General features: G+C 38.9%; 1 protein-coding gene and 1 long non-coding RNA gene across 16 annotated transcripts in view; both read left to right on the plus strand.

Annotated features, from left to right (window-relative positions):
* Positions 1 to 22152: 22152 nt before the first annotated feature.
* On the plus strand, positions 22153 to 26318 carry LOC137806850 (uncharacterized). Of its 4 annotated transcripts, XR_011080435.2 has the most exons (7): positions 22156 to 22493; positions 22610 to 22667; positions 24036 to 24182; positions 24632 to 24698; positions 24813 to 25101; positions 25950 to 26020; positions 26108 to 26318. It is a non-coding gene; the product is annotated as an uncharacterized LOC137806850 (long non-coding RNA). The 4 variants fall into 4 exon arrangements; XR_011080434.2 differs by lacking the exons at positions 25950 to 26020; positions 26108 to 26318 and having other exon boundaries at positions 22153 to 22493; positions 24813 to 25274; XR_016519267.1 differs by lacking the exons at positions 25950 to 26020; positions 26108 to 26318 and having other exon boundaries at positions 22155 to 22493; positions 24564 to 24698; positions 24813 to 25274.
* A 44138-nt stretch (positions 26319 to 70456) lies between these two features.
* The window catches only part of DSPTP1 (dual specificity protein phosphatase 1), a 2603-nt gene continuing 970 nt past the window's right edge, over positions 70457 to 72089 (plus strand). For 3 of the 12 annotated variants that reach the window (XR_011080431.2, XR_011080429.2, XR_011080432.2), the window contains exons 1-4: positions 70458 to 70585; positions 70770 to 70906; positions 70992 to 71127; positions 71473 to 71897. Coding sequence is in view for 4 of the 12 variants with exons in the window: in XM_068607184.1 (XP_068463285.1) it covers positions 70781 to 70906; positions 70992 to 71127; positions 71473 to 71593 (383 nt within the window). In the remaining 8 variants the exon portion in view is untranslated. Of the gene's footprint in view, positions 70650 to 70769; positions 70907 to 70991; positions 71128 to 71472 lie in introns of all 12 variants that reach the window. The other 9 variants (XR_016519545.1, XR_016519546.1, XR_011080430.2 and 6 more) reach the window with 7 other exon arrangements.

The following is a 72089-nucleotide window of genomic DNA, read 5'->3' on the forward strand; positions in this document are numbered from 1 at the left end:
CCATGGTACTGCCTTATATCAAACAGATCATAAGACACCCGGGCGGTGCCTTATTCACAATGTACTGCTCGACAAAGATTTTCGAGAACTGTTGAAAATTGGTTATGTGGCCGTTAGGCAGGCTCACGAACCATTCCATTGCCGTTCCCTGGAGCGTACTCACGAACATCTTGTAGTAGACGGCGTCTGACCCTCCTGACAGCATCATCTGCGTGTGGAACGTGGTCAGATGAGCTTCTGGATCCTCCACGCCGGTAAAGATAGCCTTAACCGGAACCACGCTCGTGGGAATAGGCGTGTCGGTAATCGCCTGAACAAAAGGCATTGGGAAAACACGAGGTGGCGTCGACGGCGCCACCTCTTCAGCAGAAGAACGTCCTTGCTGCTCCTGAAGAGCTCGACGCAGCTCCTCAGTCACCTTGCTGAGCTCCTCGTTCCTGGCGCGAGAGGCGACCAGGTCCTCATGTATCCTCGCCTGCTCTACGCGCGAGGCTTCCACAGTTGCCTGCAACGAGCGCATCATCTCTGCCATCTGCGCCATGGTCATGGCGGCGTCGCCTTCAGCAGCGACAGGCGCCACGGGACTGGAACGATTGCTTATCATTTTTCTCATTGACTTCAGCGAATCACAGGAATGCAGCGAACAACACTTCAGCCTCGATCGAATCAGCGATCAACCGGAGAAAACAGTGCGAAACTGTGCAAGAAAACTCAAGAACACCATAAGCCTTCAAAGAAAACCACAACTTCGCCAGAAACCACCGCTTCCCCGCGAACAACCAAACAAGCGAAAGAACTCGAACTTCCACCAAACAGATTACGCGTAAGCAGCAGAAAACCTTACTCCACCGATCGAAAAGCCAAACGAACGGTTCAAAACGCAAATTCACCGAACGAAACTCAAAGAGACCGCGAACGACGGTTGCACCAGCACACAACCACGCAGAAAACCTCGAAAACTTCCAAGAACTCACGCTGTGGATGGGAGCAAGTTTTACACGGCCCCACGGTGGGCGCCTGATGATCCTGCCTGTTGACCGGAACGCTGGAAACTGCCTCGTCAAAGGATCGACGTGCGCACCGCTTCTCACCTCCGTTCCTCTTCGGGATCTACCTCAAGAACCTGTAAAGAAACAGCACGGCGCCGCTGCGGCCGATCGCACTCCAACGCTCAAGTCAGTGACGGTATCACCAAAAACTAAGAGAACTAGAACCGTGCAAATCCTCTCTCACAGTCAGCTCTAACTCGCAAGCGTAAAGTGTATGAACTGAACGTGCGTACCTCAGAAAGTTTGTTAAGAACTCTTATATACCTGGTGGCTTTCTCTCTCCTGGCAGTTACAGACTCGGACACGTGGCTCGCATCCAACTGTACACGTGCCATCATCTGGAGGCTCCCTGACTTGGCGCTGCTTCTACTCTCATTTTGGCTAAGTTACTTATGCATGGTACTGCCCAGTGCATAGCTAACTTAAGAGTGCGATCTCTACTGGAACTGGCGAGTTAGGGGCCTTCATACACCTTCCCTGTGGTCTCGCCGGCCGCCTTCATAATCTGCTTCTCCTTCATCTTCGGCGATGTGCATGCTCTGGCGATCTCCAATGACTAGGTCGCCTGAATCTACATCTGGCGACTTCATCTTTAACCTGGCGATCGCCTATTCTGGTAAACTGGAAATCGGAACACGCCAACTTAACAACTGGCGACTACACGTGCCCCCCGACTTCCTTCCCTTATGCCAACCTGGCGCCTTGTCAACACGCCTACACTGTAGCAGGATGCCACGTCATCACACCCGAACACCAGGGCGGTACAGAAGCCACTCATGTTCTTTTGGGAAGGCCTTGGCAATTTGATAGAAAAGTTTTACATGATGGCTTTACCAACAAACTATCTTTTGAATTCCATGGTCACAAGGTTACTTTAAAATCTCTCTCTCCAAGAGAAGTCCATGAGGACCAAGTTATCATGAAGAAAAAGAGGGAGAGTGAAAAAGATAAAAAAGATAAGAGTTCTAAGCCTACACTCCTTGTGTCTAGGCGTGACATTGAAAGGGAAATAGTGGCTCATCATCCTCTTTTCTTAGCCATCCCTAGAACTCTTAGAGTAGAATCACTTGTTGATAGTCCTCATTGCTTGGAAAATTTGGTAGAAGAGTTCCAAGATGTGTTTCAAGATCCTCCAAATGGACTTCCACCTTTGAGAGGGATTGAACACCAAATTGATTTGATACCGGGTTCTTCTTTACCAAATCGTCCAGCATATAGGACCAATCCAAGTGAAACCAAGGAAATTCGCCAACAAGTTGAGGCTTTGATTGAGAAAGGGTGGGTACAAGATAGCATGAGTCCTTGTGGTATGCCTATCATCTTAGTGCCAAAAAAGGATGGCACATGGCGAATGTGTTCGGATTGTAGGGCCATCAATAACATAACAATTAAGTATAGGCATCCCATACCTAGACTAGATGATTTGTTGGATGAATTACATGGTTCCAAAATCTTTTCAAAGATTGATCTTAAAAGCGGCCACAATCAAATCCGTATCAAACCGGGTGATGAATGGAAGACGGCTTTTAAGACCAACTTTGGTTTATATGAGTGGTTAGTCATGCCTTTTGGCCTAACTAATGCACCAAGTACTTTCATGCGCCTCATGCATCATGTTCTTAGACCTTTCATTGGTAAGTTTGTTGTTGTTTACTTTGATGACATTCTCATTTATAGCTTATCTTTGAATGACCATAGGTTGCATGTTAGGCAAGTTTTAGAAACCCTTAGGAAGGAACATTTGTATGCTAACCTTGCTAAATGTATGTTTGCTCTTGATCATACAGAATTCCTAGGGTTTGTTGTGAGTTGTAAAGGGGTCCATGTGGACAAAACAAAGGTGGTGGCCATTCAAAATTGGCCTACACCGAAATCTTTAAATGAGGTCCGAAGTTTTCATGGACTTGCTTCTTTCTATAGAAGATTTGTCCCAAACTTTGGTACCATTGCCGCACCACTCAATGACATAGTGAAAAAGGATGTAGTCTTTCATTAGGGAGAAGCACAACAAAATGCTTTTGACACTTTGAAAGAAAAATTGACTAATGCTCCCATCTTGGCCCTTCCTAATTTCACTAAGACATTTGAGATTGAGTGTGATGCTTCAAGCATAGGTATTGGGGCTGTTCTCTTTCAAGAGGGCCACCCCATAGCCTATTTTAGTGAGAAATTGAAGGGTAGTCATCTCAATTATTCCACCTATGATAAGGAATTATATGCACTTGTTAAGGCTTTGTTTACTTGGCAACACTATCTTTTTCCCAAAGAGTTTGTGATACATAGTGATCATGAATCTCTTAAATATTTGAAAAGCCAAAACAAACTTAACAAGAGGCATGCTAAGTGGGTGGAATTCATTGAGCAATTTCCTTATGTGATCAAATACAAGCAAGGCAAAGTAAATATTGTGGCGGATGCTCTTTCTAGAAGATACACTTTGCTAAATCTTTTAACCTCTCAATATCTTGGTTTTGATCACATTAAGGAACTTTATCATGATGACCTTGATTTTTCTCTCATCTATCAAGAGTGTCTTAAGGGAGGACACAAAGACTTTTTTATTCAAGATGGCTTTCTTTTTAAAGGAAAACGTCTTTGTGTTCCTCAAAGCTCTATTAGATTATCTCTTGTTAGAGAAGCTCATGAGGGGGGTTTAATGGGACATTTTGGGGTTGCTAAAACTTTGGATGTGTTGCATGAACATTTCTTTTGGCCTCATATGCATAAACATGTTCATAGTTTGTGTGATAAATGCATAGCTTGCCACAAAGCTAAATCTAAAATGCATCCCCATGGTCTATATACTCCTCTTCCTATCCATTCAATGCCTTGGGTAGATATATCTATGGATTTCATCTTAGGCTTACCCAAGACATCAAAGGGAAAGGACTCCATTTTTGTGGTAGTGGATCATTTTTCAAAGATGGCTCACTTTATTCCTTGCCACAAAGTGGATGATGCATGCCACATTGCAAACCTCTTCTTTCAAGAAGTGGTTCGCCTACATGGGATTCCTAGGTCTATAGTGTCCGATAGAGATCCTAAGTTCTTGAGTCACTTTTGGAAGACCTTGTGGGGCAAGCTTGGAACTAAGCTTTTATTTTCTACCACTTGCCACCCACAAACTGATGGTCAAACTGAGGTGGTGAATAGAACTTTGGGACAACTATTGAGATGTTTTATTTCAGGGAATCCTAGAGTGTGGGAGAATTTACTACCCCATGTTGAGTTTGCATATAATCGAGTAGTAAATTCTACCACCTCACATTCTCCTTTTGAGGTGGTCTATGGGTTTAATCCCCTAACACCTCTTGATCTTCTTCCTATTCCCCTTCTTGGAGATGTCTTGTGCAAAGATGGTGATGAAAAGGCTTCTTTTGTGAAAACTTTGCATAAAGACATCAAGAAGATAATTGAGAAGAAGGTTGGCAAGTATGCTGAACTTGCCAATAAAAGGAGAAAAGCATTGTTGTTTGATGAGGGCGATTGGGTTTGGCTTCACTTTAGGAAGGATCGCTTTCCTACTCAAAGAAAGTCCAAACTAATGCCTCGAGGGGATGGACCTTTCTAAATCCTCAAGAGGATTAATGACAATGCTTATGAGTTAGATATGCCTGATACATTCTTAGGTAGTCATACTTTTAATGTTAGCGATCTAACTCCTTTTTCTGTAGCTTCAACGGAGAGGCGGGGAGAGTTCTTCTAACTCTCTTCCAACAGTCCTACAAAGGCTTTAGGAAGAAGTTCTTTAAGGTATGATGTAGCGTGCACGACCCTACCCTGCTGAATGGGTTCCCCCTCTACTGGGTGGAGAAACCTGGGCTCAAGAAGCCAAGGAGTCTTGAGGACTTGAGCCCGCCCGATCACGAGGTGTGTGGCTTCCTCTCCAGCCTGGGGGCGGTGTTCAACACTGTTGAACTTATCAAGTTCGAGTACTACCTCGGGTCCCTTAAGAAACGCATTGGTACCCCCCCTCCCTTTCCTTTACTTTCGCTTATCCTATGTGTACTTATCTTTGCTTGGGTGCTTGCTGATTCAAACTCTTACGTATTGTGTTTCTTGTGCATATATGGTGCTTAATGAAGAGAAAAGGAGAAAACTAGCCGAGTTGACCTCCAAACGCAAGGCTGCTCTTGCAAAGGTTGGTACCTCAACTCCTGCGGGCACCCCTCCAGTTGCTACTGCTGCTCCGATCTCTCCTGAACCGGCCCCCATCGATCAGAGGCAAAAAGGTGTGGTGGAAGCTATTGCCTCCGAAGACAAGGATACCTGCACAAGCTTCGTCTTCAAGAGGAAAAGAGCGGCTAATGTCGTGGCTCCATCTCACTCAGCTTCAGATGGCCACGCTCCCTCCTTCAAGGAAAACCCCCCCAGTGCCTCCTCCCCTCGTGACCTCATAGTGCTCGAAGGCGGGGGGAGAACGCTCCTGGAGGTGATTCTGGAGTGCCTTCCGCTGCTGAGCTGCCCTCCTTCCTTCAGGAGGTTCTCCAAACCTTCCAAGGCGGGGAAGTGGATGGTCGGGGCGAATATCCCCTTAGAGGGGGTCCGGCCAGAGGTCTTGGGGCCTTCCTTATCGCATCCAGTCGCGCCTCAACTCAAGCACAAGAACTTATAGCTGAGGTGTTGAAGTTGAGGGAGGAAGCAACCCTTCAGGCCAAGAAGTTTGCACAGCGTGAAACTGCCTTGCATCAAGAGTTGGCGGATCTTCGCCAATCCAAGAAGGAGACCAAAAGGCTTTTATTCGAGAAGTCTCAGGAGGCCCTGAGCGCTCACTCGAAGATTCTGCCCCTTTGGAACGAGGTCATCGAGCTAAAGGATAAGGTTGAGGAGGTGCAGGCTAAGATGGCCAAGCTGGAGGAAAGGGTCACTCAACAGGAGGTACGACTTAGCCAACTGGAAGGAGAGTTAGCCCATAAGGTCGAACTCTTCAACCAGACTGAGGAAGAGCTCACCAACGATGTCGCTGACGCTTATGGTGTTGGGTTTGAAGATTCCCTAGCCCAGGTTGCCTGCGTGCATCCTAGGATGGATCTCTCCCAATTTGAGGTGACAAAGAGGGTCGTTGATGGGCAACTAAGGGCCAAGGAGTAGCCTCTTTTTTGTTGTAATTTAATGGCTTGATGAACACTTATGTATATATTTATCTATGAAAATCTGTTTTTCTCTAGTATGCTTTTCTCTAGTCTGCTTTTCTTGTCTTCGTTGTTATCTTCCATGTCTTGTACTAACTTTGCTAACAACGCCTTTGACGCATATTTACACCCTAAGTAGCACGCTTCCTCCCACCTGCTTTACCTTCTTGCGACCTTCATTGTCTTCAAGTATCGGTGATGTGCGTACAAACTCTTAGCTGGCCTTATCTTTGTCGTACAAAGATAAGGAAAACCCTCAGTTGCTGTTTTTGACATTTGTCTTACAAGATAACGGAAAGGTCTTCCTGCCGATCTCATCCTTGCCCCTAAGGACAAGGGAGATGTCTTTCTGGTGATACTAGTGAACCATGTTGTTCTCGACCTTGACATTCAAACAAGGGAGAGGTTCGCTTTCTGACCTCAACCTTGCTCCATGAGGACAAGAGAGGCTTTAACTTTTGAACCATGTTGTTCGACCTTGGCGTTATTACTCAAGAGGGAGGCATTATCTGCGAACCATCCTATCCCAATCTTGAGATTTCTAACCCAAGTGAAAGGTGTTGAACCAAGTGGTGTTCAAGCTTTGAAGAATCCAAACCCTTTCAAGAATGTTGAAGCCTTAGTTGTGCTTGTTGTTGCTGTGCTGTTTTAGTTAGGATATGGGGTAGATTGTGTATGTAATCCACCTTTTGATTGAATCCAAAGCATAGGCATTCTCAATCTTTTTGAAAGAAAAATGTTTTTCAAACTAAGTTAAAAACAACCGATTGTTTTGTCGAAACAACCGATTGTTTATACTTAGACGTTTTTAGAAAAGATTGAAAACTGTTTTTCAAATGGTTGAGCTGTTAAAACCAAAACAACCGATTGATTCGAGGAAACAACTGATTGTTTGTTTTGGGACCATAACAGAAAAACTGTTTTATCATTGACTGAGCTTTAAATGATTTAACTGCTTACGCTCAATTCATTAAATGCTTTGACCAATCTTTTAATGCAATTTAAGAGTTTGTTAAGATTTGAGAACAAATAACATCTTTGAATAAATTCAGAAAAAGACATTTATAAAACAAGATTTTGAATAGAGTTTTTGAGTTTTTCAAAGAGCTGAGATTGCTTAGAGTTTGTGATTGATCAAAGTGTGTGGAATAGGATTCTGCTTGTATTGATTTCAGATTATCTTTTGTAACAAGTGTAATCCTTGTACTCTGTTGAACAAGTTTCGTTTCTGTGTTTGCTGAGATTGGTTGTGTGTTCTTGAGGCAGCAATCTTAGTGTTGGTGTGTTGGCCAAGAAGAGTGTGTCTTGAGGTGATCAAGATCACTTTCTTGGTTGTGGTGTAAGTGATCAAGGTGTGGTTGCTTAGTGGATTTCCTCAGGGTTTCTGAGATGACTGGATGTAGCTCTGGGTTTAGAGTGAACCAGTATAAAAAGTTATTCAAGTTGATCCTAAAACTGTTTTTAAAAAGGCTGATAGACTACCTTTTGGGGAAGGTGCTTCAATTAACAGACCACCTCTATTTTGTGGTTTGAACTACCAATTTTGGAAAGTAAGAATGAAAATCTTTATGAAATCACTTGACAAAGGAATTTGGGATGCAATTGAAAATGGTCCTTTTGTCCCAAAGTTTGAAAAAGATGGATTTGTCATTGAAAAACCATGGTCTCAATGGACTGATTCAAAAAGCAAAAAGGCCAAATTCGATTGCATTGCCAAAAATATAATAACCTCTGCTTTAAATTCTGATGAGTTTTTCAGGGTCTCTCAATGCAAATCATCAAAAGAAATGTAGGACACCTTGGAAGTCACTCATGAAGGGACAAATGAGGTGAAGAGAGCTAGGAAGCATACTCTAATCCAAGAGTATGAGATGTTCAGAATGCTTAAAGGTGAAACAATAGCTGAGGTGCAAAAAAGATTCACTCACATCATAAATCATCTCATGAGCCTTGACAAAACCTTTGAAAAGGAAGAGCTGAACATAAAGATCTTGAAATGTCTTGATAGAGCATGGCAACCAAAGGTAACTGCTATTTCCGAATCTAAAGATCTAACATCATTAAGTAAGGCTTCTTTGTTTGGAAAGCTTAGGGAACATGAGTTAGAGATGAATAACTCAATGTTCAAGAAAGCGAAGATAAGCACACAAGGAGCATAGCCTTAAAAGCTTCCAAGCACAAAGGAAAACAAGAATCCAGTGATGATAGTGATGAGGAAAACCTTAGCTTGCTGTCAAGAAAGTTCAGCAAATTCTTGAAGAGAAACCGCAACAAGGACAACAACAAAAATAGGTATGGAAACAAGAAATCCAATGATTTTAATTCCAATAACTATACTTGTTTTGGTTGTGGTGAGCAAGGTCATATAAAGGCAGATTGTCCAAACAAGAGCAAGGAGAAAAAGCCTAGCTACAAAGAAAAGAAAGGCAAGACAAAGAGAGCCTACAAAGCTTGGGATGAAAATAAGGTATCATCATCAAGCTCTTCATCAAGTGAATATGAGAAAGCAAACATCTGCTTGATTGCTGAAGATGATGATGAATCTTGCAGGTCAAGTGAGGTTAGTTCATGTGCTTCTTTAAATGAACAAAATTACAGTGAGTTGCTTGAAGCTTTTCAAGAAACTCATGATGAAGCTAATCGATTGGTTCTTTCAAACAACCGATTGAAAGAACTTAACAACTGGCTAGAAAAGAGAGTGAAATCACTTGAAGATGAGATTGAAAAATCTAAAAATGATTTCAAAAATATGGAAAATTATTTCAAAAATTCTTCTTGCAAGTGTGACACTCTCATTTGCGAAAATTGTGAAAAACTTGAGAAAAAGGTTCATTATCTTGTTGAAACTGTGGACAAGCTTTCAAAGGAGAAATCTAACTTTGAGAATGTCTTGGCATCTCAAAGTTATGTTTTTGGAAAGGCTGGTTTAGGTTTCAAACCACAGAATCAACAAGATAAGTTTTCAAAAAAAATTTTCAAGAAAGCCAGTAAAACAACCGATTGTTCAATCGAAACAACCGGTTGTTACATGCTTTTATTGCATGAAAAAGGGCCATTCGGTTAGATTCTGCAAAATAAGAAAATTCTCTGTTCCTAGAGGCTACATGAAATGGATTCCGAAAGGATGTGAGGTGCCAAATGAGAAAAATAAATCTATTGGACCCACATTTGTGAAGGGACAATATCTTGTTGCTTGAACTCATGGTTGTGCAGGAATTCTAAAGAAATGTGAAGGACTAAGTCATGTGATCAAGTTCTTGGAAGAAAAAGACCATCATTGAAGCTGAATCAATGTTCTTCATCTGTCCAAAGGTCCTCAACAGTGAAAAGAGGCTTCTTGATCATAAAGCACATGGCTCATTGAAGAAATAACATAAGGATAAGACTTTCCTTTATATGTTCTTAATTTCTGTGTTAAAGTTCTTTATCATGGTTAAAAATCTTCTTTAAAATGCTTAATGTCTTTTGCTTTGAACTCTTTCTGCTCATGGTTAAAATTCAAAGTCAATTTTAACTGCTGTAGAAAAACAACCGATTGTTTCTTCGAAACAACCGATTGTTTTAAGTCTGACAACACTGTGAAGAAATCAATTTAATTGCTATTTTGAATTTCTATTCGTTGCAGATCAATTCAAAGAGGGAATCTTGGTCAGAGAACCTGTGATTGAAAGTTGATCACGTTCAGAGAGTAGTTACAACAGTCATAAAGGAATATATTCCAAAATCTTGGAAATTCAATAGCCTTAATGACTAGTCAAAGATCACATGTGAAGACCATGTGATTTTCAGCTATTTCTGACGTTTTCTGTGCAGGGCAGGGTCAAGTCCTCTCTCTCTGAAAATCTGGTACCCACTCATATCATTGAATGCTATTTGATTCTTTTACTACTATAAAATCTGTTGCAGCTGATCTCTTCCTCAAGAACAACCAATTGCAACATCTCTTGCAACATCTCTTGCAAAATCTGTGAAGTGAGCTTTTCTCTGTTTTCTTCTCTGCCATCATGGAATCAACTCCTCCCACCTCAAAGAGAGTCAAAACCAGAGGTGTAAGGTCTGGAGGAAGGCTAGAAGGCTGGTTTTCTGGAGACAATGATCTTATTGAGAGGTATAGGTATGAAACAAGTATCAAAAAAATAAATAACCCCAAGGTTGTGTGCTTTGATTGGCTGAAAAGTCAAAAGCTTGATAATGTAAGGAGGCTGCTCAAAGATCAATCTCTCAGAAAGTTCCTGGAGATGAAGGGAAACATTTACCCAGATTTGGTAAGGGTGTTCTACACAAATCTCAAGTTTGAGGGAAACAATCTAGTTTCTCATGTGAAAGGTGTAGAAATGGAGATAACTCATGAGGTATGGGCTGCTGTTGCTGGAATCAAGTTCTCTGGTCTTAGAATCAACAAGGGAAACCTTGGAGTAGTGGAGGATTTCAACAAAATCCAATACTACAAGAGTTGCTTGAAGAACCAACATGCTCAAGTTAGAACATGCTCGGTTGGAGGTCTAAAGCTTAATGAAAGGTTGCTAGCCCTCATTGTAACTTGGATTCTAACTCCAAGGGGGAGCAATCATTCAGTGCTTACTGAGGAAGATCTGGTGTATATCTTCTGCATCATGAAAAAGATCCAAATCAATTGGATCCGTATCATCAAAGAGCACATGCAAAAGGCTATGAGGTTAAGTGACTATCACTATCCATATGCTGTTTTGGTATCTAAATTTCTACTCTATTTTGAAGTGAACCTTGAAGATGAAACATCTGAGTTGGTCAAGTCAACTCAAGAGTTGAACAATGGATCACTCAGCAAAATGGGTTTTAGCAAAGTAGGTGGCAAGTGGATTAGCAAAGATGGTGATCTTGGTGCCTCATCTAGTGCTGCTGCTGATCTTGAACAAGATGAACCTGCTGATATGGATGTTCAACATGAAGATCCACCTGAAGATTATCAAGATGCTGGACCTAGTGCTGATGCTGGAAATCAAGAAGAAAGGATGCAAACCATGTCTCCTTTTGAGAGACTCATGGTGAATAGGCTTGATAGCTTTGCGGAGAATCAAAGAAACCTTCATGATCTCTGTGTTAGTAATTTCCAGAGGATTGACAACAGGTTTGACAGCATGGATGCACGCTTCATGACTCTAGATGAACAAATCGAAGCTGTCCAGAATCAAATCTTTGATCTTCAGTTTGCTTATGATGATGAATGAGGAAAAACAACCGGTTGATGTATCGAAACAACCGATTGTTTTTGGTAGTTATATCTGGTTTTTAAATTTTTCTTTCTTTCTGCTGTTACTGCTTTAATTCTGATGTAATCAAAACAATTATCTTGTTTTATCTCTTCTTTTTGTCTATTTGTGAAGACAAATAGGGGGAGATTTATGCTGTTTGTGTTTGATTTCAGTTTTATGTTTTCTGCATAAACAGTTTGCTATTTTTTTTTTAATGTTGTTTACTCTTATTTTATGCTCTGGATTTCTGTATTTGTTTATGTACTAACCAAATATCATAAGTTCTTTGCTTTGCTTAAAACTGTATCTTGCAGGAACTGCTTCATATTCAATCAGGTACAACACAAGCATCAGGGATTTGTCTTCAACAAATAGAGGGAGATTGTTGAACCAAGTGGTGTTCAAGCTTTGAAGAATCCAAACCCTTTGAAGGATGTTGAAGTCTTAGCTGTGCTTGTTGTTGTTGTGCTGTTTTAGTTAGGATCTGGGGTAGATTGTGTATGTAATCCACCTTTTGATTGAATCCAAAGCATAGGCATTCTCAATCTTTTTTAAAGAAAAATGTTTTTCAAACTAAGTTAAAAACAACCGATTGTTTTGTCGAAACAAACAATTGTTTATACTTAGACGTTTTTAGAAAAGATTGAAAACTGTTTTTCAAATGGTTGAGCTGTTAAAACCAAAACAACCGATTGATTCGAGGAAACAACTGATTGTTTGTTTTGGGACCATAACAGAAAAACTGTTTTATCATTGACTGAGCTTTAAATGATTTAACTGCTTACGCTCTAGTCATTAAATGCTTTGACCAATCTTTTAATGCAATTTAAGAGTTTGTTAAGATTTGATAACAAATAACATATTTGAATAAATTCAGAAAAACATATTTATAAAACAAGATTTTGAATAGAGTTTTTGAGTTTTTCAAAGCGCTGAGATTGCTTAGAGTTTGTGATTGATCAAAGTGTGTGGAATAGGATTCTGCTTGTATTGATTTCAGATTATCTTCTGTAACAAGTGCAATCCTTGTACTCTGTTGAACAAGTTTCGTTTCTGTGTTTGCTGAGATTGGTTGTGTGTTCTTGAGGGGATCAAGATCAGCAATCTTAGTGTTGGTGTGTTCGCCAAGAAGAGTGTGTGTCTTGGGGTGATCAAGATCACTTTCTTGGTTGTGGTGTAAGTGATCAAGGTGTGGTTGCTTAGTGGATTTTCTAAGGGTTTCTGAGAAGACTGGATGTAGCTCTGGGTTTAAAGTGAACCTGTATAAACATCTGTGTGCAATCTCTCTATCCTTAATCAATTTAAATTCAGTTTTGTTTGTTGTTTGTTGGTATAAACAACTGATTGTTTCTGTGAAACAACCGATTGTTTTTCTGGTACTGCAGTTTTTGCTTGCTGTTTTGGTAAACTGAATTCTTTATCAATTGTTTCTTGAGAGAATTTCATTCTTGACTTCAAATTTTGCGAAAACCCTCTTTAAACAATTCACCCCCCCCCTCTAGTTTAAAGCCATCCATTCTAACAAACACTAGTGCAGAAATGTAAAATAAATGCGGCTATTTTACATTTACAAATGCGGTCATAGAACCGCATTTGATCAGCATGCATTCGTAAATCGGACATATACAAATGCGGTCAAAGAACCGCATTTATAAATTAGATTTACAAATGCGGTTATTTAAAATAACCGCATTTGTATATTATTCTGAATGAGGGATGAGGGTTAGGGGTTTAGGATTTACGAATGCGGTCTTGGTAAAAACCACATTCATAAATCACATTTACAAATGCGGTTTTGGTAAATGACCGCATTTGTAAATAGTGTTTTTTTTAAAGTGCAATTTGTATTGTGCATAAACCATATAAATTAACAACCTGCATAATGATCAAACCTAGCCAGACAAATACAGAAATATAGTAATCAATTGAGATCATCAAAATGTACATTTACAAGTAATCAAATTACATATAATAAAACCACTATTGTTTACCTATGCTAGACTTATAAAAATTTATGAAATATGTGGACCAAGAATCTCTAACATATGAAATGCCTTCCTCATTTATTGGTGTTTCTTCTGTGAATAACTGCATTGCAAAGTTGACATAAATTAGTTTTCAGATATATATATGTTCAAGAATTATAAAAATGATTTAACATATATAGTACCTCTTTCCAACCAGTTTTAACACCTAGTCTTATAATGGTAATCATCCATTGCATAATGTAATAGCCACACTCATAGCTTCCTGGTTGTTTATTACACTATAATTCAATAAAAAGTAATATGTTAGTATATTGATAAACAATGATAATAGAGAAAGAAAACAATTACAAACCTTTATTCTTATCCAGTTCAAATTATTAGAAATTCATCGACCTTTTAGGATGTTATATCCATGCCATGAACTGGTTAATACAAAAAACCTCGTAAGTAGATGGTTAATTAGTAACATATACAAAGTTCAGTTTATAATGTACTTACATATCAATGATATCCTTAAAGTTTGTGGGAATCTTCTTGTGTAGGGAACAGAACCACACAGCAGTCTTATCAACCATTGATAAGACAAGTAACTGCCAATGATGCCTATATCATCAATGAAAAGAGTTAGTAAATATTTAAAACATGAAATAATAATAATTGATGACATATAATTAAACTTACTCATTAATATAAGGGCATAAATAAATTTGTTTTCGCTCTTTTTCCAGGGTGTTAGTGATGTATGCTTGATTCTCAGATGAGTTTGGTCCAACGGGATTAGTATATGCAGGATCTAAGAATCCATAAATATTTTCCTTCCCCTCAGTGATACAGACTCTATGCAAAAACCTACAAGTTTTTAGTTAAAGCATAATCAATAATAATTTAACATAAAGTAAATTGAATAATAGGTAAAGATACTTACATCATAAAAAATTGAATTATACTTATATTGAGCTCCTGTTTCCCAGATATAAATTCTGATAAATTTGTGTTGTAAATCATCAGTGGCAGTTCAGTGTTTATTTGAAAAAATGTATCATCCCACGGAACTGGAAAAGGTTCATTGCCAATCTGACTAGCAATGAGACATAAAGAAGCTAGAGGATCGTCAACTGGAACCTCACGCTTTTTTTCCGGACTTGGTGGCCGATAAGGTTTCTACAAGATAAACAACATTTGTATTAAATTATATGTAATATATAAATATAAATAAAAAATAATATAATGAAATGAAATTATTACATGAGGTTTGGGCATAGATCGAATGAGCTCTCTGGGCCAGGCAACGAATGTCTGAAATGCATCGGCCACAGTGGTTACCTCATCTGAAGGTAGTGGAACACGAGCATCAAGAAATCATACTTTTTCAACTGTTACCTTCGCCACATCAGGGGAGAGAGGAACGTTATGTAAGGTGGTGGCGTTTTGATAGACTTTTCCAAGGGCCACCACCCGAGGAAGTTTGCCGCCCACTACCAGTAGCTCACAGTCCTCCGTCTGCCCATTGATATCATCCCCTGATGTTGGAGGAGCCGCACAACTCCCCTTTGTGCTCTTGGGAGTGGGACTAACAAGGGGTTCAATCGGCTCAGCACTAACTTGTTGCGATAGAAACTCTTGTCGCATTCGATCATTATCCTTTTTCATCTGTAGCCACATCAAATCAGTCTCCTTTCTCATCTCCTCCATTAATTCTTCACGTATCTTAGTCTTCATTTGAGTTTCGTTCTATTTGGAGGAGGAGGATGACTGTCGTTTTGAAACTCCAAAATATAGTTTAATTCCGACCCCTTGTCCAGCTGCACGAACACGACCAGAGTGCTCAGGTCGTCCAATTGCTTCAACCAGGATATCGTGACGACCTTCAGCAACAAATTTACCGTCAGATTCCAAGGAATCCTGCAAGAGTACACAAAAATCATATTTTCAAGCATTAATATAATTAATGCTTTAAAATAAATGAAAATAACAAAAATAACTTACAATTTTTTCGATGATAACCCCGGATTGCTCAGAACTTGGTGCACCCGACTTTTTAATTCGGGCCCTATTCCATTTTACATGGCGAAAAGGTGGTGATGGAGGAGAAGTGACCCCTGTTTCCACATTCTCAGACAACGTCCCCTGTTTAGATTTCTCCTTTTCCACCATCAGTGTTTGCTCAAGTTTTCGATACCCCCGAACGAGACATAACGTGCGGGGTAAGATTCTTCGAAGCTATGTCTTGAGCTTTCTTCCGACGATCCTGTCATAATTGAAATAAATAAACTGAAGTAAATAAGATAAACTTATTAATGTTACATAAACAAAAAAGTTACTTCATTTACCATCCAAGCCTCATTTTCACGGCTTTCTCTAAAAAGACTTCATGTCTCTTCATCAATATGTTTGTACTTTAAACATGGATTTTCGTCTTTAAGGTCGCCAAAAATGTATCTCGAAGTCAGTCTTGACTTAAAGGTACGAAATTTGAGTCTGATATTGGATATAATCTTTGATCGAAGCGGTTCCACATCAGGAATTTCAAAGTTTGCCTGCAAAATAACATCAGCAAATTAAAATTAATCAATGAATATTAAAAAGCATTATATCAAAATGTAAAGCTTACCAGAACATCCTCCCAGATCATGTTACGGTCGACCTCTGACACCTCATCCCATGAATTAATCAGAATGGAGAGCCTCTCACGAGAAACAACTCCAAGATAGCTCATAAACTCATCTGCCTTAGGACCCAAAGCCATTCCAGTGTTGACGTCAATGTCAACACGTGTCTTCTCACCAGCAGCACGTCTCAATGCAAGACGCTTCAATCTAGTAGGTCCTCTGCTGCCTCGTCCGGATCGAGGTTTTTGTGGGGTCTGATCGTCATCCATGTCTCTGTTAAAAAAATTAGGTAACAAACATTAGTTAATCTGCATCGAATTAAAATCTTATAAAAATAATACATAAAAATATAAATCTAAAATGCTTATTTACAGGTTGCATGGGGGTTGAAAGTTCATATGTAAATTCCTTCACTGTGGTCTTTACTGGTTGCATGTACATCATCAACTACATCGTCATCTTTATTAATTATCTTTGGTGTGAATGAACAGGGGTCACCATTTTCAATATCATCTATGGTCTCCCCTTGTTTTTTGTCGGGTAAAACGACATACCAATGTTCTGACGTAGGATCTTTCACATAGAAAACTTGAGATGCTTGTTGAACCATTATAAATGGCTCATCTCGATACCCTATCTTTCGAAAGTCCACTAGTGTGAATCCTGAATCATCAATTTTAACCCCACTTTTATTGTCAACCCATTTACACTTGAAAACTGGAACGGAAAACTTAGTGTAGTCAATCTCCCATATCTCTTCTATAAACCCATAGTATGCCATTGATCCAAGTACTGGATTTGTATCTTTCGAAGTCGAAAACTGCATTGACTCGGCTTCAAGAGTAACACCAGAATTTTGAACTGTACTCTTTTCATCCATGGACTTCGTGTAAAATATACAATTATTCACTTCGTACGCTGTACATGAGATGACATCAAACTTCAATCCAGCAGCCAACCAGGTCAAGGTCTCTGATGCCGTTGAATCCTTGAACACCTCGTCTTTAAACCAAGGCATGAAAGTTCTATTATGTTCCATCAAGACCTATTTCTCTGCTTGTCTTGGGTTATTTGCCTTCACAATGGCTTTATGAGCTTCTATGTAAGGTACAACTTCATCTGTGTTATTCAATATGTACACATGTGCTTGCAAGACTTCTGATCGAGATTTGCTTACAATATTCACACCACGTAAACATTTACTTGTAGAACGCCTGTGGTGCCATGAATTAGCTGGAACACCTATTGGATTTGCTTTTGTCATGTACTCTGAACAAAATTCAATACTTTCTTCAGCTATGTACCTTTCAATCATTGAAGCCTCTGGACGATAATGATTTTTCACATAACCTTTCAAAATTTTCATATACCGCTCAACAGGATACATCCATCTTAAGTACACTGGTCCACACAATCTAACCTCTCTTACCAGATGCACAACTAGATGAACCATGATGTCAAAAAAAGACGGAGGAAAAAACATCTCCAATTCACACAAGATAACAACAATTTCATTTTGAAGTTCATCTAGTTTTGAGGGATCAATGACTTTACAACAGATGGAAGAGAAGAATGAGCACAAACAGGTTATGGTATGTCTAACATTTTTTGGTAAGATCCCACGGATAGCTACCGGCAACAACTGTTGCATCAAGATGTGACAATCATGAGACTTCAACCCAATTAACTTCAAATCTTGCATTGACACTAGGCTCTTCACATTTGAGGAATGTCCTTGTGGCACTTTCACACCTTTTAGACATTGACAAAAACTATTTTTTTCATCTTTTGACATTGTGTAACAGGCTGGGGGCAAATATGTACGCTTACCCATTTCTATGGGTGCCTACTCGTCGCGTATGTTCATCTCAATCAAATCTAAACGAGCATTTAGACCATCCTTCGTCTTCCCGTTAATGTTAAGAAGTGTACCAATTAAGCTATCACACACATTCTTCTCAACATGCATTACATCTATACAATGTCTGACTTCTAACCTCGACCAGTACAGAAGATCAAAGAAGATTGATTTCTTCTTCCAAATATTTGTCACATATGACTTTTTTTTTTACTTACCGAAGGTGTGGTCTATGTTATTTACCTTTTCCTAAACCTCAACACCGGTTAATGGAGTTGGTGGACCACTACCCTCTTGGTGTCCATTAAAGGCTTTTTTCAACCTCCGGTAAGGATGATAACTTCTAAGAAACCTCCGATGCCGAAGATATATTGTTTTCCTTCCATGTTTCAATTGTTGAGAAGCAGTGTCTTCTTCGCATATTGGACACGCTTTGTGACCCTTAACACTATAACCTGATAAGTTACCATATGCCGGAAAGTCATTGATGGTGCAAAATAACATGGCATGAAGCTTGAAAGTTTCATTAGCAAATCCGTCAAATACTTCAACACCCTGGTCCCACATTAACTTCAAATCTTCAATTAGGGGACTTAGATAAACATCAATATCATTCCCTGGCTGTTTCGGACCGGATATCATCGTAGACAACATCATGTATTTTCGCTTCATGCACAAACCAGGAGGTAAGTTGTAAATAACTAGTAATACAGGCCATGAACTGTGATTTGTACTCATATTACCAAACGGATTCATTCCGTCTGTAGCTAAACCAAGTCGGATATTTCTTGATTCTTTACCAAACTCTGGAAAGTCATCATTAAATTTCTTCCATTGAATAGAATCAGCTGGATGTCGGTACATGCCATCGCATTTCCTCTCATCTGCATGCCATCTAAGATTCTTAGCATCGTCTGGGTTTGCAAACAAACGCTTCATCCTTGGAATGATGGGAAGATACCACATAACCTTCATTGGGGGTCCATGCTTTTCCATTTCATCAATAGAATCATCATCTTTTTGTTTCAACTTATAACGTGATAACCCACACCTCGGACAACTTTTCAACAATTCAAAATCTTTCTGGTATAATATACAATCATTAGGACATGCATGTATCTTTTTGTACTCCATACCCATTGGACAAAGAATCTTTTTGGCCTCGTAATTACGATTAGGTAGACTATTTCCCTCTGGAAGCATATCCTTCAACAGGTGGAGCAATTCCGTGAAGCTTTTATCAGTCCATCCGTTTATTGCCTTCAAATTCATCAATCTTAACACCGCCGACAACCGTGTGAAGTTAGTTGATCCAGGATACAAAGGAGTCTCTGCAGCTTTTGCAAAACACTCAGCTCCCACATCACGAATCATGTCCTCCAATCGATCATCATCTCCATCATCGTGTACTGCTTCATCCATGGTAGAACCCACATATTCTTCAGTTACGGAAACACGTGGTAAATTTAATAATTCACCATGCCATGTCCAAGTTGTATAAGATCGAAGAAACCCATCACATAGCAAGTGTTCCCTCATGATATTCACATCCAGTATCCTTCCATTCAAACAGTTAACGCACGGACACCTGATCTTTGCTCCATCATGACCACTAATAATCGCGTTACGCTGCGCAAATTGTATAAATTCCTCTACTCCCCTTTCGTACTCATCACTTATACGAATAGCATTAATCCAACCTTGATCCATTATATATTCTAGAATAGTTAGGATTTTCTAATAATTAGTATTCTATCTCACACATTTGCCGAGGGTCGAACACCCCCAGACTCAATCCAAACACGATAATTCTATTCTAAAAGTAACAATAACTAACATAACATAAAACTTTTATTAAAATGTAATTAACAACTAACTAAATATATAATATAAATTTAAGAAAATACAAATTATATAATATAAATTTATATATAATAATATATAAATTAGTTGTTTCCGTAACTAATTTATTAAATTATATATAAATTATAATAAACAAAAATTCAAAATACACACAAATATATAAATTATAATACAGAAAAATATAAATTCAAAATATTAAATAAAAATTCAAAAAAAATTAAATACAACACCAACCTTTCCGTGAACAAGCTTGCTGGTGATCGGAGTGGCAGAGACACAAGACAAAGGTGAAGGCGGTGGCGGAAGCAGTGGCGGTGGCGGAGCAGGAGAACACCAGCGAAGACCAATGGAACAGTAACCTAAATGCAAATGCACAAACGAAGTTAGGAAACGAAAATGCCAAAGCCAACGAAGTCAGGAACGAAAACGAATGAATGAATAATGAACGAACGAAACTTACAAAATGCAGAGAGGAGAAGAAACTGAAACTGAGCGCAAGAACATGGAAACGGAGAGCGGAGAAGAAAGTGAAAGTCTGAAACTAGTGGCGCGCTTCAAATATTTAGGGTAAAATTGATTTACAAATGCGGTTCTAGAGTAAAACCGCATTTGTAAATCAATGCCAATGATTTACAAATGCGGTCATATTAAACACCGCATTTGTAAATCAGTGCACATTGATTTACAAATGCGATCTTTAATATGACCGCATTTGTAAATCATTGCACATTGATTTACAAATGTGTTTTTTCATATGACCGCATTTGTAAATCATTTGCATTGATTTACAAATGCGGTTTCACTCTAGAACCGCATTTGTAAATCAATTTAATTTCAAAAATGCCACCGCGTTTTTTACAAATGTGTTTAATCGCAAACCCGCACTTAATAAGGAGTAATCTTTTAATCTTTTTGCACTAGTGAAAAGGTTCGTAACAGACCTCATCCTCGCCTCTTAGGGCAAGGGAGGATTTAACTGGCGAATCATACTGTTCAACCTTGGCATACTCACTCAAAGGGGGAGGTGTTCTCTACGAACCATCCTGTCCCATTCTTGAGACTTCTAACCCAAGTAAAAGGTTCGTAACTGACCTCATCCTCTCCTCTTAGGGCAAGGTAGGATTTAACTGGCGAACCATACTGTTCAACCTTGGCGCTTTCACTCAAGGGGGAGGTGTTCTCTACGAACCATCCTATCCCATTCTTGAGAATTCTAACCCAAGTAAAAGGTTCGTAACTGGACTGTACAAAATGCTTGAAGATATATTCTTTTAACTGAATAACTAGAATTTTATTGGGTGACCTCGTTAAGAAACCCTTATAAGAGAAAAAGAGTGTCCCCTAAAACTGTGTACAATGCAATTGTTTAACTAAAATAAAATTTAAGGTTAGCCACTTTCCATGTAAGAGGGATCGCTCCACCTTCTAATGTCTCGAGCCTGTATGCTCCATTCCCAAGGGCCTCTGTCACTCTGAAGGGACCAGTCCACTTGGGAGAGAACTTGTTCTCTAACTGGTATGGGTGGGCCTTCCGCATCACCAGGTCGGCGACCTAGAACTGCCAAGGTCTCAACTTGGAGTTGTACTTGTACTCCACCCTTCTCTTCAAAGCTTCAGCCTTGATTCTTGCTTCCTCCCTTACTTCATCCAGTAGGTCCAAGTTCACCTTTCTTTCTTCATTGGACTCTTCAGCCATGAAGTTCTGAAAACGTGGTGAGTTCTCTTGGATCTGTACAGGAATCATTGCGTCTGAACCATACACCAAGCTAAAGGGTGTTTCTTTGGTGGTGGATTGGGGAATAGTGTGGTAAGCCCACACAATTCTAGGAACTTCCTCTGCACAGGTCCCTTTGGCCCTTTCCAGCCTTCTCTTCAGACCTCTGAGCAGAACTCGGTTGGCAGACTTGACTTGCCCGTTTGTATGGAGGTGTTCGACTGATGCGAACACCTGCTTTATTCTCAGCTTCATACATAGCTTGCCCAACTGTTGGCTTGCAAACTGGGTGTCATTGTCAGACACCAACCGTTTTGGGACTCCAAAGCTAATGGCATTTCATGAAGTTCTTCTTGAATCAATGTAGAGTAATGGGGCGGAAGCAATGAAAGAGAGTGAGCAAGATCCTCCCACTACAAAAAAAAGTGTAAAAAGTGGCGATTTTAATATGGCGGTTATTAATAATCGCCATAAACTTCAGTATAATACGTCATTTCATTAACCGTCATAATTATATTTCAAATTATGTCATTTTTAACTGTCATAATTTTCTTTCAGAATTGAAAACTTGCTTTATTCCTTTATTTTTATATTCACAATAAAAATCCTTCAGTTTTTCACTTGAAAAATGATTTTTTTTTAAAACTTAAGAAAATAAATTTTTTTGAATTTTATTTTGAAAACCAGATTGAACCCTAACTCTAACGCTTTCACTCTCGTCCTTCTCTCTGCCTCACACTCACACTCACACTCAGTCTAACTCTAACGCTTTCGCTCTCTGCCTCACACAAACCCTAGCAATGTCTGCCTCACACAAACCCTAGCAATGTCTTCCTCACACGAACCCTAGTGCTCGCTGCTTCCACACGAACCTAGCGCTCTCTGCCTCACACGAACCCTAGCGTTTGCTGCTTCCACACGAACCCTAGCGATGTCTGCCTCACACGAACCCTAGCACTCTCTGCCTCCATACGAACCCTAACGCTCTCTGCCTCACAAAACCCTACTCTCTCTGCCTCTCTCTGCCTCTACACGGAACCGATTTGAAGGTAATTAAATGCTCGCACGTTCTCTTATCAATGCCGACCATCGGTTTGTTTGATGTTTAGGATTTGTCATGTGATTCTATTTGTTTATTTCATTATGTGTTTCATCTTTTTACTAGGTAGCTAAAGAGCAATTGAAGCAAGTTATCACAGAGGCGGCAGGGGAGAAATAGCAAGGTATAATTTCTCAAAATGACTAATTATGATAATGATATGCCTTGTTCTGTTCTGAGTCATGATTTGGCATCTAAGCATCTTCGGAAACATACCTAGACAATGTGGATTTTAAAATTTGAAAGTTACTTTAACCCTAGAGCTTTGTTTACCTCACAAGACGTTGAATTTAAAATTTGAAAGTTCCTCACAAGGCAGGGCTGTAATGATGTGCTTTCAAATGAGTTGTACTGCATGAAATATTGCAAGGCCAAAGGGGTAAAAGCAACATGTGACTGGGTTTTTTTTTTATGCTTTGTCACTGTATTCATAAGCAGACACTATTGTTGACTGGAAGGTTGGATAGAAGAAAAAACTAAGTCTCAAATTGCAGGAGTTAGTGTTCAATTAGCGGCAAAATAGAGAATAATGGGAAAAGGCAGGAAGAGAAAGAAAAATTATTTTTTGGGTTTCAACTATAGGATGGTGACAGCTAAGTGACTAACAATGGTCTTTCTTTGGTAACATGCTACAAGTTGTAAATTGATGGAAAATAAGAAGAACAGAAATAATACATACAGATAATACTTTCATATACAAAGAAAGTATTTGTTATAATAGTATAATAAAAAAATAGGATACACTAGGTTTGTGGTGGTGAATAAAGCTTAATTGACTCTCGGGATTTGGCTTGTGTTCATTGTTGTTAAAGCATGAATTGTGTCTTGTACGGATATAGATATAGCTAATGCCATTCACATACTAAAAAATTAGTAAGTAACTAGTACTAGCAAAATCTAATAACATTACTAAAAGACTCATAAAACTGTAAGAATAATAATTATATTTTAAAATGAAGTTATTTTTTAATTTTGTTGGGGTTTCTTTTTTCATTACTTTTTGTCTTCACTTGGGAATAAAGTGACTGGGGTGCTTATTGCACCTGGATAGGGCACTTGGAAGTAGTAAGTGCCTACCTATTTGGAAGTAGTAAGTGCCTTCAAACCCCTCACCTATTTGTTGCACTGATCACCATTTTGATTAATGATTGCCTTGATTTGAATTGATCTGCTAGTACATGCTTGCAGCAATTGATTATTAAAACACTGTCTAAATATTTTAGAGACTAGTTTGCTAGTGATATCTTTTTAAGTTCAGCATCTTTTCCCTCTACAGGTTTTCTTTCATTGGCTAGAATTTTTTTTCTGTTGGTTTTGTTTTTGGTTTTTTAGTTTCAATCCCTTGGATTATAAATTATTGATGTCTGTATAGCTAGGTAAAGCATGAAATAAACAACCCTTCAACTCTCATAATTGCTTAGCTGCTCCTTTTCTCTTTACTTTATTGATCATATTATCTGTTCCATCCCCTGTGCACTGGTTCCTTTTGCAGATAACTGGTGAAACAGTGGGAGAAGTAAAGGCTATAGCTAATATTAAGTTGGTTGCTGAGATTTGGAGCCATGATTTTGGGAGAATACAATGCATCAAAGGAAGGCAGAGATGGCCAAGCATTCAGATGCCTTTATCGCCTTACCAGGTTAGCATGAACTAATATTGTAAGTTTTTTTAAGGCAAAGATATTTTAAATTCCTTTTTTAGATAAAAACATGACCAATTGTTCAACCTCTACAAGTGCTTCTGAATCACTATCCATTCTCCTCTATTACTGTCGTTTCTTTTATTCTTGTTATTATGTTAATAACTTAGTATAAACATACCTTAATTTCTTTGAAAGATGGATTTATTAAGAGAAAATGTATTGCTAAGTTTTATGAATTGGGATGGTCCTTTATTGAATTTTAAAATAGAAGTTGCTTGATTTACCTGCTCATAATTGAGCTGGTTATTGTAATAACAACAATGGACTTGAGTTGGTAATTTTATCATATATTATATGAGTTACTTCATTATAAAATAGGTGTTATTGGGTATCTCTCTTGCGTGAAGAGTAATTGACAATTTAAGTTTCTGACAAGTTATTGCCAGCTGGTGACCAGAAGATGCTCATAGGCCAAATATTGAGGATGCTCCTGATTTCTACCCTACTAAAGAGGTCTTGTGCAGTTCCTATGGCACATTTGAATTCACTTCTGTCCATACCACTGTTCTGCTTAGTTCAGTTGCCTTTATCAGAAAATCACACCTCTAACTTCTCATTTTTATCCAGGAGTTTCAAGATACTTTGAAATATATATCAAGAATTCGGTCCAGGGCTGAGCCATATGGAATTTTCCGCATCATTCCACCATCTTCTTGGAATTTGCTTTATGGAGCTGATCTGGAAACTGGAAGCATATTGCTATAGAGTTGTACCAAGACTTCTATATCACATGATAATTTGTTGTTTGGGGCTGCAAGAGAAGAAGTACGAGCTCAATGGGAGCTTAATTTGCTGAAAAAGAATACTTTGGATAATTTGCTCAATAACCTTGGTGCAAACTCCTAGCTTGAGAAGTGTAAGTTTGCAACATATCATTAGTTGTATCCCATTCTTCCTCCGCCAGTACCCTCATCTAATCACATGCTCTTCTCTTTCTTATTTCAGTATTTCCCACCTCTATAATGTAAACTAAGTTTATCATTTATCTTCATGCCCTCATTTTATGGTGTTTATCCATTCTATTTTTCATACATGTATGTATCTATGTACTTGTTAGATTTAGTTTATCAGTGAACTCGTAAACTAATCGTTATAGAGTTGTTTAAGTATGATTATAGAATTATTGAATCGGAGTTGTAAGTATATATATGTCACTGTATTAAATATTTAAAAAGAGAATTTCATAGGATTAAGACTGATAATAGAACAACAATATATAAATATCCTAATAATGTAAATAACAGAGCAGCAATTTTATAGATGATTAATGACGTGCTGGAATGTTAAGATTGGGTATTACTGAAGAAGATCTTTTAGTTGTTCTATAAGCATTGCGACATCCCTAGTCCCTTTTAATTCATTTTATTTATTGCTAAAATAAAAGAGCAGCATATATCAGTTAAGTTTATATCATAATCAATTGAGTATAAGTAGGTTTAGAGTGAAAAACAATGAAACTCTTTTGTACTGTTAATTTGATCGGAGAAGAGCAAAAGTTGAAATCAGAGAAATGAATGAGTTTGAGATGGTTTTCATTTTGTAATTCTCATCTGCACATGGACATTTTTCATAGAATTGGACTATTTGACGCAGGATTTTGTATACTTCGATTAGATCCTTACAATATTTAACAGGATCTGAATTTCTCAACGTATTTATGCTATAAGTTAATGGGAATCATCAGATAAATGGTCAATGTTTCAGACTCAGGAGGCATCAAATGGATTTTTCTCATAACAATGACAGCAAATTTGGTTTATGCATCCACCAATGAGGTATTAATATATTTAAATATTTATTGATGTTTTTTATTTTATAATTGTAAACATACAAATTCATTAACTTAAACTTATTTATTTCAGACATCACATTATGGAAGTGGTGCTCCATCACCTAATCAAGTAATGGGATCAAGTGTTGGAAGCAAAATTGATTAGGGATGTGTGTTTTAATTTTAAACTTGATTAGGGATGTATGAACTTTTGAACAATTATGTGTTGTAACTTTAAATTTGATTACGAATGTATGAACTTTTTATGCGTTTTAATTTTCAATTACATATAAACTTTTGAACATTATTATGTGTCCTTTAATTTTCATGGATGATTATAACTTTATACATTATTTTATTTTATTATGAAAAAGTGGTAGTTAAATTTTATAATTGTATAAAACAAATCATAAAAAACTGCTGGTTAAATTTTATTTATTCATAATTAAAATTACGTCAGTTAAAAACGCCATTACTTACATATAATATGGCGCCAGAATCTTCTTTAATGAATGTAAATTGCGACGGTTATAACTGACACTACTTACATTTAAAAACCGCCACTATTTACACTATGTTTAAAGTGACGGGTGTTGCGGCGGGTAGTGTAAAACCGCCACATTAAACTTTGTGGTGGCCAGTTCTATGGCGGTTTGGGAAACCGCCACAAGTGTATATTGTGGCGGTTATAAATGCCAGTTTATACGAAAATAACCGCCACAATATACATTTTATTTTGTAGTGTCCTAAGAGTGGTGTTGATCTTGTAGGTGCATGATAAGTGTGGGTATTGGGTGGTTCGGCCAGCCCAAGGGAAAAGATGAAGGAATTGAAGTTTAGAGCCTAGGATTCTAGGGAGAAGCAAAGTTGAGCACAAATGGGCAGCATAACTTTACTCACAATAAACTTGCCAATACAAAGAGATGGCCACCCTATTTATAAGCTAGATGGCCGTGATTCTTAAGCTAATACATAATGAAATGTAATCCAAATGAAATGCAAAGCTTAGGCCATGTGCTATGACCGGTCACACCTAGCAAGGTTCTAGAATGTTTCCTTCAAATGTGCTTTCTACACTACCCTATCTACTAAGTACCCCTATTGGGCCTTAATGCAACATATACAAGGCTTTCTCTCTTCCATCCGTGGCTTCATCCACTTGTTCTTGTACATGCTTAGCCATTGACCTTGTGAGAGGACCTAGACGGTCCATGGGTGGCCTCCCTTCTTCACGTCCTAGACGCTCATTCCTTGGAGATAGACGCTCTCCTTGGTCTAGACGCTCTTCATGGTTTGGGCTTTGGCTTCCATGGCTAGATGTGCTTGGCCCTCCTCCATCATCCCCTCCCCCTTGGAAAGGATTTGTCCTCAAATCCAGCTCGTCATCGTCATTGGTACCTACAAATGGAGAAAGATCAATTACATTAAAAGTGTCATGTACTCCATATTCAAGAGGTAGGTCCAATTTATATGCATTGTTGTTGACTCGCTTGAGAACTTGGAAAGGTCCATCTCCTCGGGGACTTAGTTTGGACTTCCTTTGAGTTGGAAATCTATCTTTGCGAAGGTGAAGCCAAACTAAGTCTCCTTCCTCAAAAATTATTTCTCTCTTCCCTTTATTGTTGTATTTTGTGTACTTCTCATTTTGTTGTTGTATTTGGAGTTTAATCTTCTCATGCATTTTCTTTACAAAATCAGCTTTGATTACGCCTTCCTTATGCACAAAATCTTATGGATTAGGAAGGGGTATCAAATCCATGGGTGTGAGAGGATTAAAGCCATATACTACTTCAAAAGGAGAAGCATTAGTAAGTCTTGTGAACTACTCTATTGTAAGCAAATTCAATATGGGGAAGGTACTCATCCCAAGATTTGTGGCTGCCCTTCATGATAGCCCTAAGCATAGTTCCAAGAGATCTATTGACTACTTCGGTTTGTCCATCCGTTTGAGGATGACAAGAAGTTGAAAATTGTAGTCTTGTTCCAAGTTTACCCCAAAGAGTTTTCCAAAAGTGGCTGATAAACTTGGGATCTCTATCGGACACTATACTTCTAGGGAGACCATGGAGTCTCACCACTTCTCTAAAGAAGAGTTTAGAAATATTTTGAGCATCATCTACTTTGTGGCATGGAATAAAATGGGAGATTTTGCTAAAACGGTCCACCACCACAAAGATAGAGTCATGGCCTCTTGCAGTCCTAGGAAGTCCTAAAATGAAATCCATGCTAATGTCTTCCCAAGGAGCATTTGCAATCGGCAAAGGGGTGTAGAGTCCATGCGGCATTGTTCTAGACTTTGCTTTTAAACATGAGATGCATCCAGAACAATGTCGTTGGACATCTTTCCTCATGTGTGGCCAACAAAATTTTGCTTTTAAAAGATCTAGAGTTTTATCAACTCCAAAGTGGCCCATGAGTCCCCCCTCATGTGACTCTTTGACAAGGAGTTTCCTATGTGTTCCTTGGGGAATGCAAAGTTTTCCCTCTTTAAAAAGATATCCCTCGGACACATAGTAACCTCCTTGCGCTCTATGTAGACATTGGGCATAGATGGATGAGAGTTCTTGATCGTCTTGGTAAAGCTCTCTTATGTGGTCAAATCCAAGAATTTCGGCACCCAATTTTGAAAGGAGTGTATGCCGTCTTGAAAGAGCATCGGCCACTATATTGGTGCTTCCTTTCTTGTATTTGATTACATAAGGAAATTGTTCAAGAAATTCCATCCATTTAGCATGTCTCTTGTTGAGCTTGTGTTGGCCCTTTAAATATTTTAAAGACTCGTGATCACTATGGATGACAAATTCTTTGGACACAAGGTAGTGTTCCCAAGTCTTTAGGGCTCGCACAAGAGCATAGAGCTCTTTGTCATAGGTGGGGTAGTTGAGGGTGGCACCATGGAGTTTTTCACTAAAATAAGCAATGGGGTGTCCACCTTGCAACAAAACCGCACCTATGCCTACCCCCGATGCATCACACTCTATCTCAAAAGTTTTGGAAAAATTTGGAAGAGATAGGATGGGTGCATTGGTGAGTTGAGCTTTTAGCCTTTGAAAGGCTTGCTCATGCTTTTCATTCCAACAAAAAGCAACTTCTTTTTTAACAAGTTCATTCAAAGGAGATGCTAGGCTAGAAAAATTAGGCACAAACCTTCTATAGAAGCTAGCTAACCCATGAAAACTTCTTACATCACTTACATTTTGTGGAATTGGCCACTCTCGGATGGCTTTGATTTTCTCGGGATCTACATGCACCCCCTTATTGTTTACTATGAAGCCTAAGAAGACTACACTATCTACACAAAAGGTACACTTATCCCTATTTGCAAAAAGACTATTTTTTCTAAGAACTAGAAGAACTTCCCTAAGGTGACTTAGATGGTCTTCTAGGGTTTTACTATATACTAAAATATCATCAAAGTAAACTACTACATATTTACCTATACAATCCCTCAAGGTGTGATTCATAAGCCTCATGAATGTACTTGGGGCATTAGTAAGCCCAAAGGGCATCACCAACCACTCGTATAATCCAAATTTGGTCTTAAAAGCGGTTTTCCACTCATCACCCTCCTTGATTCGAATTTGGTGATATCCACTTTTAAGGTCAATTTAGGAGAATAGAGTTGACCCATGCAATTCATCAAGCATATCATCAAGCCTTGGAATTGGATGCCTATACTTGATGGTGATGTTGTTGATTGCTCGACAATCACAACACATGCGCCATTTTCCATCTTTTTTTGGCACCAACAAGACAGGTACAGCACAAGGGCTTAGGCTCTTTTGAACCCAACCCTTCTCCAACAAGTCTTGAACTTGTGATTCTATCTCCTTGGTTTCCTCGGGGTTGGTTCTATAAGCAGGCCTATTTGGTAGGCTTGCCCCCGGGATAAAGTCAATTTGATGTTCTATTCCCCTTAGAGGAGGAAGCCCAATGGGTCCTTCATGTGAGAATAGATCTTCAAATTCACTCAAAAGATTTTCGATTTGAGGAGGTAAATTCATAAGTTCACTACTTGTGGCAGTGCATGTAAGTGCTCCTTTACAAAAGATAAGGCTTGGTTGTTCAACAAGAAGCAAATTTTCAAAAACGTTTTCAAGAGGTTTTTCTTGTTGACCAACCTTGTAGGAAGGAACACTCTTCTCCCACGCCTTCCTATCCCTAAGGATTTTCTCTTTTTCTAGCGCTCTTTTTTTTTTGTTTTCCTCATCCCTCTTTTGCTTCATTTGTATTCGGTCTTTTACCACTTGAGAATGTGGTAAAGGACTAAGTACAAACTTTTTATACTTGTGGGTGAAGGAAATTTCGTTAGTGAGACCATCATGCAAGGTTTTCTTATCAAATTGCCATGGTCTCCCTAATAAAATATGACAAGCTTCCATAGGCACTACATCACATAAAACTTTGTCCTTGTAGTTCCCTATGGAAAACTTGATTTCCACTTGCTTGTCTACATGTAGTTCCCCATTTTCATTAAGCCATTGAAGTTTGTAAGGTTTTGGGTGAGGAACCACTTGTAGCTTAAGCTTTTCAACCATCCTAGCACTACAACAATTACAACTAGATCCACTATCCACAATGAGAGAGCATATGTTTTCTAAAACATTGCATCTTGTATGAAATATGTTCTCTCTTTGTGTTTCAATGGATGTGCTAGGGTGATTGTTGAGGGTTCTCCTAATCATAAGCAATTCTCCCTCTAGTGGAGCTACCCTCTCATCCTCTCCCCCTTCCTCTCTCTCACTAGGCTCATCCTTGCCACTAGTGTACTCATCTACACCTTTAAGAAACAAAGTCCTTTGGTTTGGACATTGTGCTTGCACATGCCCCCTACCATAGCACTTGAAACACTTAACATCTCTAGCTCGGATGGGTGGGGTTGAGGTTTCTTTGGTGAAGGGCTTGGTAGGCTCTTTTGGTTTTTCCTTGGATGTACTACCCTCCCTTCTAAACTCTTTCTTGGGATAAAAGCTAGAATAGGGGCTCACCTTTTGACTTGATGTTTTGCGGAAGTTTTGTTGCTCAACTTTAATGCAAAGTTGAACCAAATCATTCAAGTCTTGATAAGGTGAGAGCTCTACTCTATCTCTTATCTCAAGTGATAGGCCACTAAGGAACCTAGCTATGGTGGTTTCCTCCTCTTCTCTAATGGATGCTCTCATCATGTAGAGCTCCATTTTTTGCCTATACTCTTCCACACTCATATTCTTTTGTTAGAGTCTTTGGAGCTTGTCCATCAACTCCCTATGGTAGTAGGAAGGTATATGTCGACGTCTTAGGGCTCCCCTAAGGTCATTCCAATATGTAATGGAAGGTTCCCTATGAAGACGTCTTTCTCTTTCGAGAGAGGTCCACCAATACATGGCGTTCCCTTGGAAACTAAGGGTGGCTAAGGGTACCTTACGTTCCTCACTTACCCTATGGCAAGCAAAGAGTTGCTCTACCTTCATCTCCCAATCTAGATATATTTCTACATTTCCCTTTCCATGAAAATGAGGTAGGTCTACTCTAGTTTCCCTTGGCACCTCTTGTTCCCTTTGCCTAGTTCTTCTAGGGGGTGGTTGGTAATAATCATTGATTCTACGGCTTCCCTCCCCTAGAGACTCAATACTTTGAGATGCATGAGTAAGCGTTTTTTTTTTATTTTTGTGTTTTTTGTGATTTCTCTTCTTGAGCTTTAGCCAACTCATTGATTTTGTTCTCATTCTCCAATTGTCTAAAAGAAATCAATTGTACCGCTTGGGATACTTCTTTTAAAAGAGTTTTCAAAGATTTTACTTCACTTTCAATAGACTTTGGAGAGTGAGAAGAAGAAGACATGGCTAAAACTTTGTGTATATAGGTGTTTTACTTTGAGAAAGTTTAGGAAAGTTAAAGAAGGTAGTTTTCCAGGTAAGGGAGGTGAGTCACAAAGGACTACTTAAGTACCAAGCCTTTTCCTTGCCAAAAACTATCCTCCAATATCTTCACACAAGACTTTCTCTTAGTGAAACACTTAGAACACAAATAAGTTGAGAAATAAATGCAAGAAAACAAAGTAAGCTATCTATGCAACAAAACTAGTCGGTTTAACACAAATTTAAACAAAACTAACCATGCAAATCGTAGCTATGAAAGCAAAAGAAAAGCAATTACAAACAAGTAACAATTACTAATCAAGAATGCTATACTATTCGGCCCTAGGTGAGGCTTCTTGGACACTTTGAGCCCTTGAAGACACACTCACCGTCTAAAACGTAATTAACAAGGTAATTAACAATAAACCAAGTTGCAAAGGAAATAAGAGAACTCCCTTTGTTGATCCTCCTTTTGGTTAGTGCACTTCCTTGTTGTCTTTGCTTGTTGATCTTCCAAGTGTTTGTAGTGTTTTTCAAGAATGCTTGTTTCGGCTTTGGCCTTGTCTTCTCCTTAGAATGATGGTCTTTAATTCTCCAATTTCCAGCACCTAGCAAAGGGCTAAACCTTAACCAAATCAAGTTCCCATTCACATAAGCACCAAAGAAGAATAAATTCCAGCACCCAAATTAGGGGTCAAAGAACAAAAGCAAGAAACAAATTTAATTGAATAAAACAGTACCACCAAAAGGATTTAGATTATGACAACTAGAAAGAGAGTCAAGTAATTAAAGCAAACAAATAAAGGTACTCAATTAAAGGTTGGCACACAAAAGAATTCCTAAAGAAAAGCACTAGATTAGATGACCAAATAAAAAAAACAGCACCACTGGAAAATGTTGTGGGCCAGAAACGTGTTTGTTCCCCGATTTATGCTGAGCTGTATTTTTAAAATTTGACTCTTAACTTTGATATGCAAGATATTCATGATCTTATCTAAAATCTGGCTTTGGAATCACTCAAAACGCATGCACCATTTTTTTTTAATAAATTTTGCAATTTTGGTGTTCAGTTAGGCCAGCTGGAGCGCCTCAGATTTGCACTCTGATTTTAAAAGATTTATCATTTTTTTTCTGTTGCTTCTTTTGACCTAATTCTTTTTTTGTCCTTTCTATAACACTTTAAACTTGCATTTTCCAGAGAATCAAAATTTTCCTATGAGTGGAAATATTTTTCTGGATCAAAACAGTCAGCACAGAAAATCTGAAACAGGGAAATCTGAAAACTGGAAACAAAAACAGCAAGATACCAAAGATTAGACACAATGGAAATTTGTGAAATAGAATTGTGTAGGATCTAAACACAATATGAACTCAAACTAAAATTAAAAAGGCACCAAAAGAGCAAAGAACAGCAGATTCAAGCAATTAAAGAGACCCAAAATCAAGAAACAATCAAGCCAAATAAAAGGACTACTATGAATTGTTGACAATATCGATGAACATGACTTGACAAAACATGTATAGATTCAGAAAATTAAAGACTCAAAGCATAATATGAACCAAATAATGAAAGCAATAAAGACTCAAAAGCCTAAAAGAAAATAGCAACTCAAAGGTGTATGGAATCCTATCACAATTTGCACAAGAACTTGTTCAAGATCAATTGAACAAAAGTGCTTCGGTTGGATCTTCCACAAAGCACACCAAAATAATTAAAATGTAAAAAACAGCAAGACAATTATGGAAAATAAGATGAACAACATGAAAGTAAAGAAGAACTAAAAATGAAAGACCAAAAGCAACTCATCTTGAAGAACCATAGCTCATGATACCAAATGATGGCATTTCATGAAGTTCTTCTTGAATCAATGTAGAGTAATGGGGCGGAAGCAATGAAAGAGAGTGAGCAAGATCCTCCTAAGAGTGGTGTTGATCTTGTAGGTGCATGATAAGTGTGGGTATTGGGTGGTTCGGCCAGCCCAAGGGAAAAGATGAAGGAATTGAAGTTTAGAGCCTAGGATTCTAGGGAGAAGCAAAGTTGAGCACAAATGGGCAGCATAACTTTACTCACAATAAACTTGCCAATACAAAGAGATGGCCACCCTATTTATAAGCTAGATGGCCGTGATTCTTAAGCTAATACATAATGAAATGTAATCCAAATGAAATGCAAAGCTTAGGCCATGTGCTATGACCGGTCACACCTAGCAAGGTTCTAGAATGTTTCCTTCAAATGTGCTTTCTACACTACCCTATCTACTAAGTACCCCTATTGGGCCTTAATGCAACATATACAAGGCTTTCTCTCTTCCATCCGTGGCTTCATCCACTTGTGCTTGTACATGCTTAGCCATTGACCTTGTGAGAGGACCTAGACGGTCCATGGGTGGCCTCCCTTCTTCACGTCCTAGACGCTCATTCCTTGGAGCTAGACGCTCTCCTTGGTCTAGACGCTCTTCATGGTTTGGGCTTTGGCTTCCATGGCTAGATGTGCTTGGCCCTCCTCCATCAAAAGCGGCATACTATGTTCCTCTACACAAAATGTTGGATCTTGTGGGTTGTGATATGCGCTACTAGCTTAGCCTCTATCCACTTTGTGAAGTATTCTATGGCAACCACAAGGTACTTAATTTGTCGCACTGCTAAAGGGAAGGGCCCCAGAATGTCGATCCCCCAAGTATGAAACGGCCATGGGCTATAGATCGATCTGAGTTCTTCTGGAGGCGCCTTGTGCCAGTCAGCATGCTGCTGGCACTGCTTGCACTGTTGTTCGTACCCTGTGCAGTCTTCCCTCATGGTTGGCTAATAATATCTTGCACAAATTGCCTTTGATGCGAGAGCTCGGCCATCGATGTGGCTCCTGCATATCCCTTCATGGAGTTCTGCCATAATGCGCGTGCACTGCTCACCACTTACACATACCAGGATAGGGTGAGTGAAACCATGTCTGAACAACTTTCCATCGATCAAGGTGTACTTGCTTGAATTTTTCTTGATTTTTCTAGCCTCTGTAGGCTCTAGCGGGAGTATCCCATCATCCAAGTAACGTTTGTAGGGAATCATCCTGGTTTCGCCCTCTTCGACTAGGCAAACCTGCAACGACTTCTCCCCAGGAAATGGGTACATGCTTATTTTGGGCGTCTTTAATGTCTCCTGAGTCAACGACCGATGACTCCTCTTCCCCCCTTCCGAAGTGTTGATCTGTTGGACTTTTGCTGCATTATCTGTGGCAGTTCTTCAAGGTGTCCTCAGGGTCTCCTGAATGACTGTCCTCTCTGCCTGCCCCCCTTGCCCGAACTGGCGAGCTTTGCTAGCAAGTCAGCTCGGGCATTCTGTTCTCTGGGCACGTGTACTAACTCGAACACCTCAAACGTCTCCCTCAAACCTTGGACGTACTGTAGGTATGCGGCGATCTGAGGGTCTTTGGCCTGGTATTCTCCTGTGACCTGACCTGTGACTAACAAGGAGTCACTCTTTGCCAGCAAACCTCTCGCCCCCATCTCCTTAGCCAACAGCATTCCAGCGATCAGGGCCTCACACTCTGCCTGGTTGTTACTGGCTTTGAAAGCGAACCGCAGGGCCTACTCAATCAACAACACATTTAGCCCTTCCAAGATGACGCCAGCCCCACTACCATGTTGGTTGGAGGAACCATCTACAGAGAGTACCCATCTGAAGGCTGCTCCTTCTTGGTGCGTGCCCGCCGAGGAGAGCTCTACCACAAAGTCAATATAAACTTGGCCTTTAATAGGGCCTCTGGGCTCATACTGCACATCGAACTCTGATAATTCTACTGCCCAACGCACCATCCTTCCTGCAACATCCGGGTTCTATAAGACCTTGCGAATGGGAAGGTCTGTCATCACTATTACTGTAAAGCTCTGGAAGTAGTGGCGAAGTCTTCATGCTGAGAACACTACTGCCAAGGCTGCTTCTTCTATGGCCTGGTATCTCACCTCAGGCCCCTGCAATACTTTGCTAACAAAGTAGATTGGCTTTTGTACCTAGTCCTGCTCTTGCACAAGGACCAAATTGTTCGCCCGTTCTGTAACTGCGAAGTACAGACGAAGTGGAGTACCCAGTTACGGGTTGCACAACACTAGCGGACTGGCCAGGTACTCCTTCAGCTTCAGGAATGCCTTTTCGCACTCTCTGGTCCATATGAACCTGTTATTTCCTCTTCAGACACTGGAAATAGGGATGCCTCTTATTTCCCCTGCTGACACGAATCTAGACAAAGCGGCCATGCGCTCTATCAACTGTTGTACCTCCTTTACTGAGATCGGGCTCCTTATTGTTATGATCATCGCACATTTCTCAGGATTCGCCCCTATCCCATGCTCAGTGAGTAGGAACCCCAAGAATTTAACTGCTTATACCCTGAACACACACTTCTCAGGGTTCAGCTTCAACCTGTACTTAGCTATTGTGGTGAATAGCTCATCTAAATCTGCTACATGTTCCTCCCTCTGTTGGGAGGTGACCACCGTGTCATCCACATATGCTTGGACATCTCGCCCTATCATGGGCGTTAGCACTCTGTCCATCAGCCTCTAGTAGGTCGCATCTGCATTCTTAAGCCCAAAGGGCATCACCTTATAACAATAACAAGACAGTTTTGTCATGAACGTTGTCTTGCACTCGTCCCTAGGGTGCATCCTGATCTGATTGTAACCAGAAAAGGCATCCAGGAACCTGAGTAGTCTGCAACTAGATGCACTGTCTACAAAAGCATCAATACTGGGCAGTGGGTAGGAGTCCTTCGGACAGGCCTTGTTGAGGTCTATGAAGTCGATGCACATTCTCCATTTCCCACTAGCCTTCTTCACAAAAACCACGTTCACCAGCCACTCAGGGTATTGAATCTCCTTGATGTGGCCTGCGCTGAGCAGCTTTTGTGTCTATTCTCTAACGACTTGACGCCTCTCATCATTGAACTTTCTTCTTCTCTAGCGAACAGGTCGGACCTAGGGGTCCATGGTGAGACGATGACACAGGAAGTCAGGATCTATGTTGGGCATGTCTGAGGTAGACCATGAAAAAGAATCCAAGTGTCGCGCTATGACTTCGGCGATCTGGTCTTGTGTCTCTTGGCCAAGGGATTTTCCAAGTGTAAACTTCTTCCCACCGATCTCTCTCTCCAACACGTCTTCCGCTGGTTCGGGTCGTCTCTCCCGGGCGATCTTTGCTCGGGTGACCCCTTCTTCCCTTGGAGGTTGGGTGGTAACAGCGAACACTCCTCTCTTTGTCTTGAGGCTATTCTCGTAACATTTCTTAGCCTCCTTCTGGTCAGATTTGATAGTGATCACCGTCCCTCCAGGGAAGGCATCTTCATCTTCATGTGCCTCGTCGAGGCTATCGCTCCAATCCTGTTTAAAGCAGGTCTACCCAAGAGTACGTTATAAGTTGATGGAGCGTTAACAACAAGGTACCTGATGTTTGCGGTGCGTGAAGTTGTGCCATCTGTGAAGGTCGTTCTCAGCTCTATGTGTCCACGCACTTCTACCTGATCTCTAGCGAAACCGTACAAGCAATCGGTATAAGGTCTCAACTGATCTGAAGACAATTGCAGCTTATTGAAGGTCGACCAGAACATCACATTGGTCGAACTTCCCTGGTCCACGAGGACGCGATGCACCCTCCTTCCTGTTGTCACTACCGAAATCACCACCGGATCATTGTCATGTGGGACGACGTCCTGGCGGTCGGCCTTGGTGAAGACGAGGTCGACATCGGGAGTTCGATTTGCCTCCTGTACCTCTACTTCCATCACCTCTCGTGCATATTTCTTCCGCTGGGAGGCGGTGCATCCTTCTCCTGAGAACCCTCCAGAGATGGTGTTGATCTCACCATGAATGGGTACCTCGTGCCCCTGATCACCTCCTGGGGCTGCTGACGCCTGAGCCCCATGTGGCTCTTGGAGATAGTCCTTCAAGAAGTCGCTCTTCACTAGCTCGTCCAACTGGTACCCCAGTGACAAACAGTTGTGTATGGCGTGGCCATAGGCTTGATGGAATTCGCACCAAGCGTCCTTGCTGGGCCCTAACCTTTTGTCAATCTTTAGGGGTGTCTTCAATATTTCCGCTATGTTAGGAATAGCGATCATCTCCTTCAACTCTACCCGAAAATTGTGTCTGGGGGGTACGTCCTCCCTTGTTCGTGCCCTAGTTTGGGGCTTCCTGGTCTCGTAGGGTTGTTGCTTCCCAGGGCCTTCTTTTTTGTCGTTGCCTCATGCACTCTCATGGGCTGAGGTCGACCTGTCGCTTGAGGTCGGATGGAACCAACGCTACTTTGTTTTTTTGTGACCCAATCTTCCGCGACAATGTGTGCCATAACCCGACGCTTAATCTCGTAGAACATCTTCGGGCAATATCTAATCAGTGAGTCGCTAAAGGGCCCTGGTAGCACTCATTTTGTGAAGGCGTGCACTATCATGGCCTCATCCTTAGTGTTTAGCCTCACCACTTGGACCCCAAACCTGTTTAAGAACTCTTTCAAGGACTCTCCCTGGTATTGATTTATGTCAAAGACATCGTAAGAGATTGGAGGGGGAGCCCTATTGACGAGGAACTATTCTCCGAACAGCGTTGAGAATTGGTCGAAGGTAGTGATGTGTCTGTCAAGGAGACTGACAAACCATTCCAACGCTGCGCCTGCCAACGTGCTCATAAATAACTTGCAGTACATGGCATCAGAACCTCCCGAAGCATCATCTGGGTGTGGAACGTTCTAAGGTGAGCCTCGGGGTCTTCTACACCCGTGAAGGTGATCTTCAGGCCCATGGAAGTGACTAGTATCACAACGTCCATGATTACCTGAGAGAACGGCATGGGGCGTGCCCTAGGTTGTATGGGTGGGGCACGCTCATCCACTGCGCGCTCCCCCGCCTGTTGCAAACTCCTGTGCAGTTCCTCATTGGTTCTGCGCAACTCTTCGTTGCTTGCTTGCAATCTGGCCAGATCAACCTAGAAACGTTCTTGGTCTATTATGGATGCTGCAACGGCCTCCTGAAGGGTGTGCATAGTCTTCATGAGTTGTTGCATGGTGACGTTGTCCCCTCCTGAGGACACAGTATGATGTGATTCCACTAGCCATATAGAGAATGATTCTTGACATTCTTAGGAATCACCTTGAGCTGGACATTATAGAGGCACTTTTCTTAGAGTTGGATCATTGTTCTAAGACAAGAACTCACCAAAAACTAGTACCAAATCCCAAACTCATTTGGATGCTCCACATATTGTCAAATTGAATCAACAAAGAGAGGTACAATTAAAGGAACCGAACAGAATTGAATTAGCAAACATTTGAACCGAACAAAAGTGTAATTAAAAGGCAAGAACAGAACATAGGTGCTGGAAAAAATAGAAAAGCCGAACCAAACAACTCAAGAACACAAGACAACATGAACAATTGAAAGAGAAGGAAGGAAGGAGAAGAGAGTGCTCATGAAGATGGAAGGATGTTGGATGATCTCGCCACTAAAAGTGTGGAATGCTCCTAGATAAGAGTGATGCCGCCACTTGAGGACTCCATTGATCCATCAAGATAAGACTAGAGAAGAAGGCTCCAAAAGCTCTCCAAAGTTCACTCAAAATTTGAGTAGAGTTTTCTTAGATTAATTCCAATCTGAATTTTACAAAGAGAGCACCTCTATTTATAGCCTAAGGTGCTGAAAATGCAAGCTAAAAAAATTCAAATTTCCCTCCCAAAGCTAGCTAAAACCGGCGCCTATTTCAAGCCATGAGGAAGGTGTGACTCCTTCCTTCACTTTGGCACCTCCTATTCTACTTCTACACCTATCTACTAACACACCCCCCTAAAGCTCCTAACTAAAGCCTAAAAGATGCTATAACAAAAGAGGTTTCTAAAGTTTCCCTCTAAGCACCTTCAACTAAAGAAACTACAAAAAGAGAAAATAAATGTCCTCTAGCTCCCAAAGCTTTGAACATGCTTCTTGTAATCCTTTGAGGTGGACTTTGACCTCCATGGGCGTCCTCCATTTGTGCCTCCACCTCTTCTTGAGCTTGATGATTGGCCTCCATGTCCTCTTGAGCTTGATCTCCATCACAGTAGATCCTTGTCTCGTACTCCTCATATTGCTGGTAAGCTCTTAATGCGATTGTGAGTGCGACCTAATTTTATCAGGCCCCACGGTGGGCAACAAATGTTCTCGCTGGTTGACTTGGTTGTCGGTTGAATCTAACGGCAGTCTTTAGCCCGCCTGTCTCTGCCTAAGAATCAAACTTCCTAGGGTTGAAGAGCTTCTCACCTGTAAAGACAAAAGGGTGTCTTTGCGGTCGTTTGCACTCCGATGCTCAAGTCAGTACTGGGGGAACGAAACAGTAAGTGTATAAAGTAGTTTCAGTCTTTAGAAACGATGTACTTTGCTAGGGTTCTTACCACCCTTTATATAGGTTGTAGCTAGGGTTTGCTTCTGTTCTGTTACCCACATATAGGGTTCCTGGGGGAACGTCCTTGCACCGCTATTACACAATCTTAGCATAATCTGGCACATAAGACTTCCCTTTTACTGGAGTGCAACGACTAACAGTATGGCCGCCAAGGTACCAACTCATGCACCAATGCTGCGGGGCCATCTGTTCTATGGGTGCCCTAAGTATTCATGTGCCATGCATGCAGTCTACCCTTGGAAACCCTAACCCTAACGGACCTTAGTGCTTCTAGGGAATCCTTACTTGTGCCGCACCCGAATGCGCTATACACACCACACACATGGATCCCTCGTATTTTAGGTCTTCTCTTATATCTAGGTGTTTAACTCGTATCTGATATGATTTCTGGGGCCCACCTTACGTGGTCCACCACTACTATCAGACACCGATGTCCGATGTTTGATATCTTTCTCTGAGGTCTTTCTCTGGCATCGATGACCGAGGACTAGCCGGTACAAAAACATTAAAAAATATAAATGTAAAAATGACTTATTTAGTTAAATAAATTACTCTGTTTAATGTAACTGGTTGATTCTTTATGTTTTTTTTTGTTTGGCTTGAGTTAAACAATTTCAGAGGAAAATTTATTAAAATCTTCTAATAAACATGATTTTCAAAATATCAGTCATATATATCATGAAAAAATTATTTTTTAATATACTAATTGTACTGGCCAGACCTTACACATAAGCGTCAGATGATGACATCGGACATTAGTGGTCTGGTCGCATAAATGGGCCACGTAAGTGGGTCCCAGGAATAATAATGAGTTATCATTCAGACATAAGAAATACCTATTTCACGGGAGAGTTCATGCATGAGGTGTGTATAGTGCATTCAGGTACAGCACAAGTAAGTGTTATATGGAGGCGCTAAGGCCCATAAGGGTTAGGGTTTCCATGAAAAGATTGCACGCATGGCACGTGAATAATTAGGGCACCCAGAGAACAGATTGCCTCGCAACACTGGTGCATGAGTTGGTACCCTAGCGGCCATATTGTTAAGATTTTACACTCCAAAAGAGGAAAGTCTTGTGCAGTGGCTGCGCTAAGCTTGTGTAACGCGTCACATGATGCCTCACCAATAACCCTAATTCCACTTAAGGAAAGATCCTCGTGGGACAGGGAGTTGACCTAGATACAACCTATATAAAGGGTGGTAAGAACCCTAGAAAGGTACGTCGTTTCTAAGATTGAAACTGCTTTACATACTTATTGTTTCTTAGCCCAGTATTGACTAGATCGTCGGAGTGCAATCAATAGGTATGGCCCCATTTGTTTTAACGGAGCCACACTCGATCACCCAAGGAAAGAGCAGAAACCACCAAGAAATAGGAGAAACCACCATCTGCCTTTGAAGTCTGCGACGGCTGAGTCAACTGGCGAGAACATTTGGTGCCCACCGTGTTAAGAGCCATCCAACAACATGAGGAATTTGAGGCAAGGTGCATTTGCATTAGAAGGAGGAGACAGCGTCGCCATGCAACAACTCATGGAGACCATTCGTGTCCTTCAGCAAGCAATGGCAGTGTCTAGAGCATAGCAGGACAGGGTTTTGGCTGAGGTTCAAGCCGAACAGGCAGCCAGCCAGGATCGAGTCCAGGTCGATCTGGCTGTGTTGTGTGCAAACAACGAGGAACTGCACATAGCCAACGAAGAGTTGCGTAGAGACTTGCAACGCATGGGGGAGCGCACCAACGATGAGCCAAACCCACCCATTACTGTTAGGGCTCGCCCCAGGCCTTTTTCCCAGGCAATCATGGATACGGTAGTACCAGCTAGTTTCATGGTTCCAAAAATTGCCTTCACAGGTGTTGAGGACCCGGAGGCCCACATCACGGCCTTCCACACCCAAATGATGATCTCAGGAAGGACGAACGCCATGCACTGCAAGTTGTTCATGAGGACGTTCTCAGGCATAACATTAGACTCGTTCATTAGCCTTCCTAATGGACACATCACCTCGTTTTACCAGTTCTCGAACCTGTTTAGGGAGCAATTCATTGCCAACCAGATTCCCCCTCCAATTTCTTTCGATCTCTTTGATGTGAAGCAGTACCAAGGAGAGCCCTTGAAAGATTTCCTGAACCGATTTGGGGCACTAGTGGTGAAGCTGCACACTACAGACGAAGCCATGGTGGTGCACGTCTTCAAGTGTGGGATCTTGTCAGGACCTTTCAGTGATTCCTTGATAAGGTGCCGCCCTAAGACGTTTAGTGAGATCCGCCGCAGAGCAGTGGCCCACATCGGTGTAGAAGAGGAGTTGTTTGATAAGCGGGGAAGTCTCGGCCCTGCCCGACCTTGGGGAATTGGTTGTCCTCAGCCCATGAGGGTGCACGAGGCCACAAAAGAGAAGAAAGCCCCGGGAAAACAGCGGCCGTATGAGACAAGGAAGCCTCAGACTAGGGTGCGGACCAAGGAAGGTGCACCCACTAGACACAGTTTTCAAATGGACCTTAAAGAGCTGATTTCCATCCCTAACATGGCAGACAGACTGAAGTCTCCAACGAAGACCGACAAGAGGCTATGGCCCAACAAAGATACTTGGTGAGAGTTCTGTTGGGTTTAATAGTCCCATAGCTAACCTCATAACTTTGTTGCTTTAAGTACCTGCACTGCATTTTAAACCAGAATTGCACCTGCACTGCACCAGATTTTAAACCAGAAAAAAAACAGCAGTATTGCATAGCATAGGACATGGTTTTAAGGTGCAGAATTAACTCCCTGTTACAGCTAGCTTCACCTAGCCTGGTGAGCTATTTTTCTCCCCCTTTGGATTCATCAAACAGCATATAAGCATAGGGAATACAGGGATATAAAGCAGAAATTATAACCATAATAGTTCAGAAACAGAAAACCAAATTGTTCAACATTACAGAAACTTGAAAACTGATAATGAAAGCATTAAAAACAGAAAACTACTGATCCTTGTAGTAAAGCTCTGCAAGCTGTGCCTGAACTCCTTCAATCTGATTATCAAGGTGTTGGAACCTTGCATGAGTAGCCTCAAAGTGTGCCCTTTGTTCTGCAGACATGACATCAAGACGGTACAGCACTTGCCTCTCAAACATAGACATTGGTTCTCCACGGTATTCTGGACTTTGATAGGCAACTATGGCATTTGCAGCAACTTCCTCATGTTCAGATTGGGCAGCAGGGGAGTCATCATCCATAGGAATAGCTTCATCCTCATCTTCATGTTCTGCTTGAGTGTCCTTCTCCTTGAGGACCACCCACTTGTTTTCAATTTTGTGAAAACCCATTTTGGTGAGAGTTGAAGTATCAATCTCACTTACAGCTTTGATAGGGTCATTTCTCTCATTTGTAACATCAATACCAAAGTAATCAATTAATTTGGAAACAAGAATAGCATAGGGAAATCTGTAATCAGCCAACCTTTTTGACTTGAGCATGTGTTCGTTGACAATGAACACCCAGTTTACCTTAATCTGGTTCATGATGCAATATAGGAGAATAAGATCCTCTTCATGTAAGACAGCATGGTTTGTCCCTCTAGGAATCAGTTGCCAAGCTATGATGTATGCAACTAGACGTGGAGTGAGGTTCAAATGCCCTGCATGGAATCTGTTTATGCTCTCTGTAGGATTCCTCATGCAACTTTTGTAATATTGCAGCTTGTTGAATTCTGAAATTCCACTGGTATTTCCTTTCCCTACTTTCAGTCCAGCATATTTTATTCCAGCCACAGAATTCCACACCTCACTTGTGATCTTCATCTTGGTCCCTTTCACATAAGAGACAACATTCTTCCCATCCAATGTGAGGTTAGTATAAAACACCTTAACTAAGTCAGGATAGACATTACCCGTTAATTCCAGCATCTTTTTCAGTTTCTGGTGCTTCAACACAGCCCTTGTTTCTACCAGTTTTTCAGATTTCAGCCAGTTGAAATCCAGCACCTTGGGTATGTTGATCTGCTTCCTGCTTGTTTCATGATTGTAGGCATTGATGCCTTCTTCATTTCCAGCGAACCATCCTTCTAACACACCTTGAGAAGTGGTTTGCTTTCCCTTGCCTTTCTGTTTTTGTCTTGAAGACGAAGCCATGGTAACCTGAATTCTTTTCTTGATTTCAAATGGTGAGAATAGAAAGAGAATGGCCAATGTGGGTAGCAAGTATTCACACAGATTTATAGCAGAATAAATGGATTGATATGGCAGTTATGAGTGGATATGCATGAAGATATTATGCTTCTGAATTTTGTGCAGAGTATCTTTGAAAATAAGCACCAAATCTTTAGGGTCACGATGCATACACTCAAATTCTTATTGAGCACCCAAACCATCAAATCGGTTACATAACCATGACCAAAACCGTCAAAGGTACAGAGGTTAATGCCCACTAAATCAGTCAAGCAGTCAAAGATCAGAATTTCTCTTTCCTAGTCATCAATGCGTATCAGTGCAGAAAATAAACACATTTAATTGCGAATAAACAGATTTAATTTTTCACTGCTAGGTACAATTGACATTTATAATACCCAATTCATTAAGCAGAAAATTAAACCTATCTTTGGCTAATGGTTTTGTGAACAAATCAGCAAGTTGTAAATCAGTACCAATGAACTTAATATCACATGTTCCATTAGATATGTGTTCCCTTAGAAAATGATGCCTTATTTCAATGTGTTTGATTCTTGAATGCATGACAGGATTTTTGGTTAAGTTGATTGTACTTGTATTATCACATAGCAGAGGTATATGGTTAAGTAAGATACCAAAATCGTTCAATTGTTGCCTTAGCCATATAGTTTGAGCACAGCAACTCCCTGCTGCAATGTATTCTGCTTCAGCAGTGGAAAGAGCTACACAAGCCTGCTTTTTGCATTGCCATGAGATCAAGCTTGATCCAAGCAAATGACAGGTTCCACTTGTGCTCTTCCTATCAATTTTGCAACCTGCAAAATCTGAATCAGAATATCCAGTTAAGCTTAATGAAATGTTACCTGGATACCACAAGCCAACTTCTTTAGTTCCTTGCAAATACTTCAAAATCCTTTTGACAGCATTGTAGTGTGATTCTTTAGGAGCAGATTGAAACCTTGCACACATGCACACTGCAAACATTATATCTGGCCTGCTAGCAGTGAGATACAGTAGTGATCCTATGAGTCCTCTGTATTTGGTTTCATCAACAGAAATTCCAGCTTCATCATGATCCAAATGACAGCTTGTTGAGAAGGGTGTGCTGATTGGTTTACACTTGTCCATTTCAAATTTCTTCAGCAGATCCTTGCAATACTTGGCTTGACTTAGGAAAATGCCATCCTTGAGTTGTTTGACCTGCAAGCCTAGAAAATAGTTCAACTCACCCATCATTGACATTTCAAACTCACTCTTCATGACTTTCACGAAAGCTTCACACAATTCTCCATTGTTTGATCCAAAAATGATGTCATCCACATATACTTGGACTAGAATTGAGTCATCTCCTTTCTTCTTAATGAACAAGGTCTTATCTGATGTGCCTCTGTCATAGCCTTGTGAGGTGAGAAAATCACTTAGCCTTTCATACCATTGCCTAGGAGCTTGCTTGAGTCCATAGAGAGCCTTTTGGAGTTTGAACACATATTCTGGATGTTGATGGTCCTCAAAACCTGGTGGTTGTGAGACAAATACCTCTTCATTTATATAGCCATTTAGAAAGGCACTCTTCACGTCCATTTGGAATAGCTTGAACCCTTTGATGCATGAGAAAGCAAGCAGCAGTCTAACAGCTTCTAACCGAGCCACTGGTGCATATGTCTCATCATAGTCTATTCCTTCTTCTTGATTGTACCCTTTAGCTACAAGCCTAGCCTTGTTTCTGGTGATCACTCCATGCTCATCCATTTTGTTTCTAAATACCCATTTTGTTCCAATTACATTCATCTCAGGTATTCTAGGAACAAGAGTCCAGACCTCATTAAGAGCAAACTGATTCAGTTCCTCTTGCATAGCTAAAATCCAGTTACTGTCCTTGAGAGCTTCCTTCAAATTCTTGGGTTCAACTTGAGATACAAAAGCCATTGCTTCACAGAAATTGTTCAAGGATTTTCTAGTTGACACTCCTTTCTCAATGTTCCCAATGACATTATCAAGGGTTAAGTCTCTTGGGGTTTTCCACTCTTTTGGCAAACCTGCAGCTGCAGTAGATTCTTGTATAGCATGTGTATCAGCAGTATCAAAATGAATCGATTCATTTTGATTTAAAACAGATTTAAATTCATTACTGTCAGGTTCATCAGCAGCTTTAGATATACTATGATCAGTTTCATCAAACACAACATGCATTGATTCTTCTACTATGAGCAACCTTTTATTGAAGACTCTATATGCATGACCATTCAAAGCATAACCAATGTGCACACCTTCATCAGATTTAGCATCAAATTTACCAAGATTTTCTTTGCCATTATTCAATACAAAACATTTACACCCAAATACTCTAAGGTGACTTACACTAGGTTTTCTGCCCTTATACAGTTCATATGGGGTTTTCTTAAGAATTGGTCTTATTAAGGTCCTATTTAAGACATAACCTGCAGTATAAACAGCATCAGCCCAAAAATACTTAGGAAGCTTAGATTCATTCAACATAGTTCTAGCAAGTTCCTCTAGTGATCTATTTTTCCTTTCAACAACACCATTTTGTTGGGGTGTCCTAGGGGCTGAAAAGGTATGAGCTATCCCATGCTTCTCACAGAACCTCTCAAACATAGCATTTTGAAACTCTCCCCCATGATCACTTCGAATTGATTTAATGCAGCAACCATTTTCATTTTGCAGAATTTTTGCTAATCTCTTAAAAGCAGAATAAGCATCATGTTTATGTGCAAGAAATAGAGTCCATGTGAATCTAGAGTAATCATCCACAACAACCAAAGCATACAAATTTCCAGCCAAGCTAGCAACTCTAGATGGACCAAATAAGTCCATATGCAACACATCCAATGGATTTTTTGTAGAGACAATATCCTTTAACTTGAAAGAGGATTTGATTTGTTTACCTTTCACACAAGCATCACAAAGCCTGTTATCCTGAAATTTAATGTTAGGTAAACCAGAAACTAAATCTTTAGATTTCAATTTATTCAAGTGATTTGTGTGTATGTGAGCTAACCTCCTGTGCCACAACCAAGACTCATCACTTCTGGACAGCAAGCACTCATTTGAAGAGTTAGTTTCCATGATATTCAACAAGTAAATGTTATTCACTCTCTTACCAGTAAACAATGCCTTACTAGATGAATTACTTGAGATTGTGCAGCCACTTGACTCAAAATTCACTTTGTATCCTTTGTCACAAAGCTGACTTATGCTGAGAAGACTATGCTTGAGTCCTTCTACATACAGCACATTCTCAATGGTTGTTGAATTCCCTGTTCCAACAGTTCCTCTGCCCAAAATCCTCCCTCGGTTATTATCACCATAGGTTACATGTCCTTCTGCTTTGAGCTTTAAGCTGGTGAACTTTGTAAGATCTCCAGTCATATGCTTGGAACAGCCACTGTCCAAGTACCACTGGTTTTTCTTGCTTCCAATCTTCAAAACAGAATAAAAAATTTACAAATGGTACCCTTTTCAGTATAGGGTCCAGCACAGATTAACACCTTCTCTTTGGTAGCCATTTAGCTAAGTTCTTAGGCACAAGATGTCTTCTAGCAATGCAAGACCTAGATGTATGACCAGATTTCATGCAGTAAAAACAGGTTACATGAGATGCCTTTTTGCCACTGTTAAAAGCTGAAAAAACTGATTTTGCTGGTACAAAAAAACTTGAAAGCTTTTTGACATTGGTTGTATTTCCAGGGGTATAACCAAGTCCATTCTTATTGAAAACAGCATTCTGTGATCCAAGGAGAGACTCAAGGTTTTCTCTTCCCTTGGTGAAATTGGAAAGGGTTTTCAGCAAATATTCCACTTGTTTTTCCAATCTTTTGCAGTTTTCACAGTTTTTAATAGAGGCATGCAAGCAAGTCAGTTCAAGGCTTACCAAATCTGTTTTGGCCTTATGCAATTCTTCCTCAAGTGTTTTTACTTTAGGTGCAAGCACATTATTTACCTTTTGCAGCTTATTGCATATTACAGCTAGCCTATTGGCTTCCTCATGTGTTTCCTTGAAGGCAGCAAGCAAATCATCATAGTTATCAGAATCAGCAGAAAAATTACTTACTGATTCAGAGCTTGACTCCTCATCCTTCATCATGAAACACAGATTGTTCTCCTCATCTTCTGTTGAAGAGCTGCTAGTTGAGGATACTTCATTTTCCTCCCATGAGATGTAGGCTCTTCTTCCTTTGTTCCTTTCAAATTTCTTGCTGGCAGATTTTTCCCTTGTTTGATTGTCTGGACAATCTGTTTTGATATGCCCTGTTTTGCCACATCCAAAGCAAGTATATTTAGAGAAATTTGAATCATTGGGTTTAGGATACCTTCTTTTCTGCTGGTTCCTATTTTTGCTTTTCTTCCTTAGGAATTTGCTGAATCTTTTTGTAAGAAGGCTGATTGTGTCATCATCTTCAGCATCTTCTTTTTCTTCCTTGATCTCATCCAATTCAGTTGCTTTCAATGCAAGACCTTTGGGTTTTCTCTCTGTTGTTTCCTGCTCTTTAAGTCTTTTAAGCTCTAGCTCGTGCTCCATCAGCTTTCCAAACAGTGCAGCAGTTTCCAATTTTGACAGGTCACGGCTTTCAGAGATAGCTGTCACCTTTGGTTGCCAGCTTCTGTCGAGGCACTTCAATATCTTTGTGTTGAGCTCCTCTCTGTCAAATTCTTTTCCCAAGCCAGTGAGGTGATTCACAATGTGGGTGAATCTCTTCTGCACATCAGCAATGCTCTCCTCGGGTTGCATTCTGAACAACTCGTATTCTTGGATGAGTGCATGTTTCCTTGACCTTTTCACATCTTCAGTACCTTCATGAGTCACTTCTAAGACTTCCCACATCTCCTTAGCTGACTTACATTGAGATATCCTGAAGAACTCATCCATGGTCAATGCAGAGGTTATGATGTTCTTGGCCACAAGATCATGTTGAGCCTTCCTCCTTTCGGTCTCATTCCATTCTGATCTTGGCTTTTCAACTTGTTCATCCTTGACAACCTGCATTGGCACATAAGGTCCATTGACCACAGCTTCCCAAATTAATGCATCAATGGATTCCATAAAAATTCTCATTCTAACTTTCCAAAATGCATAATTCATTCCATTAAACATAGGTGGTCTATTAACAGCAGAACCTTCAGCAAAAAGCACATTGAACTCAGACATTATTACAAACAAACTTGATTAAAATACAAGTCCTAGCTCTTGATACCAATTGTTGGGTTTAATAGTGCCAAAGTTCAAGAGGGGGGGTGAATTGACCTTTTAAAACTTCTTCGCAGAAACAGTGTTTAACCCAGTTTTACAGAAAATAAATCGATTTATGTAAAAATGAACAGATTTATTTCAGCACTGTTTTTTATTGAAAAGCTTTTAATTCAGCAAGATTAATCACAAGATCATGCAGTGAAAATTTTCAGCAGCACACACACAAATATCATATTTGAAAAACAGTGAAACACAAAACTGCAAGCTTCACTTTCAAGCAAGTTATTAAGGTTCAATTGATAGCATGCTAATTAATTGAGTGATCTTTGCAAACAAGCTGTTTCAGTGGCTTTTAACAGACTATGAATGTTCTTCTTGATGTTAAGCAATTTTCCAGAAATTAAGAACACTTAATCACAAAATAGCAAACTTTAATTTTAAGCAATTGTTTAAGGTTCAATTAATGACGTTGACAGTTTTCTTGAGCAACCTATCACAGTCAATCTGTTCCAGTGGCTTTTAGCAGATTTTATATGTTCTTATCAGATTAAAACAGCTTTTTCAGAAATCAAGAACAGTATGCACTGTGCCCAGAAAGAACAGATTTATTTTCAATTGAACAGATTTATTTCTTTGCTGTTTTATCAATTATGCAGAAACGAAATTGCAGAGAGAGAGAGAGAATGAACACAAGCAATTATACTGGTTCACTCAACCTGAGCTACATCCAGTCTTCACCAACAACAGGTGGAATTCACTAACACACAGTACAATCAAGTACACTTCCCACTGTTCTTGAAACCTACAAGAACTTAGGTACTCTTGCTGAAAAAACCTATTTCAGCACTCATACACACACATCCACTCTCCAAGAACACCTATCAAGAAGAGGATTCAACCAAACTATTACAAGTAATAAGAAGTGAAACGACTACACCTGATTGAGGTAACAAAGATCAGCCTTAAACCAGTAGGCAAGATTGCTAGAACAGTAGCTGCACCTCACACCAAGCTTTTGGAACCAAACCAAGAACAAGCACTTTTTGATTTTTGAAATCTTTGAAGAACAAATGCTAATCCTTGAAAACACTTAACTCTCTGCTGTCAAAACTTGTTTTTTGCAAATGTATAAACTGTTTGAATCGTTATTAAACTCAGAAACAAGTTTGCATTTTATAGACAGCCAGCTTATAACAGAATTTTGAAAAACAGTTAAAGCTGTTATAAAATGAACAGATTGAAAATAAAATGAACAGATTTATTTTCAAAAGCAGTTAGAGAATCTGTTAAGTGAGGAGACTTAGTCAACCATTCTGGTGCTGAGATAAAACTGAAAAACGTTTAAGCTTGACATGGCACCAGAGGCAAAAAGAATCTATTCATTTACAGATGAACAGATTTATTTTTCAAAACGAAAACAGAGAAAGTTTAACTATTTGAAACTCAGTCGTTTTGAAAAGAAGAAGACTTAGTCAAAATACCTGATGCACAAAATCTAATTTTTACAAGACTTTAGCCAAGGCATCAGTGAAAAAATGAATCTGTTTATTTAGAAAAGAACAGATTTATTTTTATGCAGTAAAACGTGTTTTTGTGTAAAACATGTGAAAAACAGTTTTAGAAAACTTATGCTTGTTCTTAACACATGGCCAGTGGTTATGAGGTGAGTTACTCAGCAAAAAGCTACTCTTAGACAACCTCTAAGCACTAACTAAGACATACTTAAAGCAAAGCACAAATACATGGAAAGTACATAAATGTCTTCATCAAACACAACATATAAGTCTTCATCAAACACAATCTTGAAGGGGCAGCAACCATCTTCAACAAGTTCCACCAACCCTTCGGCCACAGTTTGCGCAACTGTTTAGCTTTGGGATTCCAGTTAGATGAACTGGTGAGGAATGGTGTCCTAAAGGAATACCTACAAGAACCGTAGGGGGCTCCGACGACAGCAGCCCCAGCAGGAGATCAGGTGCATGAGGTTCCCATCCACGGGGAGGTCAACACAATCTCTAGAGGGTTCTCAGGAGGAGGATGTACCGCCTCTCAGCCAAAGAAGTATGCCACGGAAGTAAGGGCAGTAGAAGCAGGAGAACCTGACCAGTCCCCGGAACCCAACCTTTTCTTCACGAAAGTCGATCTGCAGGACGTGGTCTCGCATGACAACGACCCCGTGGTGATCTCAGTAGTAACAACATGAAGTAAGGTACATTGAGTCCTCATTGATCAAGGAAGTTTGACAGATGTGATGTTCTGGTCGACCTTCAATAAGCTGCAGTTGTCGACCGATCAATTGAGACCTTATGACGATTGCCTATATGGCTTCACTGGGGACCAGGTGGAAGTGCGAAGGCACATAGAGCTAAGGACCACTTTCACGGATGGCACCGCATCCCACACAGTTAACATAAGGTACCTTGTTGTCAACGCCCCTTCAGCTTACAACATCCTCCTGGGCAGACCTGCCTTAAACAGAACGAGAGCAGTAGCCAAGAAATTGTTGGATGATGGCCATATAAGGGAGATCCAGTATCCCGAATGGCTAGCCAACGTAGTATTGGTCAAGAAAACCAATGGCAAGTGGAGGATGTGCGTCGATTTCACATATTTGAACAAAGCCTGCCCGAAGGACTCGTACCCACTACCCAGTATCGACGCCTTGGTGGACAGCACATCAGGCTGCAAGCTTCTTAGCTTCCTGGATGCTTTCTCTGGATATAATCAGATCCGGATGCATCCCAGGGATGAGTGCAAGACGGTGTTCATGACGGAGCTCTCCTGTTACTATTATAAGGTGATGCCTTTTGGGCTCAAGAACGCAGGTGCAACATATCAAAGGTTGATGGACAGAGTACTCGCTCCCATGATAGGGCGAAACGTTCAAGCATACATGGACGACATGGTAGTCACCTCCTAGACAAAGGACCAGCACATGGCAGACTTGGAAAAGTTATTCACCACAATAGCTAAGTACAAATTGAAATTAAACCCTAAAAAATGTGTGTTTGGGGTAGAGGCAGGGAAGTTCTTAGGGTTCCTACTCACTGAGCGTGGGATAGAGGCGAACCCGAGAAGTGTGTTGCAATTATTGCCATGAGGAGTCCAATTTCGGTGAAAGAGGTGTAACAATTGACAGGGCGCATGGCCGCCTTGTCCCGATTCGTGTCAGCAGGAGGGGGCAAGGGGCACCCCTATTTCCAGTGTTTGAAGAGGAACAACAGGTTCATATGGACCAAAGAGTTCAAAGAGTCATTCCTCAAGTTTGAAGGAATACTGATGTGAATGTAACTACAAGAATACATGATTCTTTGACATTCTTAGGAGCAACTTGAGCTGGTCACAAATGGCACCTTACTTTAGAATTGGATCAATGTTCTAATTCAAGAACTCACCAAGACTTAGCACCAACCAAGACTCATATGGAAGTCCATATATTGTCAAATGGAATCAAAACACAAGAAATGAAGAACAAGAATTGAAAGCTGGACAGAATTGAAATAATAAACTACTGCACCGAACAGAAACTAGAAGCAAAGCTGGAAAACAGAAATTCAAACGGTAGAAATGAAAAGAAACAACAAACAAAGCTAATCTACCGAATGGAATTGAAAGAACATGAAGGAAGAACACTTATAGAAGGAGTTTGCTGGACTTTGAGAATTGGAAGAACACTTCACGCCACTTGGTTCCTTGATCCAAGATAAGTGATGGAGTGCCGCCACTTGAAGCTCACCATAGCTCACAAGATAAGGCAAAGGAAGAAGAAGACTCAAGACTCACAATTTCTCTCCAAATTTGAGTATAGTCTCTCTACTATAAAATTCCAATCTGAATTGTACAAGCTAGGCACCTTTATTTATAGCCTAGAGGTGCTGAAAATGCAAGCCAAATGGCACACAAATGCAATGAAATTCGGCGCCAATCTAGACAATGAAGGAAGTGTGACTTTCCTTCCTAGATTGGCACCCCCTAGGCTCCTATCTACACTCCCCCCTAGACTCCCTTACTACTTACACCTTTTTATTACATTCACACCCCTATTCTACAAAAGAAATAAGAAGAGCCATTTTATTATACTCTTGTCCCAAAGTTCTTGCCATGCTCCTAGTAATTCGTTGGGCTTGGGCCCCTTGTTGGGCTTGGGCTTCATGGCCTAGAGCATCCTCTACTTGGTTTCCATCAAATACCTAGCCAGTCCCTAGTGTTGTGCAAGCAACAGCTAGGTACCCCACTCCATTTATACTTCGCCATCAAAGATCGGGCAATCAGTTCGGTCCTCATCCAAGAGCAGGACCATGTGCATAAGCCAATATACTTTGTTAGCAAAGTTTTGCAAGGGCCTGAGGTGAGATACCAGGCCATAGAGAAAGCAACCCTGACAGTAGTGTTTTCAGCGTGAAGGCTCCGTCACTACTTCCAGAGTTTCACCGTAATAGTGATGATAAACCTCCCTATTTGAAAGGTCTTATAGAAGCCCGATGTGGCAGGTCGAATGGTGCATTGGGCAGTTGAACTATTAGAGTTCGATGTACAGTACGAACCAAGAGGGCCTATCAAAGGTCAGGTTTATGCTGACTTCGTAGTAGAGCTCTCCTCGGCAGCCACGCACCAAGAGGAAACAGAATTTAGATGGGTCTTCTTCGTGGACGGGTCCTCCAACCAGTAAGGTAGTGGGGCTGGCGTCATTTTCGAAGGCCCAAATGGGTTGCTGATTGAGCAGGCCATACGGTTTTCCTTCAAGGCTAGTAACAACCAAGTTGAGTATGGGGCCTTGATTGCAGGAATGCTACTAACCAAAGAGATGGGTGTTAAGAGTTTGCTGGCAAAGAGTGATTCCCTGTTAGTAACAGGGCAGGTTATAGGAGAATACCAGGCCAAGGACCCTCAGATGGTTGCATACTTAGAGTATGTTAGGATCTTAAATGAGACTTTTGCGGTGTTCGAGCTCGTACACATCCCTAGAGAGCAGAATGCCCAAGATGACTTGCTAGCAAAGCTCACCAGTTCATGCAAGGGGGGCATATAGAGGATAGTCATACAGGAGACCTTGAGGACACCTCGAACCACAGACTGCATAGCAGAAGTCCAGCAAGTGAACACCTCAGAAGGTGTTAGAAGGAGTCATCAGTCATTGACTCAAGAGACGCTGAAAACGCCCAGGATAAGCACATATAACTTATCAAGGGGAGAATCGTTGCAAGTTTGCCTAGTGGAAGAAGGTGAAACATGGATGACGCCCTACAGACACTACTTGGCTGACAGGATACTCCCGCTGGAGCCCACAGAGGCCAAAATAGTCAAGAAGAATTCGATCAGGTATACCCTTGTGGATGGGAATTTGTTCAGACATGGATATACACACCCTATCCTTATTTGCATAAGTGGTGAACAATTCACGCGCATCATGACGGAGCTCCACGAAGGGATATGTGGGAGTCACATCGATGGTCGAGCTCTCTCGTCAAAAGCCATTCGCGTGGGGTACTACTGGGCAACCATGAGGGAAGACTGCACGAGGTACGCACAGCGATGCAAGCAGTGCCTACGACATGCTGACTGGCATCATGCACTCCCAGAGGAGTTAGGATCGATCCATAGCCCGTGGTCGTTTCATACCTGTGGGATCGACATCTTGGGACCTTTCCCTTTACTAGTGCGACAGATGAAGTACCTTGTGGTTGCCATTAAGTACTTTACAAAGTGGATAGAGGTTGAGCCAATCGCACAAATCACAGCTCACAAGATCTAGCACTTCATATGGAGGAACATAGTATGCCATTTTGGAGGAAAATTTATTAAAATCTTCTAATAAACATGATTTCCAAAATATCAATCATATATATCATGAAAAAATTATTTTTTTAATATACTAATTGTACTGGCCAGACCTTAGACATAAGCGTCAGATGATGACATCGGACATCGATGGTCTGGTCGCATTAATGGGCCACGTAAGTGGGCCCCAGAAATAAAAATGAGTTATCATTCAGACATAAGAAAGACCTATTTCACGGGAGAGTTCATGCATGAGTTGTGTATAGTGCGTTCAGGTGTAGCACAAGTAAGTGTTATCTGGAGGCGCTAAGGCCCATAAGGGTTAGGGTTTCCATGGAAAGACTGCATGCATGGCACGTGAATAATTAGGGCACCCATAGAACAGATGGCCCCGCAGCGCTGGTCCATGAGTTGGTACCCTAGCGACCATACTGTTAAGATTTTGCATTCTAGAAGAGGAAAGTCTTATGCAGCGGCTGCGCTAAGCTTGTGTAACGCGTCACAGGATGTCTCACCAATAACCCTAATTCCACTTAAGGAAAGATCCTCGTGGGATAGGGAGTTGACCTAGATACAACCTATATAAAGGGTGGTAAGAACCCTAGAAAGGTACGTCGTTTCTAAGACTGAAACTGCTTTACATACTTATTGTTTCTTAGCCCAGTACTGACTTGATCGTCGGAGTGCAATCAACAGGTAGGTGTTAGAGTTGAGCAGAATCTAAGTTCAAGAGGGGAGGGGTGAATTGAGCTTATAAAATTTTCGCAAAAGAAACTGATTTACAGTGTAACAGAGGTGAAAAGAACAGATTGATTTTAAATGAAACAGATTCTTTTTACAAATGACTTTAGCACAAACAGAACTTGATCAACAAAGTTTAGATCAACTAGCAGAAATAGCATAAACAAATTGATTAACTTTTACAGCTTATAAAGTTGCAGATTGTATCACAAGATTAATCAATTTTACTTAACACAAAGCATCTAGAGGAATGAGCAAATGTTATAGTTCAGTCAAGGAAAACAATTCACACTTTAGCCATATTACAGATTCACACAGCGGCTTGATTTATGTTTAGAAGATTGATTAACAAGCTAAAATAGCAAATTTAATCAGGCCCAGAGTTAACAGATTTAGATTCAAAAGAACAGATTCCTTTCTTGATAGATTATGTGAAAACTCATAAATAAGTGCAGGGATGAGAAGAGAAACACAAGAGAATTTTTATACTGGTTCACTCATCAAGAGCTACGTCTAGTTCACCTTACTCCAAGGTGGAATCCACTAAAACAGATACAATCAATTACAGCATACACAGCAGTTCTTGAACCCTTCAAAAACTTCAACAAACAAGGCTGAAAAACACTATTCCAGCACACCTTGCACTCCAAGAAACCCTATCAAGAGTGACTAACACTTATACCTATTACAAGAATGAATAAGGGAAAGATTACACCTGAAATTGTGTTGCAAGAACATAAACCAGTTGTTCTATTTGCTCCAAGACAGTACCAACACCTTCATCCAGCACAAGGTTCTTTAAGAACAGGCACACATCTATTTTCTATTGAAAAACCTTTGCAAAACCTTTCCAATTCTCTTTCTCACACAAGAAATGTTTTATCTCTGTTAAAACTATGATTACTCAGCGTCTCTTCATGTGAGAAAAGCATTTTATTTTATAGAGAACAGTTCTTAACCAGTTTTCAAAAAACAGTTTCAGAGCAGTTATAAGAACAACAGATTGATTCTAAAAACAACAGGTTAAATGTTAACAAAACTGCCAGCTCAACTTAACTGAAATAACAGACTGAGCTTTACCTTTGGTGCCCTAACAGAATTTCGAAAAGCCTTTTAACAGAGCAAAAATAAACCTATTGTTTCTCAATAAAATAGATTTATTTTTGTACTGAATCAAACCTTTTAAGAAAACTTTAAAAAAACTTTTCCAAAACCATTTAACCGCATTATGTGCTTGATCTTACTACCTTGATTTGGCATCTAGGATGGGTCATGCAGCAAAAGGCAACCTTGAATACACACAAACCTAAAGTACAAGATCATCTAAGACACATTGCAACCTTCAAGGCAAACTAGCTAAAAACTACATCAAACACACTAAGGCAAGGTAGAGATGAACTTCATCCATCTTCAACAATCTCCCCCTGTTTGATGGAGACAAAAACCCCTTTGCTTTGCATACTTTGATGATCAAAACCTGCACTGCACTAGCTTCCAAACAAAACTGGACAACAATATTTAGAAATAAAACCAGAATATAGCAGTATATGAGTTTTGTGCTACCTCCCTACAGCTTGAACCAAATCATCAACTTATGTGAGCAATCTTTCATCTGTCCTTCTCCCCCTTTGGATTCATCAAACAGAGTAGAACATGGAATAAAAGAAGCACACCATAGACATGCATAACAGTTCAAACTAAAACCAGTTTATAGGTCCATTACAAACCAAAACAGAATGAAACCAGTGCAGAAAAGAAAAAAAACAGAAAACCCAATTGTTCAACAAGACATAAAGGATAAAGACTTTGAAAAGATCACTTGTTATAGTGGTAGAGCTCAGCTAGCTACTCCTGAACTCCTTCAATTTGGTCATCAAAGTGTTGAAACCTGGCTTGAGTCATTTCATAGTATTCCTTTTGGTCGTATGTGAGTGTATCCAGCCTGCTTAGAACTTGCCTTTCGAACATGGATAGAGGTTCACCTCTATACACAGGTTCCTGATATGCAACCAATGCATTATGGCTTGTAGCAGCAACATCCTCATTTACGAAAGAGTGAACTGGTGACTCATCCATGTGTTGCACACCATCAACATTTTCTTCTTCTTCATCTCCTGGATTAGCTGCTTCATTCTCAGCTCTATTTGCAGCATTCCTTCTAAAAATCCAGTTGTCTTCCTCCTTTTGGAACCCCATTTTCATGAGAGTGGAGTTGTCTATTTCACTTGCTGCCTTAATGGTGTCATTTCTTTCATTTGCAGTATCCACTTCAAAATAGTCAATTAGTTTGGATACAAAAATTGCATATGGAAAGCGATAATCAGGAAGCCTTGTGGATTTGAGCATATGCTCTACCATTGTACTTACCCAATTTACCTTGAGTTGATTCATTATACAGTATAGAAGAATCAAATCTTCTTCATGAACAACAACATGGTTACTTCCTCTAGGAGTAAGTTGCCAAGCAATCATGTAAGCTAGGAGTCTTGGAATTAAAGTCAGATTTCCTGCATGAAATCTAGCTACTGGTTCAGTAGTATTTCTTACACAACTTCTTTAAAACTGCATCTTATTGAATCCTTGAATCCCAACAGTGTTTCCTTTGCTCACTTTCAATCCTGAATATTTGATCCCACCCACAATGCTCCATATATCCCTAGTAATTTTTAGCTTCACTACTTTCACATGGGAAACAAGATTCTTGCCATCTTGAATAAGGTTGTTGTAGAACACCTTCACTAGGTCTAGATAGACATTTCCAGTCATTTCCAAGAAGCTTTTCAGTTTTTGACGCTTGAGCAGATTTTTTGCTTCTGTCAGATTTTCTTCTCTTAACCATGAGAATTCCAAAACCTTGGGCACATTGACTTGCTTTCTGCTTGTCTCATGTATGAACCTTGTCATAGCTTCAGAATCTCCAGCAAACCAATTTTCCAGAATTCCTTGGCTGCTGTTAGGTTGCTCTTTGGACTTCTTCTTTCTGTGTGATGAGGATGCCATGCTTTACCTAATGTTACCTGCACCTGTTTATCAAGAGACAATCCCAGCTAGAGAGAGAATCAGTAACAATTCACATGATCAAGGAAAACGGAAATTAATACTGTAAATGTTTTGAACCTGGACAGCTTGTAGTAGGAATGAGAGAGTGTGAAAAACAATTGATCAATACCAGATTTATATAGGGCTTAAATCAGATTTCAAGAATCACGAGTTTTTAAAAAAAATCAATTCAATCAGATATACTACAGATTTTATTCTTGTGTGGTACAGCAAGTGCAGGTGTTGATTGACGCAAGAATATATTGAAACCATATTTCAGTTTAGCAAATCAAATCTGTTGCACATCCAAGATATCAAATCAGTTAGAATATCCACATATGACTGTCATAGACTTGCTAGTTAATAACCGTAAAAGCACTCAAAGATCAAGGAGAGAGAGAAAAGTAAATATTTCTCTTTCCTAGTCACAGCTGTGATTCTGAAACAGAGAGAGAACACATTAAAATATAAAATAACAGATTGAAATTTTTACTGCAGAGGACAATTTAAGCTAATGATGCCCAATTCATTTAGAAGAAAATAAAACCTATCTTTAACAAGAGGTTTAGTAAAAAGATCAGCCAATTGAAATTCAGTGCCAATGAATTTGATATCACAAGTTCCATTAGCTATATGCTCTCTTAGAAAGTGATGTCTAATTTCAATATGTTTAGTTCTTGAATTCATGACAGGATTCTTAGACAGATTTATAGCATTAGTGTTATCACAATTTATAGGTATCTTGTTTAAGAGAATCCCAAAGTCACTTAGCTGCTGCCTTAGCCATAAGGTTTGAGCACAACAACTTCCAGCAACTATGTATTCTGCCTTTGCTGTAGAGAGAGCAACACAAGCTTGTTTATTGCAATGCCAAGAGATTAGACCTGATCCAAGCATGTGACAAGTCCCACTTGTGCTTTTCCTATCAACCTTGCAACCTGCAAAGTCAGAATCTGAAAAACCAGTTAAGTTTAAAGATACATTGTTAGGATACCATAATCCAACATCCTTAGACCCTTCCAAGTATTTCAGAATTCTCTTTGCTGCATTGTAGTGTGATTCCTTTGGATCAGATTGGTATCTAGCACATAAGCATACGGCAAACATAATGTCAGGACTGCTAGCAGTTAAGTATAATAAGGAACCAATTAAACCCCTGTATTTTGATTGATCCACTGATTTCCCTGCACAATCTTGACCAGCTGATAGCTTGTTGAAATAAGAGTGTTGATTGCTTTGCATTGATCCATATCAAACTTCTTAAGCAACTCCTTGCAGTACTTTGCTTCATTTATGAAGATTCCATCCTTGAGTTGTTTTACTTATAGTCCAAGGAAGAAATTCATCTCTCCTAACATTGACATCTCAAATTCACTCTTCATTGCAGCAACAAAAGCTTCACACATTTCTTCATTTGTGGATCCAAAGATGATATCATCCACATAAACTTGCACAAGTATAATGTATTCTCTTTTCTTCTTTATGAACAGAGTTTTATCAGAATTGCCACGATTGTATCCTTGAGAGAACAGAAATTCATTTAGCCTCTCATACCATTGTCTAGGTGCCTGTTTTAACCCATATAAAGCCTTCTTGAGCTTGTACACATGTTCTGGATTTTTGTGGTCTTCAAACCCTGGAGGCTGAGATAAAAACACCTCTTCATTAATGTAACCATTCAAGAATGCACTCTTAACATCCATTTGAAACAACTTGAATCCTTGTATGCTGGAAAATGCTAAGAGCAATCTGACAGCTTCAAGACGTGCTACTGGTGCATAGGTTTCACCAAAATCTATTCCCTCTTCTTGGTTATAGCCTTTAGCAACCAGCCTTGCTTTATTTCTAGTGATAGCCCCATGTTCATCCATCTTGTTCATGTACACCCATTTGGTTCCTATGATATTCATCTCATGTCTTCTTGGCACCAAGGTCCACACTTCATTGTATTCAAACTGGTTCAATTCTTCCTGCATTGTTGTTATCCAATTGTTATCTTGTAGTGCTTCTTCCAGACTTTTAGGCTCAGTCTGTGAAACAAAGGCCACTGTTCTGCAGAAATTATTAAGTGAATTCCTTGTTGAGACTCCTTTCTCAATTTTCCCAATTACATTGTCAAGTGTGAGATCCCTTGGAGTCTTCCACTCTTTAGGCAGTCCTGCATTCACAGTAGATTCTTTGACAGTATTTGGATTAGTTGCATCAAACTCACTAGATTTACTCTTTTGCAAAATGGTTCTTAAATCATCCACACTAGGTTCATCCAGAACATGTTTAGGCACAGTACAATCTGTTTCATCAAATACAACATGTATAGATTCTTCTACTGCAAGCAATCTTTTGTTATACACTCTATAAGCATGTTCATTTATAGCATAACCAATATGTATTCCTTCATCTGATTTAGGATCAAATTTCCCCAGATTATCTTTACCATTATTTAGAACAAAGCATTTGCAACCAAAAACCCTAAGGTGACTAATGCTAGGCTTCCTACCTTTATACAATTCATAGGGAGTTTTCTTAAGAATGGGTCTAATCAAGGTTCTGTTAAGCACATAAGAGGCAGTGTATACTGCATCTGCCCAAAAATATTTAGGTAAACCAGATTCATTTAACATGGTCCTAGCTAACTCCTCTAATGACCTATTCTTCCTTTCAACTACACCATTTTGTTGTGGTGTCCTAGGAGCAGAATAGCTATGTGTGATCCCATGTTTTTCACAATACCTATCAAATTTTGCATTTTGAAACTCTCTCCCATGATCACTACGAATCTGTTTTATTCTATTTTCATTTTCATTATGCAGAACCTTAGCTAGTTTCTTAAAGGCCTTATATGCATCATTTTTAGAAGCAAGAAACAAAGTCCATGTATATCTTGAGAAGTCATCAACAATTACCGAAGCATAAAGGTTTCCAGCCAAACTAGCAGTCCTAGAAGGTCCAAACAAATCCATATGCAGGACATCCAAAACTTTATTTGTAGACATCACATCCTTTGTTTTAAAAGAGGTTCTTACTTGTTTGCCCTTTACACATGCATCACACAATCTGTCATTTTGAAATTTTATGTTTGGTAAACCAAAAACAAGTTCCTTAGATTTCAGCTTATTCAAATGATTTGTATGGATATAAGCTAGCCTCCTATGCCATAGCCAGGACTCATCACTTTTAGACAACAAACACTCATTTTCAAAACAGCTATTAATAATATCTAAGAGATAGATGTTGTTTACCCTTTTTCCTGTGAAAAGTACCTTACCAGAAATTTCATTTGAGATTGTACAAGTGTTGGCTTCGAAATTAACCTTGTATCCCTTGTCACACAGTTGGCTAATGCTTAGAAGACTATGCTTTAGCCCTTCAACATACAGTACATTCTCAATAGTGGTTGAGTCTTTAGTACCAACATCTCCTCTTCCAAGAATTCTTCCTCTATTGTTGTCTCCATATGTGACATGTCCTTCAGCTTTGAGTTTTAGGCTTATGAATTGAGTCAAATCACCTGTCATGTGCTTCGAGCACCCACTGTCCAAGTACCACTGATTTTTCCTGCTATTCTTCTGCGAAACAGATTTAGCACATATGGTACCCCTTTTAGTCTAGGGTCCAGCATGATTAATACCTTTCCTTAGGAAGCCATTTGGCCAATCCTTTAGGAACAAGGTACCTTCTAGCTTTACATGTTCTAGATATATGTCCAGACTTCATACAGTAAAAACAAGTTGCAGAATGCATTGTATTTGAACAGCTAAAAGAGGAAAAACCTGTTTTGGAAGGAACAAAAAAACTGGACAGCTTTTTCACATTGCTTTTCATTCCAGGATTATATCCTATACCATTTTTATTAAAAACAGTATTCTGTGAACCTAATAAAGTTTCAAGATTTTCTCTTCCTTTGGTGAAATTTGATAGTGTTTTTAACAAATAATCAACCTGTTTTTCCAGCTTCTAACAATTATCACAGGTTTTTATTGATGCATGCAAACATGTTAATTCAAGGCTAACCAATTCAGTTTTAGCTTTGTGCAGTTCTTCCTCAAGAGCTTTGACCTTAGGTTCAAGTACCCTATTTACTCTATTCAATTTGTTGCAAATGACAACTAATTTGTTTGCTTCATCATGTGTTTCCTTAAAGGCAATTAACAGCTTATCATAATTTTCAGAATCAGTGGAAAAATCACTTACTGAATCAGAGTTAGATTCTTCATCATTCACCATGAAGCACAGATTTGTTCTTCACTTTCGGTTGAGGAATCACTAGATAAGGATACATCATTTTCTTCCCAAGAAATGTATGCTCTTTTGCCTTTGCTTCTTTCACTCTTCTTGCTTGCTGATTTTTCTTTGTTTTGATTGTTTGGACAATCAACCTTTATATGACCTGGTTTACCACATCCAAAGCAAGTGTAATTAGAAGAGTTTGAATCATTGGATTTAGAATACCTCTTTCTTTGTTGAGTTCTGTCACGGTTTTTCTTTCTAAGAAATCTGCTGAATTTTCTGGTGAGCAGACTCAATGTCTCATCATGTTCAGGATTCTCTTCTTCCTCACTTGTATCATGTTCCATGGTAGTTTTCAAGGCAATTCCTTTGGCTCTCTTCTCCACAGTTTCTTGTTCTTTCAATCTCTTCAGCTCTAGTTCATGCTCCATCAGCTTTCCAAAGAGTGCAGCAATGGACATCTTGGGTAAATCTCTGGATTCTGAGATTGTTGTTACCTTAGGCTGCCAGCTTCTATCAAGGCATTTCAGCACCTTTATGTTGAGCTCTTCCTTGTCAAAGACTTTACCAAGGCTAGTGAGGTGATTTACAATATGTGTAAATCGTTTCTGCACATCTGCAATACTCTCTTCTGATTGCATTCTGAACAGTTCGTATTCCTGAATGAGTGATTGCTTCCTTGCTCGTTTCACATCATCTGTCCCTTCATGGGTTACCTTTAGTACCTCCCACATCTCCTTAGCTGAGTTACATTGAGAAACTCTAAAGAACTCATCCATATTCAGTGCAGATGTGATGATGTTCTTGGCTAGAGAGTCATATTGAGCCTTCTTCCTTTCACTTTCACTCCATTCAGACCAAGGCTTCTTTACTGTTTCTTCTTTGACAACCTGCATAGGTATAAAAGGTCCACTGACCACTGCATAACAAATACCCATATCAATAGACTCCATAAAAATTTTCATCCTAATTTTCCAGAAAGCATAGTTAACACCACCAAACATAGGAGGTCTATTAATAGACGCACTTTCAGCAAAAGGCATTTTAAACTCAGACATCATGTATACACTTGAGCAAAATACAAGCCCTAGCTCTTGATACCAATTGTTAGAGTTAAGCAGTGTCTAAGTTCAAGAGGGGAGGGGTGAATTGAGCTTATCAAATTTTCGCAAAAGAAACTGATTTACAGTGTAACAGAGGTGAAAAGAACAGATTGATTTTAAATGAAACAGATTGTTTTTACAAATGACTTTAGCACAAACAGAACTTGATCAACAAGGTTTAGATCAACTAGCAGGAATAGCATAAACAAATTGATTAACTTTTACAGCTTATAAAGTTGCAAACTGTATCACAAAATTAATCAATTTTACTTAACACAAAGCATCTAGAGGAATGAGCAAATGTTACAGTTCAGTCAAGGAAAACAATTCACACTTTAGCCATATTACAGATTCACACAGCGACTTGATTTATGTTTAGGAGATTGATTAACAAGCTAAAATAGCATATTTAATCAGGTCCAGAGTTAACAGATTTAGATTCAAAAGAACAGATTCCTTTCTTGACAGATTATGTGAAAACTCATAAATAAGTGCAGGGATGAGAAGAGAAACACAAGAGAATTTTTATACTGGTTCACTCATCAAGAGCTACGTCCAGTTCACCTTACTCCAAGGTGGAATCCACTAAAACAGATACAATCAACTACAACATACACAGCAGTTCTTGAACCCTTCAAGAACTTCAACAAACAAGGCTGAAAAACACTATTCCAGCACACCTTGTACTCCAAGAAACCCTATCAAGAGTGACTAACACTTATACCTATTACAAGAATGAATAAGGGAAAGATTACACCTGAAATTGTGTTGCAAGAACATAAACCAATTGTTCTATTTGCTCCAAGACAGTACCAACACCTTGATCCAGCACAAGGTTCTTTAAGAACAAGCACACATCTATTTTCTATTGAAAAACCTTTGCAAAACCTTTCAAATTCTCTTTCTCACACAAGAAATGTTTTATCTCTGTTAAAACTATGATTACTCAGCGTCTCTTCATGTGAGAAAAGCATTTTATTTTATAGAGAACAGTTCTTAACCAGTTTTCAAAAAACAGTTTCAGAGCAGTTATAAGAACAACAGATTGATTCTATAAACAACAGGTTAAATGTTAACAAAACTGCCAGCTCAACTTAACTGAAATAACAGACTGAGCTTTACCTTTGGTGCCCTAACAGAATTTCGAAAAGCCTTTTAACAGAGAAAAAATAAACCTATTGTTTCTCAAGAAAACAGATTTATTTTTGTACTGAATCAAACCTTTTAAGAAAACTTTAAAAAACTTTTCCAAAACCATTTAACCTCATTATGTGCTTGATCTTACTACCTTGATTTGGCATCTAGGATGGGTCATGCAGCAAAAGGCAACCTTGAATACACACAAACCTAAAGTACAAGATCATCTAAGACACATTGCAACCTTCAAGGCAAACTAGCTAAAAAATACATCAAACACACTAAGGCAAGGTAGAGATGAGCTTCATCCATCTTCAACAGTAGGATCCCCTTTGTTTCAACGGAGCCACTCTCGATCACCCAAGGAGAGAACAGAAACCACCAAGAAATAGGAGGAGTCACCATCTGCCTTTGAAGTCAGCGGCAACTGAGTCAACCGGCGAGAACACTAATAATTTCATTCAAATATTTTATGTGTCTCCTCTCTTTGAATAACAGTAGAATATTTATCTTTAACTTTCTTTCCCTGGCTGTTAATTAGTTTATTTATATTAAAATATAAAGAGGTTATATCCTTTTAATTTTATTTTTTAATTAGTTAATTTTAGTTTTTATTAAATAAAAAATAATTTATTTCATAAATAATTAACTTTCTATTTAAAAATAAATAAATATTTTTATTAAAAATAACGGTTATATAAATTTTTAATACTATTTTTATAAAATTATATATATTATTTCTTATTTTTAATTAATTACTCAAAATTGATAAAATTATAAAAATGCATATATTTTAGTGTGCTAAAAATGTGAATATCGGTAGTCTATTCTAAACTACTTCATTTTTTATATTTTATTTTATTTGTGACTCCCCTTAACCTAAGTTAACATCTCTCATGACACTATTTCAATATAATCGGGTTTTAACTAATTGAAATTGTGTCAATTTTCCACAATTTACATATTTCAATATTTTTATTTTATTTTAATAATTAATAAGTAAAATTATATTACAGTGGTAAAAATCTTCTCCTGCTATATATATAAGATTAATTATTATCATAATTTAAATTATTTATTAAAAATATAAATATTTAAAATATATTAATTTTATTATTAATAAATAGTTTGATCTTTAATTAATTATTAAGGTAATTACTTTAAATTCAAATAAATTTTTTAATCTTTAAAATTAATTTTTATTTAATGACATTATTATAGTGTATATTAGAGTATTTAATATTAATATCTTATCTAGGTAAAAAAAAGTCACAAGTTCAAAAAATTCATATAAAATTTTTTCAAAAGTCAAAATGTCAAAAAAAAACTCCATGGATAAGAACAACCCTTCGACCATTTATTAAAGTAAAAAATTTTAAAAAGAAAAAAAATTACTTAAAAAATTATTTATACATATGAAAAATATTGTCTTAATCCAAATCCAAATCTAGTGTATGACAGGGTGACTCATGTCAAAGACATGACTCTATGTTAGGATATTTTGGATCAAAATTTTGTTAAGTTAGTCGAAATGGACCTAGGTCAAGTCAAAACCATTTCAAACTGGTTAAGATTGATCTAAGTCAAGTTGAGTTAAATCAAATCCACATTAGAGTGAGGTTGGTCAAGGTCAAACTGAGTTGGACTAGACCCAAGTTGTGCTAAGATTGGGTAAAGTTGGATTGAGTCAAGTCTAATTCGAGTTAAGTTGGGTCTAACTCGTATCAAGTAAAGTTAGGTTAACTCCATGTTAGTCCGAGTTGGGCATAGGTTAGTATAGGTAGAGTTAGGTCAAGTCCATATGAGATTAGGTCGAGTTTGAACCATGCCAAGTTGGTCAACCCGAGTCCAGGTAAGACCCAATAAGGTCAAGTCCAGGTCAGATATGTTAGAATGTATGGCTTTAAACTAGAGGGGGGATGAATGGTTTAAAGAGATTTTTCACAAACTTTTAAATCAAGAATGAAATTACTTCGAGAAACACTTGAATCAGAATTCCGTTTGCCAAAACACAAAGCAAATAAGCACAGCACCAGAAAAAACAATTAGTTGTTTCGTAGAAACAATCGGTTGTTTATACCAGTTCACAAATATAAAAACTGAATTTAAAGAGATTAAGGATAGAGAGAATGCACACAGAGGTTTATATTGGTTCACTCTTAACCCAGAGCTACATCCAGTCTTCCCAGAAACCATTGGGGAATCCACTAAGCAATCAACCCTAGATTACTTACAACACAACCAAAGAAGTGACATTGATCCCCTCAAGACACACACTTCCTTTGGTCCAGCACAACACCACTAAGAATGTTGATCTTGATCCCCTCAAGAACACACAACACTTCTCAGCAATACACACAGAGTTTCTTTCAAAAGTACAAAGGATTACACTTGTTACAGAACAAATCTGAAATCAATACAAGATGAAAATCCTATCTCACACTCTTTGATCAATGCAATCTCTAAGCAATTCTCAACTTTTCAAAATCTCATTCAGTGAAAAACTCAAATCTGTTTTTCTGTATTTAATCAAAGTTGTTTGTTGCATAATCTTAAAAAACTACCGGGTCAACATGAGATTAGTTCGGTAGTGCCTAGGTTAGTTTGGGTAAAGTCCAGGAAAGCCCATGATAGGTTGGTCAAGCCTAACTTAAGTCAGGATGAGTCAGATTAGGTCCAACTCAAGTTAAGCTTGGTTGAGTTAGGCCAAACTTAAGTTAGACTTTGTTTGCATCCGAACTCGAATAGAAAAGCAAATAATTTTTTAGTTTGGTTTTAGTGATTTAAGCAGATTGAAAGATGAAGATTTGCGGGATGAGGAAGAAAAACAGCCCCCGTGCCATGTGAAGAAAGGCAGCGAAAGTTTACCAAAATTTACACAATATGGTAAAAGGTCAAAATTACCCTCAATAACTTTTTAAACACATATAAAATAATACTTTATATATTATATATTTATAATATAAATATAATAAAATAATTTATAATAATATAATATAATAGTAATAAAATAAATATATTTATATAACAATAATATAAATGTATTTATATAGTAATAATAAAAGAAAATAAACTAGTATTATAAATGTAAACTATGAAATAATAATAATATATTTAAAATTTAAAATAGGAATAATAATAATAATGATAATAATAAATTATAAACAATAAATATAAATTACATATTTAATAATAATTAAAATAAATTTATTAAATAATAATATTGACAAAAATAAAAGTTAATTTTAATTTTGATTTGATTTTGTGAAAATAATTTTTTAAGAAAATGGTAAATTTGTAAACTTACATTTTATACATTTTAAAAAAAATAAAAATCTCCTTACAACCATCCTATCACACACAAACTTCAATAAACTTTCCTCACAAATCCACTCTAATATACCCTAATCCAAACAACCTCACTTTCTTTACACTTTCCTCTCAAATCATTCCAAATCCACTCTCTCAAATCCTCTCCCCAATCCAAACACAACCTTAGGTTAGGCTGAGGTTAACCAAGTTGGCTTGGGTTGAGATCAAGTTGTCCAGGTCAAGTTGGGTCAAAGTTAGGAAATATTTAGTCGTGTTAAGTCTAAGTCATGCACGACCAAGACAGATCGAGTCGAGCACAGTGAAGTTGAGTTGAGCTGGGTTAGGCAAGTTGGGTTGGACCCCAATCTTGCAATTAAGTTGCAAATAATAAAAGTTAATTATTGACCAATTTATAATTAATATATTTAAAGTTTTACAATTTACAATTTACAATTTATAATTATAATATATTTAAGGACTCTATAATTCTAAAAAAATATTTAGGAGTTAATTGAAGTCTTATTTTAATGTTGTAAATGGTCAAATCCACTTTGATCCTAGACGTGACCCACTTATTTAATGGATCAATAAAACAAGACTTATTTAGAAATGGGTTGAGATTGATAATTCTTGGGTCATGAGTCAAATTGACAATTCTAAACCCAATGTGTCATCCATTAGACAATGTATATTTGACAAAGGATAGAAATATTTTTGGACAAATTTTGTTGAAGTCAATGAACTTAATGCACATCATCCATGTTTTGTTAGAACTTTTCATCATCATTACATGAAACAACCATGTCAGAAATTGAATTTCATGTACATGACTTGACTTCATTAACTTGTTCACTTCTATTATCATCATTTTTTCTTCTTTTTTTAATTTTCTCTTTCTTTCTGTCACGAGTTTCTCTACGATATATGTTACTAGTTTGTGACATAATACTAACTTAAATATTATTTGTCGATTAGGAAAACACATTGATGTCTTCCTTACATAAGGACAAACATGTTTTTCCACATCCACATCTTTATTCAAAATGGTCATTGTTCTTTTACCTTTTTCTTAAAAATATCTCATTTTAAGTCCTCTTCAAATTGTCCTCATATCTAAATTTAAGGCATTGATGATTTGATTAAATAATGGATAAAACTAACAAAATCACAAATGTCCTCCTAACTACAAAATTTACAAGGTCATTCTTATTGCAAAAATGATAATATGAAATATTAAATTTTTTCCTTTTTGTATGTCTTACTTAGTCATTGAGTTTGTGATAACTTTTGGTTCTATGTGAGATTATTGTAAAATTTTATCTTAATAGTTTATTTTTTAATTTATTGAGAGAAGAGTTATTTTTAAATAAAAGTAATGTATTCCTATAATCTAAATTTTTATTATTCAAAATTAAGAATCTTAAATTTCATAGTATACTCTTGTACCTATATCCTAAGAAGAAGAATAAACTACAAATAGGAGGTAGAAGTTATGAGTTAAAAAATAATAATAAAGTATTACTTTATTAGAACGGTTTTGAAGATGAAGAAAAAGGGAAGAAAATAATAAGTTTGTTTCTGCTTCACAACGCAAATATTTCACAGCGATCAATTTCCACGCTTTGTCGGTGAGTTCTTCTCCTTCTTCACAAAACTCTATATCGCATTCATTCACATCCTTCCGCTCCAATCGTAACCGCTGTCTTCTTACCAGAGTTTTCTTCAATCAGTTTCTGTTTTCGATTTTCATTACTTATTTATTGATGATCAACGATTCATGTAAATATTGAATTGGCGTTTATTATTTTAAAGGGGGATCGAGAATGACCACCTCAGCGGCTATAGAACAATTCGACAAATGCATGAATGGGCAAATAGAAGCAATTGCACGGGTCTGGCATTTAGTTCAAGCCTACAAAAAGGACAAAATTCCTTTCAAAATAGACGAGGTACAATTCTAATTTCATTAAGACTTCGTTTGAGTTCATTCTGTTTTTCTTAAGGCTCTGTTGTTGCTATGCGTTATGAATACAGGGTCTGTATTTGGGTTCGATTGGCACTGCAGTTAACAAGGCTGCTATGAAAGACCATAATGTTACTCACATTTTGACTGTGGCCGGTAGAATACCACCTGCACATCCTGATGATTTTGTCTATAAAATTATATGTGGTATGTTAGTTTTCTTTGAATCAAACTTTGCTTTGCATTTCACATCGATCTATAAATGTTTGTGACTGATGATCGATGAACGGGTTTTGACGTTGATGTAGGGTTATTCTGATTGTGATTTTTTGCCATTGAAAGGGGTTTCATGACTTACAATTGAATTCAAAATTCACAATAAATGAGATTACCCTGTGCGCTTTAGAATAACAATTGTGTTTGTTTGCTATTCTGAAAGTGTATGTTTTGGTCATCAACAGTTTCGCATGCTGTTGCTTTCAAAATACATAAGGTTATTATCTAGTACCGTGTCCATACTAAATATATGATTTTGTGGGAAAATTGAGGTAGTTGTTGACAAAGACAATGAAGACTTAAAACAATACTTCAATGAGTGTTTTGATTTTATTGATGAAGCCAAAAGACTCGGTGGAGGTGTTTTGGTTCACTGTTTTGCTGGAAGATCAAGGAGGTATCTTCTATTCCTTTCTCCCTTGTTTACTTGTTTACATGCGATCACCTCCTGTTCTTGATAATTTCATGCATTTTTTTCTGGTTTAATTTTTATGGAATACTGTACGAGAAAAAAAAAACTAAACGCAATATGTAGTTCATTATCCATTGGCCTTCGATGCTGGCTCCGATACCAGCATTAATAAAAGGTGGCCCCTAATGCACAAGGCTCTTGCCCAGTGGGGTCTTCTGAGGGCGGGGAGATTACATCCCACAAGTGGAAAAACTATTTCTAGGAGCCTGCAATCACTAGATCACATAAGGTGGCAATCTTACTTAAAAGTTGCTCCAGGGTTCACTCTTTTTCATATAGTGGTAATAACATAGTAACTCGCATGCACATCAGTCTAAGTAACAAGTTTTACTTAAAAGTCTGGTCAATATCAGTTTATCTTACAATTTTGTTACAAAGATTACATGTTTATTTTGCTTGTAAAATATCTTTACATATCTAA

This window comes from Phaseolus vulgaris, chromosome 3, assembly GCF_051622355.1.
Source record: "Phaseolus vulgaris cultivar YP4 chromosome 3, ASM5162235v1, whole genome shotgun sequence".
NCBI lineage: Eukaryota > Viridiplantae > Streptophyta > Magnoliopsida > Fabales > Fabaceae > Phaseolus > Phaseolus vulgaris.